Consider the following 72,089-nt stretch of genomic DNA (forward strand, 5'->3'; position numbering starts at 1 on the left):
CGGGATGAATTTAATTCTTGAGATCAGATTAAAGCAGGTTTTGAGTCCTTATTTGCTATTGTCACTGTTAATAATAATGTAGATTGGATGAATTATATCTATTACAATCGGCAGAGATTTGTAAACTACACCAGAGATTCTCTCCTAAGATGAACTGTCAGTGGACTTCCCATTTGCCTAGGGATAGTGCAGAAGACCTTAGCTTCCGGCAAGGGGACACCCTGTGGGGTGTTAACTTGTACAGATAGAGGGTATGGATGCCCGGAAATAAGCCCAGGGAATCCATGGCCTCCTTCTGAGGTGAGGTAGGGATCCCCCCTCCTAGGAGTAGGGACTTACGGGCAGTGGAGAAACCCTGACACAAGGGAGAGGCGACCGAGGAAGAGTGCAAGGTCTGGTGCTTGATCTCCGTATTAAGTTTTTAGGGGGGTTTGAGAAGGAAATATATATATCCTTGTAGGTAGAAAAGAAAACACTGGAATATATACATTTATATAGATATAGTTATGTGCCTTTCTTTTTATATGTATACTAACTTTATTCTCATATGTACTAACTCTATGAAAAACAATACTTCGCCTTACATCAGATATGACAAGATGCTTTGCAAGGCAAACAGAGAAAGAATGTCCAAAGAAACTGGATGAAGGTTAAAGTGAAGGAGAGAAGAGATATGGAGAATGCATGCTTAGCTGCTTTCTTAGAATTGAGTGGGTGATTCTTTGCACTGGAGTTAATTGAATACGTGATTTTCTGTACATAAGCCAGAGGCGCCATATCAAGATAACGACTGTTCAACTATGCATCTGAACTTTCACTATCTCAGGCCGGAAATCCGGACTTTCCATATATGGTTATACGGTGGAGTTGAGCCAATGAGCTCATCACCCATTTCTAGTTATGAGACCAAAGGGTATAAGATCCCATGTAATCTGTAATAAAGCGCGCGGCGCAGTCATGTCCCCGTGTGAGGAACTATACCAGACTTCCGTGTGTGGTGTTTTCTTCTTTACCGCCGGCAGCGGGGCAAGTGGGGTGGGCCTGATTGGTGCTGTACTTAGAATTTCTCTGACATCCATAGCCACCTGTATCATATCTTGCATCCAAGCTAGAGGTAGTACAACAGCGTACTTGAACCTTCATGCATCTCTTATCACATCTTGCATTCAAGCTAGAGGCGGCCCAACAGGGTATTAGACCTCTATGCCCACCCTTATGACATCTTGTATGCAAGCAAAAGGCGGTACAACAGGGTACTAGAGCCTCCATGCTCCCCCTTATCAAATCTTGTATGCAAGATAGAGACGATACAGCAGGGTACTAGAGCCTCCTTTCAAGGGGTCAGTTTTTCACAATAAATTATCCTTTTGCACTGATATTGTAATCACTTACTTGTATCAAATATCAGAGAGAAAGTTTCATTCCATTCCAACAACTTCTCTTATGGGAGAGATTGCTTTTTGACAATGAGTGTACATGGCGGATTCTAAATCTGTATGTGGGTTTTGAGAGCAGAATTCAACCTTTAAGACCTAAGGCAAACTGCACCAAAATCCATGGCAAAATTCTTACCATTTTGTTTTTTCATTAAACTAAGCTTTTTATGAAGGGGTAGAAGAAGAACATCTTTTGGGTCCACAAGAGGCTCAGCAACGACATTTTTCTCGGCAGAGTCAAGATTTATTGCAGGCCAGTCCGCTTGAATGTAATTTGATTTCCTATCCCTACTCCAAGTGCTGCAGACCTCTTTTCAAATATTTTCCTATCCCTACTGTCCCACATACATAAAAAGCAACAATATTTAGTGTACCCCAGTTGCATTCCTAAGAGTACAACCATGACTTTTAGATTTTCCTCTTGTGTTCAGCATATTTGATTGAGTCGAGGAGGGCTGTCATGTTTGCATAAAAGTCTCCTTCACGTGAACTGCATGACCAACAGGAAAAGAAGGAAGACGGTTGCTGTTGTGAAGTAATACAGCTTTCAAACTAAGCTTGGAGGAGTCTATGAATAGCCTCCATTTAGTTGGATCATGGTTCAGATTCAAACATTTTATCCAGCCATTAACGTCGCAGCAAGCAACCAGATTGGTTTTATTCCGAAAAAAAGAAGCAGATCCCCCTGACGTTGGAGAAGACTCCATTGCTGTAGTCTTGACCCTAGAAGTTACGCCTTCTCCTTTGACAAGTCAAGCTTTCGAATGAGATCACTCAATTCCGCGTGACTCAGTCTGTGCCATGTATCATCTTTTACCTCAAAGTCAGGGTCATGGGATGTGGAAGGCTTGTTGAGTTCTTCTTTTTCCACACTTTCTTCAGTTTCTACTTTAAACTCATAATGTTGGGGTGGAATAGGAACTGGTCAACTATCTGAATGTGGAATAGCAGATGGAAGATTTGGGTATTGAACTGTTCCTGTTTTCTTCATTGACAATCCTTCCTTTATAGGCTGAGTCAAGCAGAAATAGCAGTCATCTGTATGGTTTGTAGGCTACTGCCAAACCATAGGCACGGCAAAAGCCATAGATAATTTTTTATTTTTCAGCCAATCTCGTAGTTTAACTGAGCAAGAGTTGAAACATATATGTGGAGCCCATGACTTATCCTGGTCCCCTACATTCATACCAAAATAATGCTGATAGGCAGTCTTTATAAGATTGCGTTTCTGAGACGAAAATGTTATTTCACCACAAATGTAACAAAAATTCTTCACTAAATTTACACATTTTTGTGGCATTTTGATATAGAAAATGTTACACTTCAAAGGCACTCCAAAACCAGAAATTCTGAGAAAAGGTAAAGCAAAAACAATATGAAACTCAGTCATAGCAACACTTATTATGTTTATAACCTACAAACATATGGAGAACGTTGTGTTATGTCAGATGAGAGGTGTGAGAACTACCCCCACCCCAAAAAAACTCCAACAAAATAAGAATGTAAACTCTAAGAAATGATATGTCACTGTATCTCCAAAGCAAGAGCTAATCGGTCATTTTTATGTTGATTTTTGAATTCAGCAGATGAAAATACATAAGAATACGCTAATTTTGAGCCCGAAACAAAATCATCATTGGGCAGTGTAATCAATGTTAAATTTGTACGGCTTCTAAATGGTTAAAAAAACGAAAGCTTTTCAAATCTGCATCCAAAATAAGGTAAACGGATGGAAATATATATCCTAGCAAAAATGTGTACAGTATGTTTGTACATATTTATTATATTACAATTGAAAATGTGAAAAAATGAGAATTTAAAAAAAAATTGCCCAATTTTGGCGCTTTTAATAAATATACACAAATATTATTGGACTTCTGACCTAGTTGGGATAATTTGCACTCACAATGCCTAGGCCTGTGTTCCTTCCAGATTCCGTGGGGTCTGCTCTGACTCGTACTTTCGCTGCTGCAGGGAGGAAAAAGTCTCTCTGACGGCTGGGTCCACCATCTTTGTATCACTATCTCCCTGGCTTGTGATTGGCTCAGACTGGCTGGTCTGAGACTCAGCTTTCCCTCTTGTGTCCGATCTCTCCTACCACATCTTCTCTTCTCTGTCTCTCTCCCTACATTAAACTCTGCCCCCCAATCAATCCTAACCCAGACAGAAACCGCTCACAACACACAGAGCAGGTTAGGGTGACAGGGGTGCAAGAACATACAAGTTGGTTGGGACAACAATGACACAGACATACACACATACACATTCCACATGAGATAGCCAAACAAGAGCTGTGGGGGCCCCAACCTCAGGCAACTACAGTTGTTTGTCTATAATTGTCCTGTATATAACAACCAGTCCACATTTTTTACTAATTAATGTAGAAAAAGAGTTAATTACAAAGGGTTCACTTACTTTTTCTTGTAGCTATATGATATTAAAATCCCTTTTAATTCAGAATTGATCAGGAACTGTCAATCAACACCAGTGCACTGAAACTGCAAATATTAACCCCTTCAGCATTTGTATTTGTTGATGCCTCATGCAGCTACAATGTATATATACATCCTCTACTTTAGCGGCACATCTTATCGTGTAGCTTTCTGCCAGTAGGTTAGCTCTTGCTAATAAACAGTGAGGAATGTAGTGGTCAAAATGAGTCAAATTACCAGCTAGCGACAGGCGAAACCAGAAAATTGAAATGGGGATCTTTGTTCTCAGGTCTTCTATTGATGATAGGCATGGGTGGACTGGCCAGTGAACTCACCAGGAAAATTCCCAGTGGGTCGATTGGGTCCTGGGGCCGGTGCTGGGGGTGACAATTTTTTTTAAATTTGACTGCAGAAGTGACATAAAATAAAAAAAACACATTTACTCACCTGGGTCTGTCTTCTCGGCTCATGGGCTCTGAAGTTCACTCAGCATTGGTTTTGCACTGATTTTCACATTACACGGTCACGTGGTTGCTACAATCAGTCTCCAGCCTCACCAATGCTAGGGACTGGCACTAGACGTAGCGATTACGTGACCATGAAACCCAGGTGAGTGTATGTGGTTTTTAATTTTAATGCATACAATAGGGGGCAAAGGGGATATTATTATTATGATCAGGAGGAGTATTCTTATTACCAAAAGAAGGACAAGTGAGGCATTATTTTTATTACCAGAAGGTGGCCATGAGGGGCATTATTATTACTGAACGGGGACAGTAGGGGCATTGTTACTTAAAGGAGCCCGTATAGGATTTTATTACTTAGTGAGAGTATAAAAGAAGGCACTTTTACTTTGTATGGGGCACTAAAAGTGGTACTTACTCTGTGGTGCCTACAGAGAGCACAAAAAGGGAATACTCTTATGCTTTATTACTATCTGGGCCACTCTGGATAGGAAGATTATGTAGAAGTATGCAAAACAAAGGCAGGTGGCTAGAAAATTGAGGAGTCACAGATGTCTATGTGTCAAATTCTGCAGACACAGGTTGTGACTGGGAGAAGTCATGATCGCAGTCTGGGCCATATGGATAAAAGGGAAGGGGTATTGGTATTCTTTAAAACCCTTTACTTTCCTAGCACATAGCCAGGTCGTTTCTGAACTGCTCATACTTGTCGAACGATCATATGATGTTGTCTACTGGTGGTCTGTCGAGGGGGTCCTGAGCCCAGTCCCCTTGTGTGCCCTTACACATCCACTGGTCCCAACACCTCCTAACAGTCTGGTCAGAACGGTCCAGGTGTCGGCAATTCCTTAATATGACCATCCAGCTTCTTACATCCCAAGAAAAACCTTCTGTGTGTCTTAGAGGCGTCTAGTGGTCAACAAGCTCTACACAAGCAGAAGAAGAGGTCACTGCACACAAGTAATCACTGCTAAAAGGGATGAAGCTGATTTTTAATCTGCATGAATTATTTTAGCTCCTGTTGTTCTAGCGTATGAAGCGGGGTTTTAAAAAAAAACAAGAAAAACCCCAACATATTCTGACTCTTCGAACTTCGCGCCAGTGTGTGTGAGCGTGAAAAGACGGGTCCTGCCGTAACTCTTCTTGCACACAACATGCGAGCGTCCCGGTAGTGGAAACTAAACCAGTGATCAGTGGTTTCGTATCGTCCCATCATGCGGCCACATAACGGCCCGTGTGTTGAGGCCCTTACCAAGGATATTCATCGGGGATCTTACAAGATGCTATATAATACAAACCTGCAGCAAGACAGTGTTACATGAGACTGGATTTATCACCAAATCACAGCAAAATCATGGAGATTCTGATCCTGCCCTTATACTTTGTATTACTGGTCAGCATTATTATAGTATTACTACTGCTGATTCCGGAAGGTCTCAGATGCTCCTCGAATCGCTTCTCTAAGATGTGACAAATGTCTTCTCTAGCAGTATAAGGCTGCTGTCACGCCTGCGTTGGGGTCGCTTCAGGGTTTCCGTCTCTCTGCTCCATTTTTGGAGAAGAGAAACTGAAATAAAACAGAAAACAACGAATCCATTTTTTCCCCATTGATTCCAATGGGGTTTCAATAAAGCAGAAAGGCTTCCGTATGCTTCCATTTCATTAGATTTTCGTTTCTTTGGATGATAAAATAGCGCAGTCTGCAGCGTGATTTTTCTGTTTAAAAAACGTAGGCCTGACAGAATGAAGGCAAACAGAAGCCTTTCTGTTATTTTTCAAACCCCATTGAAATCACTTGGGTAATAAATCATTTTTTCTCTCCTCTAAAAATGGAAACCGTGAACTGACCGTCACGCAGGTGTGAGCGCGGCCTTATTCTGTAATCCCTGTGCCTCGTGTTTTGTATGTGGGATATATGTGTTTGTCAGAACTTCCAAGTCATTTCATGTTTTAGAATCTCAAACATTTTGATCTTAATTAGAGATGAGTGAACCTACTCGTATTGAGTAATTACTCGATCGAGCACCGCGATTTTCAAGTACTTCCGTACTTGGGTGAAAAGATTCGGGTGGCGGGGGGAGGCGTGGCGGAGCGGGGGATAGCAGCAGGGAACAGGGGGAGCCCTCTCTCTCTCCCTCTCCCCCCCACTCCCCGCTGCAACCCCCCACTCACACACGGCGCCTGCCGAATCTTTTCGCCCGAGTATGGAAGTACTCGAAAATCGCGGCGCTCGGGCGAAAAAAGGGCCTGGCCGAGTATGCTCGCTCATCTCTAATCTTAATGTAACACATACAACAACAGTAGTTTCAGGCTTCCCTCACACAGGCGTTGTGGTAAGCGCTACGATTTATATTGCGGGGCTTTGCAGCATTTTACTTTAGTTTTGATGAGGAACGCGAAACGCTCAAAAATAGAACAAACCCTGCTGGAAAATCACAGCGCTAAAAGTCACTGCAATCGAGCGGCTGTCTGAGCGGTCTAATCGAAAACAATGGGAGCGCTATACCGCGATGCTGAAAACGCCGCTCTAGTCGTGGTAAAAAATGTCTCTATGAGGGAGACCGTAGGCAGGTGTGAAAAATGCTGCAAAGTGAGAATGCTTTCAGAAAGAGAAGAAGTGTTCTCAGTTTCATCAAAAACCAAAATGCAAAGTGAGTGAAGAGAGGAATCTAAATCAGTATTTGGTGTGACCGCCCTTTACCTTCACAACAGCATCAGCTCTTCTAGGAACGCTTGCACACAGTTTGTGAAAGAGCTCGGCAGGGAGGTTGTTCCAGACATCTTGGAGAGCTAAGTACAGATCTTCTGTGGATGTCGGCTTGTGAAACCATTGGTCACGTTTTGCGGGCGTGATTTTAATCGCTTAGTAAGGTTGGACTTGATGGATATTTGTCTGTTTTCAACCTGCATAAACCAAGTAGCTGAAGAGTTTGTGCCTGCTGCTGACGTCTCCTGATGCCCCCCACTGATGACGGTTGTCCCACCAGACCCCTTGTTCCCCGTCTTCCAGTAGTCAGGCCATATTCAGCGTCAGAAACATCCAACACGGACTTCAATGGAAATCCATGGCATAAATCTGCATGTTAACGGTAGATCTCTGACATGGATCTGGATTAGAGCTGCCGTACGTACGCACACCAACTACTTGCATTCAGTCTGTATGTGGATACACCGCTGCGGAATCCACATCAACAAGGGACATGTCACTTCTCTTCTTTCCATGAAGCCTTTGGGCCATGTGCTGTCTGTGGTAAATCCCGGGCAGCACATGACCCCATTATAGCCTATGGGTCTATGCAGATTAACGAGGACCGCTAACTCATCGCATGCTCTATTCCTGTCCGTATCACGCTGATGCATGGCTATGTGCTATATCCAAGTGAGTCCGACAGCACATGGACAAGTCTCCGCGTGTTGTCCGATGCAAGGTAAACCCCAATCACTCGGGCGCAACTTGCACACACGGTAGGTGTGCACACAGACTAATGCAGATTCCACCATGTGAACACGGCCTAATGGATACAAGTAGTAATCTTGTATATACTCTATGCAGCACTAGTTACAGGAGGTCCAACCATGTGAACACGGACTAATGGGTACAAGTAGTAATCTTGTATATACTCTATGCAGCACTAGTTACAGGAGGTCCAACCATGTGAACACGGCCTAATGGGTACAAGTAGTAATCTTGTATATACTCTATGCAGCACTAGTTACAGGAGGTCCAACCATGTGAACACGGCCTAATGGGTACAAGTAGTAATCTTGTATATACTCTATGCAGCACTAGTTACAGGAGGTCCAACCATGTGAACACGGCCTAATGGGTACAAGTAGTAATCTTGTATATACTCTATGCAGCACTAGTTACAGGAGGTCCAACCATGTGAACACGGCCTAATGGGTACAAGTAGTAATCTTGTATATACTCTATGCAGCACTAGTTACAGGAGGTCCAACCATGTGAACACGGCCTAATGGGTACAAGTAGTAATGCTGTATATACTCCATGCAGCACTAGTTACAGGAGGTCCAACCATGTGAACACGGCCTAATGGGTACAAGTAGTAATCTTGTATATACTCTATGCAGCACTAGTTACAGGAGGTCCAACCATGTGAACACAGCCTAATGGGTACAAGTAGTAATCTTGTATATACTGTATGCAGCACTAGTTACAGGAGGTCCAACCATGTGAACACAGCCTAATGGGTACAAGTAGTAATGCTGTATATACTCCATGCAGCACTAGTTACAGGAGGTCCAACCATGTGAACACAGCCTAATGGGTACAAGTAGTAATCTTGTATATACTCTATGCAGCACTAGTTACAGGAGGTCCAACCATGTGAACACAGCCTAATGGGTACAAGTAGTAATCTTGTATATACTGTATGCAGCACTAGTTACAGGAGGTCCAACCATGTGAACACAGCCTAATGGGTACAAGTAGTAATGCTGTATATACTCCATGCAGCACTAGTTACAGGAGGTCCAACCATGTGAACACAGCCTAATGGGTACAAGTAGTAATCTTGTATATACTCTATGCAGCACTAGTTACAGGAGGTCCAACCATGTGAACACGGCCTAATGGGTACAAGTAGTAATGCTGTATATACTCCATGCAGCACTAGTTACAGGAGGTCCAACCATGTGAACACAGCCTAATGGGTACAAGTAGTAATCTTGTATATACTCTATGCAGCACTAGTTACAGGAGGTCCAACCATGTGAACACGGCCTAATGGGTACAAGTAGTAATCTTGTATATACTCTATGCAGCACTAGTTACAGGAGGTCCAACCATGTGAACACGGCCTAATGGGTAGAAGTAGTAATGCTGTATATACTCCATGCAGCACTAGTTACAGGAGGTCCAACCATGTGAACACGGCCTAATGGGTACAAGTAGTAATCTTGTATATACTGTATGCAGCACTAGTTACAGGAGGTCCAACCATGTGAACACGGCCTAATGGGTACAAGTAGTAATCTTGTATATACTCTATGCAGCACTAGTTACAGGAGGTCCAACCATGTGAACACGGCCTAATGGGTACAAGTAGTAATGCTGTATATACTCTATGCAGCACTAGTTACAGGAGGTCCAACCATGTGAACACGGCCTAATGGGTACAAGTAGTAATCTTGTATATATAAAGCTGAAAGCCCTCACTGACTCACTGACTGACTGACTCACTGACTGATTGACTGACTCGCCAAACGTTCTCCAACTTCCCGATATCGTAGAAACATGAATTTTGGCACGAGCATAGATTATCTCCAAAATAGGAAAAGTAATTGGGTCCCAACTCGATTATTCAATTCTAGCGCAAAAGAATTGGCGTCGAAATTTTACGTACATAATCTAAATCTGTCACTTCCCAATGTCATAGAAACTTAAAATTTGGCACTGGCATTGATTATGACATAAATAGGAAAAGCTAATGGGTCCCAACTCGATTATTCAATTCTAGCGCAAAAGAATTGGCTTCAAAATTTTTCGTGCGGAATGTAATTTTTTCACTTTCCGGTGTCATAGAAATGGGAAATTTGGCACGAGCATTGATTATGTCATAAACAGGAAAAGCTAATGGGTCCCAACACCATTATTCAATTCTATGTGCAAAAGAATTAGCGTCCAAATGTTACGTAGATAATGAAAATCTCTCACTTCCCAATGTCATAAAAACATGAAATTTGACACAAGCATTGATTGTGTCATAAATATGAAAAGTTAATGGGTCCCAACTCGATTAGTCAATTCTAAGCGCAAAAGAATTAGTGTCCAAATTTTATGTACGTAATCTAATTCTCTCACTTCCTGATGACATTTTATATAAAGGAAACGTTGCATGGTTTCCTCCACGTGGTGTTTCCTGGGTAACGCAGAGAACTATGCAAAATGGTGAACATATGTTTTTCTTCAGTATCTCTAAAGTAACCACGACTTCGTAAGATTTTCCGTGTGAACACCAGATAAACACCAGTACCAAATTAACTCGGGCAAAGCCAGGTATATCAGCTAGTCTTGTATATACTCTATGCAGCACTAGTTACAGGAGGTCCAACCATGTGAACACGGCCTAATGGGTACAAGTAGTAATCTTGTATATACTCTATGCAGCACTAGTTACAGGAGGTCCAACCATGTGAACACGGCCTAATGGGTACAAGTAGTAATCTTGTATATACTCTAAGCAGCACTAGTTACAGAAGGTCATGTGAAAGACCTGTGGATGTGAGGCATTTTCATGTGGCAGCAGCGCCAGCCCCATTGAAAGCAGTGGGAGAACTCTGGGAGATTCTCTGTGACAGCAGCAGCAGGGGATTTCTTCATCCCCGCAGGGAATCGCTTCACCCCAGTCAGGGCTGAAGGGATTTCCCCACCACATCTTAAGGGATTCCCCGAGAGGATGAAGGAATCTCCTGCCGCTGCTGTAATGGAGGATGACCGAGTTCTCCCATTGCTTTCAATAAGCAATGGGCGATATCGCAGACAGATAGAACATGCTGCGATCTGTTTCTCACATAGCACCGTGCTGCCATGTGGGATAATATCTCTCATGTGTATGAACCTATTAAAATGAATGGGATTCATGTTTGTGCGTCTCGCAACGCAGAAATCTCACCCGATCTTATCAGCCGTGTGAAACTGGCCTTATTCTTTAGTTGCGGGTTTGTAACTAATTGCAACCTCCGTCCCCCGGAGACTGAACCTAGCTATCGGGTTGTTCAATATAAAGTTGTCTTCAGGTCCTTTTAGACGAGCCGATTCTATTATTGTTCGACCGGGCGAATGGCGTCACCGCGGCCTCGTTCACTTGTGCTCTCTGTTTAGACAGGCAGATCCATTGTTGAATCATTCAGTCTGTATAAACGGAACAATTTATATGGCGTATATGCCTGCAGAAAATGAATGAAACGCGAATGAATATCGTTTGTCGTCCAGTCGTTGGCTCGCTTTTAGACTGAACGATTTTTATTCACTTTCGCTTGTTTGAACGATAATCGCTCCGCCTGTAGGCACCTTTAGGCCTCATGTCCACGGGGAAAATCAGGCCCGCTACGGATTCTCCATGGAGAATCTGCAGCGGGTCCCTCCTGCCCCGCGGACATGAGCGCTGAAAATCAGAATAAATCAGAATTAACTCACCTCCCGCACGCTCCGGATACTTCCTTCGCCGCGGCGTCATCTTCTCTGCGTCGCGGCCGGATCTTCTTTCTTCGGCCCGGCGGATGCGCAGGATGACGTCGGTGACGTGCCCCGCGCATGCGCCGTCCCGAAGCAAAATGATCCGGCCGCGACTGAGAGAAGATGACGCGGCGGCGAAGAGAAGAAACGGAGCGGGTGAGTAAAATCTGATTTTTGTTTCCCGCGGATCCGGACGGCTTCCATAGGCTTCAATAGAAGCCCGTGGGAGCCGTCCCCGCGGGAGACCCGCATGAAAATGGAGCATGGTCCAGATTTTTTCATGCTCCATTTTTTTTTTTAAATCACTTTTATTGACCATCCGCGGGTATTTATCTACCCCGCGGGTGGTCAATGCATCCCTATGGGGTGCGGATCCGCGTGCAGGAGAAGAGTTAAAATCTGCTGCGGATTTTAATTCTTTTGCCCGTGGACATGAGCCCTTAGGCCTCATGTCCACGGGGAAAATTAGGCCCGCTACGGATTCTCCATGGAGAATCTGCAGCGGGTCCCTCCTGCCCCGCGGACATGAGCGCTGAAAATAGGAATTTAAAAGAATTTACCCATCCGGAGCGGTTCGGGAAAGTCTTCTCTTCCTCACGGCCGGATCTTCTTTTTCGGCCGGCGGATGAACTCGGCACGTCGCCGGCGTGCCGCGCGCATGCGCCGGGCACATCCGCCGAGCCGAAGCAAGAAAGATCCGGCCGTGAGGAATAGAAGACCTTCCCGGTCCGCTCCAGATGGGTAAATTCTTTTAAATTCCTATTTTAGGTCTCCCGCGGATCCGGACGGCTTCCATAGGCTTCAATAGAAGCCCGCGGGAGCCGTCCCCGCGGGAGACCCGCACGAAAATGGAGCATGGTCCAGATTTTTTCATGCTTCATTTTTTTTAAAATCCCTTTTATTGACGATCCGCGGGTATTTATCTACCCGCGGGTGGTCAATGCATCCCTATGGGACGCGGATCCGCGGGCAGGAGAAGAGTTAAAATCCGCTGCGGATTTTAATTCTTCTTTTGCCCGTGGACATGAGCCCTTAGGGAACTGGGCTGTCATTATTCCGACTACCTGGAGAGGGATGCCCTGCCTGGGGGGCTCATACATTTGGCCCCAGCATGGCCGGTAGGCTGCAGCCGCCTGAGGGAAGAGAGGAAGACCTTCAGCTGACGCCAGGCCCGGGAGCGATGGCCAACATAATGACCATATTTGCGCATGCTTTTACGTACCTAAAGCAAAGGTGTAATAGAACGTCAATGTATTTACTCCGATGAGTGCGTTTTGCACGAGGATTTTGCGTACTTGGACAAAAGTAGGAACTGTCGTATTTTCCTGTGGTTTGTGCAGCAAAGTCCCCCAGAGAAGTCTATGGGAGGAGCGCAAATACGCAAGAGGGAGCGTGAAACACTGCGCAAAACACGGGGAATACAACACATCTGGAGCTTTTAAAGCTAAATGGTTTTTTAATCCACGGAGGGGTGTGTCGTGTGACCTGGCCCTGCGTTCGCACAAAGTACAGAACTACACGCAAACACGAGCGCAAATATACTTAATTCACTATAATGCGCTGCGGCGAGTGTTTTTCTGCATATGGTCGTGTGAAGAAGCTCTAAGGCCGGGCTCACACGGCCAAAAGTGTAAAGCGCAGCGTGGAGCCGGCTGTGACCATGCATATGGCGGCAAAATCCTACTGCACATGACTGTGTACTCACGCACCCCGCCATGCGCAGCACACCTGTGTCTTTTTATACTCCCCTTAGTGATGATGCGTATACCCCCGCCCGTATGCATGTAATTGTATATACATACGCGTATATATGCTTGGCAATAGAGAATAATGGGCTCTAACTCACGTATTAATGGTGCTTGTGTATTACGCAGTTCCTTCTGATAAGCGTACAGCAATGTAAGTGATGTTGAGTTACCGCGTATCGCACAGCGTACAGATCCCATGTAATACGCTGTAAACATACGGACGTGTGACTAGCCCTGAGACAGGCTGTGAGGTAACAGCCATCGCAGGACCTTCGGCCACCAGCCATGGCTTCTTCATCTGCCCCAATAGGGCCACCAGCTGCTTCCCTACAGAATGGGGGCCGCTGCCGCAGTGTGTGAACGGCCGTGGGAAGGGGACTGCAGCCGTCTGTCGGGACATGTATTCTGTAGACGGCCCCTGTCGTGACATCCTCCAGGCTGGTGACAGAGCAGAGCCCTCCTCCTCGGCTGCCTCACTCTCCGCCTCAGTGCTACAGTCTCGGACGGAGGACATTACTCCGGTGATGGGAGCCGGGCTGCTGACAGGAGGATGCGGCAGTCATCACTGGCGGGAAACACGGTGAGCCGGGGGAGACGGGAGGATGAGCTGTGATATATCGTGCAGGGGCGTAGCTAGAGGCTCATGGGCCCGGGTGCAAAAGTTTAGCTTGGGGCCCCCTTCCAGACCCGTCCACCCACCACTCCTTTTCACAGCTACTCCTTGTATATCACTTTTAGCTACATTACTGTTTTTTTTAATGACCCATCAATGGATCATTAGTAATCAGGGGTTTTAGATTTTTAAAACATCCAGAACACAAGCCTCAAGGCACGCTTTGCTTCCTCAGGAAAGAAAAAAATAATTCTATATACACATACATAATACAGGCACACATACATTGGAGACAGCATGAGCTAACTTTTATCACATGTTAGGGCTCATGTCCACGACCAGGTTTTCACCACGTATTATGCACACGTGGTAATCCCAGCATGCTCTCTTTCTCTGCGTACCACGTAACGTGAGCCCTGTACACTTGTATGATACACTGCCCATACACATTACATTGTTTTCATACGCATTGTCACTCTAAACAGAGTGGGGAATTAAAAAAAGAATCCCCCTGTGCATGTGCAGTGCTACACAAGGCCATATGTGGTCCCTGCCGGCAGCGTGCATGGTTGGGAAATGTGTGAGATGCCGGTGGTCTCCCACAGTGTTGTAGGCTTACAGCTGTGGCATTGAGCCCTCAGTCACCAATACAGCGGCTCGGTTCTAGCATACCTCTAATAGTGAAGTCAGGTGCCGGCTCGCAGAACCCCCCTCACTCACCCCCACTCCCCATCACACAGAACCCCCCTCACTCACCCCCACTCCCCATCACACAGAACCCCCCTCACTCACCCCCACTCCCCATCACACAGAACCCCCCTCACTCACCCCCACTCCCCATCACACAGAACCCCCCTCACTCACCCCCACTCCCCATCACACAGAACCCCCCTCACTCACCCCCACTCCCCATCACACAGAACCCCCCTCACTCACCCCCACTCCCCATCACACAGAACCCCCCTCACTCACCCCCACTCCCCATCACACAGAACCCCCCTCACTCACCCCCACTCCCCATCACACAGAACAACCCTCACTCACCCCCACTCCCCATCACACAGAACAACCCTCACTCACCCCCACTCCCCATCACACAGAACAACCCTCACTCACCCCCACTCCCCATCACACAGAACAACCCTCACTCACCCCCACTCCCCATCACACAGAACACCCCTCGTTTCCCCCACTCACCAGCACACACAGAACCCCCCTCACTCACCCCCACTCCCCATCACACAGAACAACCCTCACTCACCCCCACTCCCCATCACACAGAACCCCCCTCACTCACCCCCACTCCCCATCACACAGAACAACCCTCACTCACCCCCACTCCCCATCACACAGAACCCCCCTCACTCACCCCCACTCCCCATCACACAGAACCCCCCTCACTCACCCCCACTCCCCATCACACAGAACCCCCCTCACTCACCCCCACTCCCCATCACACAGAACCCCCCTCACTCACCCCCACTCCCCATCACACAGAACCCCCCTCACTCACCCCCACTCCCCATCACACAGAACCCCCCTCGCCCCCCCACTCCCCATCACACAGAACCCCCCTCGTTTCCCCCACTCACCATCACACACAGAACCCCCCTCACTCACCCCCATTCCCCATCACACAGAACCCCGCTCACTCACCCCCACTCCCCATCACACAGAACACCCCTCACTCACCCCCACTCCCCATCACACAGAACCCCCCTCACTCACCCCCCCCCCTCCCCATCACACAGAACCCCCCTCACTCACCCCCACTCCCCATCACACAGAACCCCCCTCACTCACCCCCTCCCCATCACACAGAACCCCCCTCACTCACCCCCACTCCCCATCACACAGAACACCCCTCGTTTCCCCCACTCACCATCACACACAGAACCCCCCTCACTCACCCCCACTCCCCATCACACAGAACCCCCCTCACTCACCCCCCACTCCCCATCACACAGAACCCCCCTCACTCACCCCCACTCCCCATCACACAGAACCCCCCTCACTCACCCCCACTCCCCATCACACAGAACACCCCTCGTTTCCCCCACTCACCATCACACACAGAACACCCCTCACTCACCCCCCTCCCACCTCTTAATCAAACCGAGGACGTTCCCTCTCACTGACTGCACTTACTTTCACTATGGTCTCTGCGCAGGCAGCCCCTCTTGCACATCGGCGTTTCCTCCCAGGAACTCCGCTCAGACTCCTCCCCTCTGATGATCTCTGTGCTGGAGAACCAGATGGGGGAGGGGTCTGAGCGGAGGTCCTGGGAGGAGCGCCGATGTGCCCGGAGAGGCTTCCTGCCTGCGCAGAGACCATAGTGAAAGTAAGTGCAGTCAGTCAGTGTCGCCTGACTGACTGCAAAGTAAGCCCCGTGGGCCCCCTGGGGCTCAGGGGCCGGGTCGCAACCGCACCCCCAGCACCCCCTATATGTACGCCAGTGATATCGTGTATATCCCGACAGACAGACAGACTGCTGTGTGTATATACTGTATGTGTGCATGGGGGTCGGGAGGACATGTCAGCTGTACGGCACGGGGGTAACAAGTTGGTCTAGTCAGCATGCAGCCCGGACTAGTTGTTGTACTTGGTTACCAAGGAGCAGGACTGTCAGCCACAACACAAGGCTGCCTGAGGAGAGGAGGCTGCGGAGGGAAGCCCTGCACGAGGGGGTGTGAGGGCTGTCAGAGAGGGGAGGGGAATATGAGGGCTGGCATTGAGGTGAGGGGAGTATGAGGGCTGGAATGGAGGTGAGAGGGGTATGAGGGCTGGCATGGAGGTGAGGGGGGTGTGAGGGATGGCATGGAGGTGAGGGTGTATGAGGGCTGGCATGGAGGTGAGGGGGGTATGAGGGCTCGCATGGAGGTGAGAGGAGTATGAGGGCTGGCATGGAGGTGAGGGGGTAGGAGGGCTGGCGTGGAGTTCAGGTGTGTGTGAGGACTGGCATGGAGATGAGAGGGGTATGAAGGTTGGCATGGAGGTGAGGGGGCTATGAGGGCTGGCATGGACGTGAGGGGGATATGAGGGCTGGCATGGAGGTGAGGGGGGTATGAGGGCTGCCGTGGAGGTGAGGGGGATATGAGGGCTGGCATGGAGGTGAGGGGGGTGTGAGGGATGGCATGGAGGTGAGGGGGTAGGAGGGCTGGCATGGAAGTGAGGGGGGTATGAGGGCTCGCATGGAGGTGAGAGGAGTATGAGGGCTGGCATGGAGGTGAGGGGGTAGGAGGGCTGGCATAGAGGTGAGGGGGTAGGAGGGCTGGCATGGAGTTCAGGTGTCTGTGAGGACTGGCATGGAGATGAGAGGGGGTATGAAGGCTGGCATGGAGGTGAGGGGGCTATGAGGGCTGGCATGGACGTGAGGGCGATATGAGGGCTGGCATGGAGGTGAGGGGGTGTGAGGGCTGGCATGGAGCTGAGCGGGTATGATGACTAGCATGGAATTAGATCAACAGTTTAGGGACATGAAGTAATCCTGCCGTATTCCGCCCCTCAGGGTCCTGTAATGTAAGGCTGGGTTCTCACATGCCGGATTCCCGGCGAAAAACTCGCGGTTTGGCTGCAGCGAAAAAACGTGAGATTTCCTCCGGGAAAAGCGCTGCTTCAAAACCCGCGGCACTGTGCCGCAGGTTTTGAAGCGGCCTGGCCAGCGAATCCGCGCCGCAGCACCGGCTTTTGCCGGCTTTGCCGCGACGGATTCACTGTCCCGTGTGGACAACATTTCTGAGAAATCCGCCCTGTGCGAACCCAGCCTAAGAAAGCCGTTGCGCTGTCCGTGTTTTAATGTCATACGACCCCTTTATGTATGCTGAGTATATGGCCGGGCTCACACAGTGACATTCATACTCGCTGCGCCCGCCAATCCCCACGCACACGTAATACACGTCCAGATAGAACATGCTGTGGATTTATTCTCTGCACCAGTAATACACGTGTGAAAACCCGCAGATGTGAGCGATCCAATACAAGTCAATGGGCTAACGACATCACGAGCTGCATATAGGAGAAGTGCGCATGCACAATAATAATACACCCGTGTGACACCTGTATGACTTGAAACGCGATAGCGAAGCCCAAGCACTTTTACAACACTGTGGCTATGAATGTTTTGGGGTGAAAGTGAAGAATTCCTATCCTATCCTCTGCCAGGAAGTTAAGTTGACTAAAATACTTCTTTGGTAATTTTTAGAGACATGTTTTCACAATTAATGCTAATCTGACCACTCCATAGTGTTTTTACGTCCTGCCTAAGTGAGCTGTAATTCCCGGGGACGTAAAAACATGCTTCCTCTGGGGATTAAAGCCCTGCAGGCTCTGGACATCGCAGTTCCTGGCTGCCAGCTCCCGGAGGTAACCGACAACCTGGAGCTGTCATGGGGGGGCCGCAAGAAGCCCCCTTCCCACAGTTACACGATCGCCAGTATCGCCCGAATAACCCATGATCATAGTATGAGTAGTCAAAAGCACAGAGCTGTCACCGGAAGCTGCTGTATGTGGTTCCCGGTCACTTCATTGCTGTTATCCAATGGATAACAGCGACCATGTAAAAGTTTAAAAAAGGTGTAAAAGAAAACCTCTCCCGTCATGGATTATGTCTGTGAGGGGAGATGAGATTACGATCGGCCCTCGGATTTATATGTGGACCTTACCCTGGCTGTTGCGGACGTGCCTGTCGCCAAAATAGCGGGCGCATGCACAAAAGCCGGGATAATATAAAATCCCCCCGCTCTTGGCTACGAAACGTTGCCGAGAGTCTGGAGATGCCACAGGGGGCCGTGGTCCTTGGTCACATGGTCGCTGCTATCCAATGGATAACGGCGATCACGTAAAAGATTTTTAAAAAGTTTCACCTCCCGTCACGGATCTATACTTGTGACTCGGCTTTTTAAGAGATAAAAAGGTTATGGCGGTGAGAAGACGGCAACAGAAAATACTATATTATTAAAGAAGACATTTTATTATTAAAATTAGTAAAGAAAAAAAAACGTATATATATCTGCGGGCTGTACCGAAAGTGCAGAAGTGGTCATAAATTCTTTATTAATTGATGTAGATTGTTCAACTTGCACATGTAGTTGGAGGGACTCTTCCTCTATACGGGGGCTTCAGAATCTTGATCTTCCTTGCAGGTCAGTAATGGATTCCAAACAGAAACAACGTGCTGTCATAGAGTTCTTGATGAAGGAGGGATGAAGGCTGTCCGACATCCACAAAAGGCTGCAGAATGACACCATTGACAAGAGGAATGTTCACAGGTGGATGAAGAGGTTTACAGAAGGTGAAACCAGCACTGAAGACAAACCACACAGTGGAAGACCATCAGCTGCGACCACTGACACAAATCGTCAGCGAGTGGATGAGTTGATTCACGGCTGGACTAATGGGTTGAGGCCAAACAGTGACCTCCAGGACTGCCAAGTCTGGTAATATTCCCAACTAGTAATAACACGATTATGTGTTACAAGTACAAGTAAATCAATAATTCATCTGTGCACCAAAATGGATCTATTAGCCCCTTCTCCTATAAACAGTATATAAACAGATTAAAATGGAATGTGTAGGCCCTGTAAGAATGGTAGAGGGTGATGGGGAGAAAGCAAATCTGTTAAAAGGTTTATTCCCCAGTGCATTCACACAAGTTAATAAAATGTTAGATGAAATGCAGAGTGATTTTTCTTGGACATAGAGTGACCAAAAAGGCGCAATTGTGGCATTGTGTAATTTCTTTTTTCTGACCGCGTCCACCCTGCAGGATAGATAATGCATTATTTTTTAGATCAGACTTTTACATTAGCGGCGGTACCAAATATATTTGGGGGGTTTTTTTGCTTGTATTTTTTAATTATAAATACAAGAAAAGTTGTTTTTTTTTTAACTTTTAGTATGTTTTTTACAATACATTTTTTTTTGTCCCCTTAGGGTACTTGAACTTGAGGTTGTTTAATCGACTTTAACATTTGATGGAATACTTATTGCTGTATATGGTATTTTTATCAGCATTCTATTATGACAGGCCACAGGGAGCCCTGAGGGCTTCAAAAGGCCTTGGGCTGCCATGACAAGCGAACAGCACCTCGCAATCTCATCACGAGGGCGCCGTTCGGGACTCTCAATCTCCGATTGGATATTTATAGGGTTAACCATCGGTGTTAGCGCTCACGCTGATCATGGCAGTTGTGGTGAATTATCAGCTGTCAAAAATAGTCGGTATTCACCATCTCTGGAGTAAAATTGGCTCCCAGTCCCGCTCCACACAAACCTTCCCCAGGAGGGCGTATATATACGCCCTTTATGGTGAAGGTGTTCAATTTTAAAACATCTGTCTTCGTCAGACCATCCCTTTTTTTTTAATAGAAATCAATAGTGATCAGCCCTGATCCGGCTGCTCTGATGCCCGGTAATGTCATGTATTTATGGGTTGTGCTGCCAATGCAGAAATTGGTCTTATAGAGCGACACACATACAGAAGGATCCGGAGCCGGGAGCCACCTTCTATGGCATCCACAGGGATTATAGTCAGGGGTTTATGTTTGGTCAATTTCACTTTTGCAGTCTCTTAAAGGGATTGTCCAAGAGTTTAAGAAATAAAGCTAACAGTAAAATGTTATAAAAATAGCAATCATTACACTTCCGTTAAATCACCCAGCACTCTGGTGCCGATGCTCCTGGGGTCCCAGCCATTCTTTATTCTCCTGGTGCAGTGATGCACTATACTTCTGGTTAACAACCTCAGCCAATCCGAGGCCTCAGTAGACATGTGCCATACATGCTAGCATGACTGCCGAGGCCAGTGATTGGTTGTAGTGGTCACATGGCTGTGGTAGTCACATCGACAAGCCAATTGCTCTACTATCTTTGGCTGTCATGAATGGAGAGGTAGTGCACACGCATGACCACCAGTCCGAACATTCATGGACATGTGAAAGTTCCTAATTTCTTGATCGTTGGGATCCATGCAGTCAGACCCTTGCCAATCAGATGCTTATTCTTTATCCCTAGGACATTCCCTTTAATCATATCTTAGAAGTTACCCATATGTTCCTGCACAGAGGTCTTTAATGTCTTTTACACCCCTTACATGCCCTAACACAGCAGAAGACCGGGATATTGGCGTGTAGAATGACTTTTCCCGGCGCGGATCATACAGCAGCTATATGGACAGTCCCTCTACGGGGATCACTGCTCTCACACCCTCGGTGTATATATATTTGCAGTATTTAATCATCTTAGAGGGCATTAGGCTTGAAATGATTAAACCCATTATACAGCACTTACCTGTTTAGAACGTTTATAGTGTTCTTGCTGATGGTTTTGTTGCCTTTCGTACAAGTCCGGGATTAGAGTATATTAGAAGCATCTTGGATAGTACTAGGTAGCAGTTACGTCTTCGATATATAAAGTACTGGCGCATCGCTCACACGGATGACTATATTTACGGATATTTCACTCTATACAGCGCGGTTGCAGGAAATGCGCTTTCAACAGTAACTGTCTGCTTGGCACAAATAATACTGCATATCCTGGCCTGCCAATCTTTGTCAGAATTGCTAATGAGATTACAGGTTTTAGCATTGCAAGAAAGCATGCAAGTCTCTTCTAAATCCTACCTCTGTGTCTTTTCAGGCAGCTTAAGGACAGGACCCATGAGAAGAGATTGAAAGCGGCAGCGCAGTCGTGAGTGGTCTGCTGTTGTTTTGGTGCCAGTGACTCAAGCATCAGCCGCCTAGTGGGAATAGGAGGTAGAGCATGCTTCAGGAGAGCCGTGCAAGATATTGTGTGACATCTTAAGAGCTAAACTTGGAGTCAACATTCCTATAGCTAAGGATACCCTGAAGAGTCAACATGGCCACCTCACGGCTCGCGAACAGAAGCACCAGGGACATCGCAAATGTGATGCAAAGGTTGCAAGGTAAGTGACCGTCAAATAAACTGACCTTTAGCGCATTATCACTTTAGAATACGCCTCTGCTCTGACAATCGTAGCTGGAGCCGTCCAGGTGTCATGGAAGCCAGAGGCCTTTTTTTCATGCACCCACAGAAAATAGTGGGCATTCTTGAACAAAATCACTCAAAATAGAACCTGCTGCAATATTTTTAATCTTTACCATTGGTACGAGCAAAAAAAATTCACAGGAGCGTATATCGGCCGCCGTTTTCACGGCCGGCGATATACACTACCATTTGAGCTTTCTTCTTCTTTTCCTCCCTCTCAACAGCTCTCTACATCTCTACTCCCTTCTGACTGTTTGCAATGGGAGGGGTGAGACGGAGGTGGAGCTAAGCTGCTGCCCCCTCCCCACCTGTTCTCCACAGCCATTGCAAACAGCCGGAGGAGAGGAGAGGCAGTGAGTCGGGGAGGGGGAGGGAAAGTGGAAGACAGCTCAGATGGTAGCATATATCCGCCGGTCGTGAAAACGACGTCATGGCTATCATAGATAGTAAACAAAAATTATTTTAAAAATTGGTAAAAAAAGACAAAACAATACAATAAAATTATACACGTAAAAAAGAAAATGACCCAAAGCCAACACCAACCCAAACCGTCATCGTATGCATCCTGTAATCCGAAGCTATACAAAAAATATATATCTAAACATCCAAAGCAAAATGAGGAACCCATTCCTGTACTTTATTTTAGCGTAAATAAACTAAGAAAAAAACAGGTATAAATTTCAAAAAATCTTTTGAAAAAAAATAGAAAAAAAAAGTCATTGAAAAAAGATATAAAAATAGCCCCATATGTCAGGGGAAAAATTATGTTGGTAGCTGAAGGAAAAACAATAGGGCAGTAAAACCAGCACATGGGTAAATTCTTTAAAAAGTGTCCAGTCCCTAAGGTGCATAACAGCCTGTTCCTTAAAGGGTTTTACTAATTAAAACCCGATAATAGCACATTTTATTTTTGTAATCTGTTTTTATTTTCCGATTTGTAGATTTTTCTTCAATTCTATTATCAGTACATGACTATGGGGCCGCCCATTCTGCATTCAACCGCATTTAGAGATACGCTTTACAGCAGCCTCATGGATCATTTACACAACGGACAGGAAGGGACTCATTGCTTCTATGGGAGACTGTTCTAGACATGTGCTTTGACATGTTCAATGGTAATTTCGCAGGGAGGGGGAAGAGGTGAGCTGTGACCATTACCTATTTTAAATGGTACACCCTGTTTTATCTACATGTATTGTAGGTGTTACCTTTCATTGCAATCCTGCCTGTGATAATAGTGACTGCTGAAAAGTTTTCCGTACAGAACAGGAAAAGTTGGGTTGATGATCAGTATGAAAATATAGGATTTTAGGGATTTTTTTTTTTAAATACAATTAGTGACCAATTCTTTTCTTTTTTAAAGGTCACCAAAAAATCTTATGATTCTTACAATTCTAAACATTCTCATTAATCATTGTGTCCCCTGTATCAGCCTCAGCAGTAATAGTATTACTATTGAGGCCTTTGTGCGGGTCACTGTTATTACTGAGGCCACTGTGGGGAGTCACTATTATCACTGAGACCAATACAGGGGACAGTATTACTACTGAGGGTCACTGTTATTACTAAGCGCGACAGTAGAGGGGACAGTATTACTACTCAGGCCTCTGTGGGGGTCACTATTACTACTGATGTCAATATAGAGGACAGTATTACTGCTGCGGCCAATATATATATATATATATATATATATATATAACATTATTGCTACTGAAGCCACTGTGGGTGTCACTATTATTACTGGGGCTGATATAAGGGACACTATTACTACTGAGGCTGATGTAGTGGACACTTTTACTACTGACGCCACTATGAGGGTCACTATTACCACTGAGGCCAACACAGGGGACAGTATTACTACTCAGGCCTCTGTGGGGGTCACTATTACTACTGATGTCAATACAGAGGACAGTATTACTAATGAGGCCACTGTGGAGGCTACTGTTACTGCTGGGGCCAATAAAGGTGACATTATTGCTACTGAAGCCACTGTGGAGGTCACTATTACTCCTGGGGCTGATATAGGGGACACTATTACTACTGGAACTGATATAGGGGACACTATTACTACTGAGGCCACTGTGGGGGACACTATTACTACTGAGGCCACTGTGGGGGACAAGATTACTACTGAGGCCATTATGGGGGACAATATTACTACTGAGGCCATTGTGGGGGACACTATCACTACTGGGGCTGATATAGGGCAAGCACTATTACTATTGATGCCACTCTGCAGGATACCTTAAGCTGACTTAGGTTATGTTTATACTTGGCGGAAATGCTGTGGAATGTGGCAAATTATGCAGCATTTCTGCTTCCAGGTGCGGTCGTTTAAAGCTCTTTTTTTTCTTCAGCGCCGTAGAAATATGGCGCTGCATTAGAAGTCTGTCGCAGGTCTCTTCTGCCAGAGGGAGCAGGTGCTCAGCTGTCAGATAATGGCTGAGCACTTGTTCTAACAGTGGGGACTGAAGATACCTTTTGTTACACGCTATTTAACTCTTTGCACGTTGCAGTGTAACGGCGGAATATAAGAGGCAGATAAAGGAAGGGGGCTCCCTCTGTCACCTATTGGACCCTCGTAATGTGATTACGAGGTCTCAATGGGTTGCTATGGAACCCTGAAGCTTGGATGTAGCCTCCGGGTCTGTGGCCGAGGAGGCTCAGCCTCTACTAACCTCATAGGCTTTCTAATGCACTACTATACAGAAGTGCAGGAATTACATACATTGACACCGATATGTGTCTGTCATGTTGTGCTACTGGGACCTGTAGTGCTACGGGTTTCCAGCAGCACATTTCCACAGGTGTGGGATGATTGAGCTGGCTGGTTGTGTATTGCTCCAGCTAGCCAACCTCCACCGGTCTGTTGCACATATATACCAGCCCCTCTTACTAGAGGGTTCTAGTCATTTGTCATTTATATCATTCCCTCTCAGAACTGTGGAGCTTGGCATCATGCATGTTCTGCTTTGGTGTTATTGCACACATGAGGTTCTGGGTAGGATTCCCTTGTCTCTTCGTTGGTGTGAACAGTGACATGTTCAAGGTCTGTATGTAGGTGTTTACACATTAGGTGTGAATTGTCCAGTTCAGTGTGTGTTACTGCCTGTCGCCATCTAGAGGACGTGGGCTTGTGGGCTTACATATTCTGGCCAAAATACAATCCCTTGTGTGTACTAACTTGTTAGATATTTCCATCTGTCTGGGTGTTGTAGTAGATTGGTGAGTATTTTGGCACTTATCGTTCAGTGTACGTGCATGCACCGACATTTATGAATTACTGCATATTTACTGTGAATAGAGGCAGATGGGCCGGAAAGATCCCCAGCCGCCTCCACCTCCATTCACTGAGCGATGATCAGGCCTCATGCAGACCGCTGGGTCGGATTCCGCTGCGAGAATTCTCACAGTGGGATGCGAGCCGTGCTCCTGCAGTGACCCCCGCGTCTTACCTCCTCCAGCGTCTACTCCGCTCTGCTGTGTGCCGTCTTCCGCCCAGCCGGCACATGTGCAGAGCAGAGGCGGCGCGCCAGAGGTGACACGATTTGTTTACCGCGCGGGTTTTCACTCGGTCAAATCGCGGCAGTCTGCATAGAATTGCATTATCTAATGCAATCCTATGGCAGCGTGCACGAGCGGAAATTCTGTGGGAAATCCCGCTGAAGAATTTCCGCCTGTGTGCATTTACCCTAAAAGCGCAGAAATGATCATCACTGTGTAAAAGGACCCTAACTCCAATCACCAAGGCCTTTTCAACAGTTCTTCCTAAAAACTCCAAAGCAGAGAAAAAGCCCTTTAAACTCCCTGGTTCTCTTGGGGCTCATTCACATGACAAGATTACAGCTTCTTGGAGAATGTTTCCATGTATACCGTTCCCGACAGACGTGCACAATAGTGTACAGGGGCTATAAACCTTTGTACTAAGGAATTTATAGCCATATTGCCAAATAGGTCCATAACCGGGCTCTGCTGTGCACATAATGGGGTTTGAATTACGGAATCTGCAGTCGCCTCCTGCACGGACAATCCACAGCATTCTGCACCAATTCAAGCCAATAGAACATTCGCATGTCCGCTCACATTGTCCGCTCCCGTGTCCTTGCTAGGCGGTGATGCGGGGAAAGCAGAGGTATAAAAAACTGTAGTGCACGTGTCTGATGTCGACACGCACGAACTATCCGCAGTACAAAATAGAAGATGAAGAGACAGGTACACGGTGTCACCGGCCGGGCACAGGGCAGGTCATGGTGCAGGATCCACATCTGCAATCAGACCCGGTCGTGTGCAGCCGGCCTAAAATAGATGGAACCAGAAATCTTGGTGACGCATAGGACTCCTGACTAGAGATGAGCGAACACGTTCGGCCCCGCCCCTTTTTCGCCCGAACACCGAACTTTGCGAACACTTCAGTGTTCGGGCGAAAAAAGTTCGGGGGCCGCCGTGGCAGCGCGGGGGGGTGCGGCGGGGAGTGGGGGGGAGAGGGAGAGAGAGAGGGCTCCCCCCTGTTCCCCGCTACTGCCGCCCGCGCCGCCGCGCATCTCCCCGCCCCCCGGCGGCACACGGACCTTTACGCGCGAACACTGCAGTGTTCGGCAAAGCCGGTGTCCGGGTGCGGATGTGTCCGTAACGGACATGTTCGCTCATCTCTACTCCTGACCACCGATATAATGACCCGAACTAAAAGTCCTTGGCAGTAAAGCACAATACCTTAATAGCGATGCTCTTTTTAATCATATTGTGTTGTCTTCTTCTCACACCATAATGCTGGGTTTCCTCAGGACGGCTTCACGGTTTTGCCGCAGCAAAAAACTGCCAGATTTTTGCGGGATAAGTGCAGCTTCAAAACCTACAGGACTTAGCCTCGGGTTTTGGAGCGGCTTAGCCACATGCTTTTCCATTGCGTCCAGCTCTCCCATAGAGAGGATCAAGGCCGCAGCGAAAAAAAGAATTGATATGCTGCATCCAAGGAAACGGCGCCGTAGCGCCAGCTAATGCTGGTTTTGCCGCAACAGATTGTCCGCCCCGTGTGGATGAGATTTTTGACAAGTCTCGTCCACATGCCTGGCTAATTTTGGTATTAGCGGCCACAGCGAAATTCTGCAGGGAAATTTCGCTGTAAATCCGCCCTGTGTGAACCCAGCCTAAGTGGTGTCCCTGTGGTACATGCACTCTTGATGATCCATCAATTCTCCTTAGAACTCAAAAAGACAGATGTGATCTGAGGGCTCAGGCAGACGGGTGTTTTTTGCTGAGAATGTTTTTGGCGTTTGCGATCCGCATCTATATAGAACCAATGCTTTTCAATGGTAGCGGTCACATGTCCGATATTTACATGTGCATAAAATTGACACGTACAAAAGAACATATGGGTGTCAATGGATGTGGTCACATGTTTTTTTTTTATGCGCGAATATACGCATGTAAAAAATGTCTGTCTGTCTGAGCCCTGAAGGTTGAAGGGGCATAACTACAGGCCCTTTTATGTGCAAAGGTAATCTTTCAAAGGACTGAAACATTGAAAGATTTAGCAATCTATTTGTATAAAGTGTTAATGGACATTAACACTTTATCAGCTTCATTTGCATGTAAAAGAACCTCTAGAAGTTGTTTGCAGAGACCAGTGTGTGTTTAAATACACTCCAAGCTGTGCAAACAGCTGCCTGCACATTCCATTATTCTCCTCCTGGCTAGTGTAAACATACCACAGGGAGAACATCCTGCAGTCTATTGAAGGATGAGTAAAATACGTTCAAACTGAGTATTTTTGCTCAGTCTTTCAGCGGCTGCATGATGAATTTTAAGTTTAGCTAAAATCCATCGATCAAATTAAAAGTACACAATGTCTGCGTTTACATGTAGCGATTATCGCTCATTTTTGTCTGAGAGAACATTAAATAAGGGCTAATGCCCATTGCCGAATTTCTGCCACGTTTTACGCGGCGGAAATCCGCGGCGTTACCCCGGAGCTATTCGGTTCTATTGAACCTAACAGCTAAATGTTCACGCTGCAGAATTCCGCAGCGTGCAACAAACGGTGGCATGCTCTATTTGCCATGGGAATATGCGTGGCCGGCTTCCATTGACATAGCCGTCATGCTATCCTTCGGAAGTATCGCGTAAAAACGCGTGCCTACCTGCATCATCTGGCACTGCCGGCGCATCATGCACTGTACTGCGTATGCGCACCGGCTCGAAGGACGGTAACAGCATGGCGGAACCGGAAGCTGAGTGTTAGGGTTTTCCGGGGCGCCGTGGTGGACTCCGTTGCAATATTCCACTAGCGGAGTCCGCCACGGCTGTGGGCATGAGGCCTAAGACATCCAATAGAAATAAAGACACTGACACAAAGGTTTATGGAGGGAGAAAGAACATTTTATTTCTAGCTGTAGGAAATGGTAGATTTTATTATGAGGTATTTTGAGGCTATTGATCGAGAGGAAGGCGAAAACCCTTTGATAGGAAGAAGCCAATTATCCTTGTATAAAGGGGAAAAATTCCTTCCTGACCCCAAATATGGCGATCAGAACAAGTCCCAGGATCAAAGCCGACATCTGACCTGACTTATTAGAATGTATTCTTGTTGTCAGAAATCTAAATAAATCTCTTACCATTTATTGTTTGTGGGGAATCTAAAGTGTATTGAACTAAACCTGTTTATAGACTGTGTTGGTCCAGAGGAAGGCGAAAACCCCCTTGAGGAAAGAGCCAATTATCCTGTTTTAAGGGGGAAAAATTCCTTCCTGACCCCAAATATGGCGACCAGAATAAATCTCAGGATCAAACGCCAGCCGCTCACCTCCTTGGTGTATGTGATGTCAGCTAAAGATTGTGTTTCTTTATGTTTATATTATGTTATTTATGTGGCTGATTCCTTATAAATAAGACCTAACCCTATTTAAGGCTGTGAGTTGATCCAGAGGAAGGCAAAAACCTCATTGAGGTATGAGCCAATTGTCCTCAAGTTGGAAAAATTCCTTCCTGACCCCAAATATGGCGATCAGAGCAAGTCCCAAGATCAAAGCCGACATCTACACCTATCTGTGTGTATATTTGTGTCTATGTATGTGTTAGTGTCTACACTAGTGTCTAACCTTCATGTATGTGGTGCGTGCTGCTTACCTGGCCTGTGCCGAGGTCTTACTAGTAACCAGGAGTTCAGGGATAATAGTCACTCGGGCTATTGTTCCTGAACTCGCCAGTTACCAATCAAGCACAGGCCGCTCCTGGGGGCGTAGAGGGTCTTCAGGAGAGGATGATGTTCGATGCCAGCCGAAGGATGCCAAGGTCGGGGTAGCATGATGGTAATACGCAGGATGCAGTTGGTGGAGAGAGGATGTTGTTGGTAAGCCGGGGTCTTCTACAGCAGCAGAGTCGTGTGTTCAGCAGACAGTTGTCGTGGGCCGAGCCTACAAGACATAAGAAGGAATTGTCAGTGTTACCAGTTGTGGATATAAACCAGTGAACTACTGTAACATGATGACTTGTATCAGGATCTGATTGGGATCTGATATAAAAAAGTTATTTTCTGCAACTGTGTCTTTACTATGAGGTATTGGGAGTTTTGTGATTGTGGAAGCCATAATAGAGGCCATATTGCTGGTCTTAATATATTTTCCCCAAAGTCCTTTGCTATGTTAGAGGAAATGGTTTATGTATTAAGCTTTCTACGGTATGTGAAGTTTTGCTACAGTGTATGGATATGATTGTAGGTGTCCTGTGTGTATAGGTGTACAGATATGTATGTGTGAGTGTGTATAGAGGATACTTACCAGATGGTCGTGGCTTCCTTCACAATCGGATTCTTCTCGTCATCCTAAGAAGAAGTAGAGACATGGTATTTACAGGAGCAATAATAATGTTATTATATGACCTCCTGAGCTGTCTGACACCAGAGGAACAATGATAATCAACACAGAGGTCTGCCTGAAGAACATCAACCCTAGAGGAGGAAGATCTTACCGGGTCCAGCTTGGTGAAGTGTACGAGAATCCGTCCACAGGGTGAAGGGGTGTACCACCCTCCGGCCACGGCAGGTCTCGATTCCTGGGAACTCTGCTGAAGGGTTTGAATGGCGGCTCTGCTCTTTTCATCTCCAGCTCCTCCCAATTCACGGTGTTGAAGAATCGGTGACCTCTGATATTCTTGTGGACACCCAGCCTCTTCTTTGGCTTCTTCCGCAGCAGTCTCTTCAGAAGATGCTTTACGTCAGCATCTAGCCAAGATGGGAATTTTGGCTTCTTTCTGGTGATGGACTTGATGATCTTTCTCCTGGAGGAGCCGTGGTAGAAGGGGGACTGTCCTGTCGCCATCCAGGATACGACAATCCCCAGGCCCCACCAGTCGACTGCTGCGTCGTAGTCCTTCTCACGAAGCACCTCTGGGGCCATGAATCTATAAGTGCCTGTCACTCCGCTGATCTTCTTAGACGGGACGACGCCGTCTTGGGCCAGCCCCAGGTCAATCAGGCGGATGTGTCCATCTCCGTCCAGCATGATGTTCGCCGGCTTTATGTCACTACAATGAAGAAAAGTAAAAAGGTTAATCTGTTGAGTGATGCAGTAATAATGTAGTAGAGAAATAATGTACCACAGCTTAACCAGTCCTAATTCAGGACTCTGGGAAAGCTGGGTACATTATCTTCACCAGGGAAACAGGGAGATGTGGGAAAGTTGTGCTTACCGATGGATGATGTAGCGTCGGTGCAGGAACTGGAGGCCGCATGCAATCTCCGCTGTGTAGAATCTGAGAAAAGAGTGTAGTATCAATGACATGAAATAAGTCCCCGACGTCATGTCACCATCATAGTGTCACCTGTACGCCCTCCACTCTTCTATATCTGTCATGTCGCCCTCAGTATCCCCCCGTCTCCTGATTAGTCATTTACTCACCTGACATGGTTGATGTCCAAACTGCCGCACATCCTGATCATCGCCGCCAGGCTTCCTCCGGACAGATACTCCGTGATGAAGTAGGCCCGGTCTGCAGACTGCTGTGCGGCATACAGATGGTAGATGAAGGGGCAGTCTTGGGCCTTCAGGAGTATCCGCCGCTCTCTCCTTATGACGTCTGCCTTGCTCTTTCCTCTGTCAACAACCTTGATGGCCATGAAGGTGTTCCTTCCAGGAAAAGATGCCAGGACCACCTTAAGAAAGCAGATAAGAAATTATCACTGACAGCGGCCAGAAGGGAAAATCATATATATTTATCACATGGTGGATTTATCACTAGGCGCTTTCACATGGCCAAGAAGATTGTGCAAATTAGAACCCCGTTCTTTTGAATGGAGTCATATACATGAGCGTTTTTCTCTTTTTGTCCCGCACCGCATCTTGGTGCAAGGAAAAAAAATTGCAGCATGTTTTCTTTGCATGTTCCTCAAAATCCATTGTCTATTGTTTTCAATGGGACAGGAAAACAGATTGTATGGCGTGTGATGCGAGGTTTCCCATTGACTGTTTCTGATAGCCGGCCTCCTGCTGTGACAGCCGGGGTGCAGAAGGACAGTGACCCCTGCTGTTAACTCCTTACATACCACGATCTATGTAGATCACGGCAAATTAAAGGATTCACAGAGGAAGGGCGCTTTCCTTGTGATGTCATTGGACCCTTGCGATGTAATCGCGGAGGGCCGATGGGTTGCGATGGGTGGCAGGATGCTAGATAGAGGCGTCTTGCTTTACTGTTGCCTATGATTGTTTTTACAATCGATAAGGTTGTAATAGTAATCATAGCTGCTATGGATCAGGTCCCCTTCAGGGACATAAACAGTGTCAAAAAGCAAAATTAAATAAGTACATTTTAAAAAGCCTTTTTTTGCTCATTTTCCCCTATTTGTATGAAAAAAAAAATTAAGAAACCCCCCACATGTGGTATCATTGTGTCTGTAATGAGCTGTGCTATAATTTGAGCAAACTATTAATTTTGCGCAGCAAAAACCGTAAAAAGAAGGGAGCAAAATACTGATATGTGGAGGAGCCGTCACTGCGCCATTCCCAGAAAATAACAGTCATATAACTTACCTCGCTGAAGCTTCCTCTGCCCAAGATCTGAAGGGCGGTGAAGCGCTTGATGTCAAATCCGCGGTCTGATGGTAGAAGGTCCTGGCTGGTGCCTGGTCTTGGCTCCTCATCCTCTCCACTCCTCCTCCTCTTTATAGCTGTGAGTCCGCTCACGCTCTCGTCTTCTCTTTTGCGCTTTTCGACGTCTCCTTTTTGTCCATTGGACTCCATTTTTCTCAGTCCTGTAATCTTCGATCCAACCGCTGCCGTCGTCAGTTGAAAGGAAATGGCAGTTGGCCGATTGGAGGTCAAAGGTCAGTGAAGCCGCCAGTACCAGGCTTGCCAGTACTTTGCCTGCCAGTACCCTGCTCTGCCATATACACTGTGATGTGGCCACCATGAGTGATGGTCTAGTGCCCAGGGAAATGGAGAAAATCATAGCTGGTTCTTCCAGTGCCACATTATTAGTAGATGGGCAGGGATGGCACTTGATGTCTGGGTTGGCAGTGGTGCCCATAGTTCATCAGAAACTTTTGGAGTTTTATAAAACTTACGGTTGATTGGAAATTGAAATGAACCCGGCGGAGGAAAAAACATAAATTGTACTAATGAGAGGAATAATAAAGTCTTGTGAGAGGTCATTTAATAAGTGTCCATCATCCAGATACATGATGTGTATCTCCATATGTTACAGCGGGCAGCGCCCTCGCCAGTGCAGATCTGGGTGTAGCGGGCGGAGATGCTTCTATGGAGGTCATAGATGGATTTATCCACAATGGGGATTAATGCTGAGGTGTCAAATGATAGAAAGGGGTCATACAGAAATGTTAGGAGGATGTTATAAATCTACGGTTGCTGTGTGAGTTATTGTTGGGGGTTGCAAATTGGCGCAGTAATACGGTATTATAGGACTTTTTATTTACACTGAGACAATAAAGACTATTTTATTAGACAAGCTTGTGAGTGCAATCTAAAGTCTGGGAGAATAAGAGGTTGTGTGCAAGATATAGTCAGGTTTAGGGCAACGACAGACGAGCGTGTAACGTAACACGCTCACTCCTGCACATTTTTTGCGCAGTGAACGAGTGTATTTAACATTCACGCCTGTGCAAATATGGAGTGTATGTCCGCAGGCTCCATTCGTTCACACAAGCAGTGGAATCACCGCACCCTGATTTAAAAAGCTAATTTGCCTAACGTGGATGATTGCAGATCTGCACTGCACTTAGTGCATACCCGCGTAGGCAGATGTGCGCGCTTGCCCACCTCACGTGGGACTCTATGGTGCACAAACACGCACAAGATAGGGCAAATACAGCCGCAATGAGCCCGTTTGCAATCAATGGGTTCTATTCTCTACATATCGCACTCATCTGTTTAAGCCCTTATATAAGCTGACCAGACGTCCCAATTTAGGCAGGACAGTCCCACTTTGGGACCCTGTGTCCTGCCTTTCCTAGGGTCCAAGCTCCCTGGCTTGTAATCAGTCAGTGGCGCTGCGGACGGCAGTGTGTGCATCCAGGATCCTTCTCCCCTGACCGATCCTCATTTGTTCCACAGGAGGAGAGGAGAAGGGAGGAGGTGTTGCTTTGGGTGCACACACTTCTGCCTGCAGCAGCGCTGAGAAGAGAGAGCTCTGTAGACCAGGAGAAGGGTAAGTATATGGGGGGACACTATTACTACCAAGGCCTCTGTGGGGGTGGGGTCCCCATTACTAGTGAAGCCACTCTGGGGGATACTATTACTACTGACGCCACTCTGTATGTGGCAGCATACCTCAAGCTGACTTACTGTATGCTTACAGGTGGCAGAAGTGCTGCAGACTGTCCACGGTAGAAATTTCTGCTGCTAATTATGCAGCATTTTTGCAACCAAAAACAGTCAAAATCCGCACCCCTGGTGTCATTCTTCAGCCTAGCATACTGTATTACTAGGGGTTTGAACACATGCACATGATTTTGTTCCTTTAAGCGGCCGTGATAATCACGAGACAATTGATTTCAGCTCTTTTCTCGGGAGTGAATACTACGTCGCACCTATCTTCCCCCAATTATTTTCAGCCTTCTGCACAATGGCATGGAGTTTGAACGGGCCGAGAAGGGGGAAAAACCCTCCATTAATGCGCAACTATGCTCCGTACCGGCGATCGTAGTTGTGCATAAGCCCGTGTGATGTTGCCCTTGTATATTTATATAAAATGTGTGTGTTTAGAATATATATAATATATGTGTATTCATATAGAGTCTCATACTTACCCATCCAGCGTGGGGCCGCACAGAATTAGGACATGCTGCGATTTATCATAAGCCAGCATTAGGGCGCCTACCCACTGGCGATTTTTTTTTTTTTTTTTTTTTCCTGCGATGCTAAATTGCGTTTTGCGTTTTTTCTGAAGAGCAATTAGCATAGAATGTGTTCTTGTCCATTTGTTGTTTTTTTTTCGTTGCGTTGCAATTTTTCACATAGGAACTGTCAGTTGCATATGTCTCCTTATTTTTCTCTTAAAGGGGTTGTCTCGTGAAATCAAGTGGGGTTCAGCACTTCTGTATGGCCATATTAATGCACTTTGTAATATACATCGTGCATTAATTATGAGCCATACAGAAGTTATTCACTTACCTGCTCCGTTGCTAGCGTCCCCGTTGCCATGGATCCGTCTAAATTCACTGTCTTCTGGCGTTTTTAGACGCGCTTGCGCAGTCCGGTCTTCTCCCTGGTGAATGGGGCCGCTCGTGCCGGAGAGCTGGTCCTCGTAGCTCCGCCCCGTCATGTGTGCCGATTCCAGCCAATCAGAAGGCTGGAATCAGCAATGGACCGCACAGAGCCCACGATGCACCATGGGAGAAGACCCGCGGTGCATCGTGGGTGAAGATCCCGGCGGCCATCTTGGTAAAGGAAGAAAGAAGTCGCCGCGAGCGCGGGGATTCGGGTAAGTAATAAACTTTTTTTTTTTTTAAACCCATCCCTTGGGTTTGTCTCGCGCCGAACGGGGGGCCTATTGAATTAAAAAAAAACCCGTTTCGGCGTGAGACAACCCCCTTAATGCACCCATGATTGTCAATGGAAATTAACGAAAAACGCCGCGAAAAACGCTGCGTTTTTCACGCACGAAAATCAGCAACGCCAGTGGGTAGGCGCCCTTAGAGTGCATAAACTAACGCAATCCTATGATAGCGTGCCAATCCCGCTGCAGAATTTCCGTCCGTGGGCATTGTGCCTAAGCCGTAGCATTGGCCCCATAATGCCACAATGCCCAATATCCTATCGTAATTCTAATCTTTCTTTTTCAGATGAGCAAGAAGCCGTTCAAGAGAACATTTACCAAGTGGATGAATTCCCATTTGGCCAAGGTAGCTGGTCATGTAGTTACATTGTGTAAGAGGACATTCCACATGCTTTAGGGCTCAGTCACACCAGCAAAGTTTTCCTGCATGTATAGGCGCGTTTCCGAAACGAATCTATTAGAACCAATGCTTTCTAATGAAAGCGGTCACATGTCCGTTTTTTAGAATTCTTTAAAATGCGCACCTACAAAAGATAGGACGCGAGTGAAAATACACCCGGTCACGTGATTATTTTCTACATGCCATGTGCTTTTATTTTTTTTACATGCGTGAAAAATTTGCTTGTCTGACTGCGCCCTTATAGTTGTTACAGTAATTAGAACTTCTCTCGTTAGTCTGGCCTCCTTCTACACTACTTTATCAGGATGTTGTAGGGGAAATGTATTAACTGATGTTTGCCGGGTTTCTGGTGTAAAAAGGTGACACATTTTGGCGCATGCCACATATTCAACCTTTTTCTGTTTTGTGGCTCGATCGCCATTTTGCAAAGGTGGTCAGATATTGAGTGTAAATTCTGCCATCTTTTGGTGCATCTTGTTTCTGCGGCGTACACAGTGCAGCAAAAATGACGTGAGAACTATATTCTATGGGTCAGTACGATTACTAACATAAAAAATTATTTTTATTTTTTGCTTTACCACTTTTTTTTCCAAAGATATTTTATTTTTTAAAATTATTTTCTTCCGCAATCTTCTGACAGCCATACCTTTTTTTTATTTTTCCATCGACATAGTTCTGTGGGGCCTCATTTATTTTTTAGCAATACCAAATAGATTTTTGTCTTTTTATGTAGATTTTTTTTATTATACATCTGGTAAAAGGTTTTTTTTTTTTAAACTTTTATTACCTTTTTATTATTTTAATATTTAATAAAATGTAAGTGATTTACACTTGTTTTTTACATGTGTAATACACAGTACTAAAAGCCCATTTACACTGCGCCATTCAGGCACACATGATAAAAGACGCAGCATGTCCTCTATTGATGCATGAGATACGCAGCGAGGACATCTTCGGATGGACGTGTTTTTTCAGGTTTTGTTTTTACTAGCGGGATTCTCGTGCGTTAATACTACCTATAGTCCGCCTGCTTTTTTTGACAGGAGCCGTGTGATCATCATCAGTCACTGTAATAGGAGGAACAAAAAAAGGTTTGGTACGGTGTTAGCCAGCAGAGCAAAATGTGATTGTTCCCAGCAAGAAAACCATGTAATCTTGGAGATATGATACCTTTTAATGGCTAACAAAAAGACATGATGTTCTAGCGAGCTTTCAAACCTACTCTGGCTTAATGAAATAGATGTGAAGAGGAATACATATATACACTCATACATATGAGAAGGTACAGATCTGGTGTGATTAATGTGCACTTTAAACAATATATACTGGGGGTGGGGTGGCGGGGGGCTAGTTACATAATGAATGAGAAATGAATTCACTGGAGTGGGCCTTTAATACTCTCTTTACGTTAAACATTCTTGCACGCACTAGCAGGGGGGCCCCTACCGTGAGGCAGCAGTTTGTAGGACCCCAGAAGGAGGAGGTTGCTGCCCTCTGGTGAAAAAAAAAACAATTGCCACCTGTTGGGTGGGCAGCAACCTGAGAAGCATTTTACTCACTTAGGCTAACTTCACAAAAAGGGCGAGCGCAATATGGGGCCATGAATCCCACCCCTATATCACACTCTCCGCTATGTCAAATCCCTGAGGATGTGAGGCGTTGTCACGTGAGAACAGCCTCGTATCACTTCAGGGATGCCGGAAACCTCCGCCGTGACGGACAGGAGTTTCTGACATTGATTTTAATGGGAGACCTCGCATCGCGTGCCCCTAGCATGTGGTGCAATGCTGCCGCCGGGACCATAAAATGACATAGGGTTTAGAATCAATTTCTGCGTATACAAATACGAATCTGCCCTCAGGGTCCCTTCTGACATTTATGGGGTTCCATCTTAATGATTTGTGAATAAGGAGTGAGACTCATCTGGAGAAAGAAGTATGAAAGGAGTGACATGTCCACTGTACCCACGTTTTTTTAAGGGTATCTGCTTTATCTATAGTGAGGTGAGTCTCTTGCAAACCCACAATCTGGGGATTAAATTGCTTAGTATAAGACAAAACTGCTTTACGCTTATTAGCGGTGCCCAGGCCTCACATGTTCCAACTAAGACATGACAGCGACATTGGGAGACATAATGACATATAGCACAGTCGGGTTTTCCAAGTAGGGGAGCATATTACCCATATTAGAAAGAAGGATATAAGCACAGACCTACTTGTAACTTAAAATAAACTGTAACAGCTTAAACAACTAAGAATTGACATCCCGCTTAACAATAATGTGTCGCAGGTGTCTAAAAAAAAAGAGTAAGCTACAATCTATTTTGAAAGTAGCAGTTGTTGTGAGTGGGGGACATTCCAATGGCCTATCGGGGATTGGTTTATGTGATAAAAAATTTTTTTCCCTTTAAGCATGGCTTCAGGCTATTGCCGCAGCGGTGGCTACCCGGGGACGAGCCCACAATCCGGGACAGCGTAAAGGCTAGGTGACATATCTCTTCATCCCAGCCATATACAGTATCAACCATAGGCCAATGGATCATGGGCCCAAATGTTCTTTGCAGAATTTACATTGCATAGATCAGAACTCGGGACTATGCAACGTCGGATGACGCAAGGTGCATACGGAGCCACTCCATGGCTTCAGTAGGGGAATGTAGAAAGATCACTTTATCATTTGCTGCAATCCGTAAACGGGACGGGTATGCCATAGAGTATGGAATGCCTCTATCCTTGAATCTCTTTTTTATTTCCACGAAGGTGGCTCTTTGTTTCTGCAGATCCGCCGAAAAATCAGGGAAAATAGATCTCACTGAGTTGTTATATTTAACCCCTTAGTGACGAAGCCTGTTTGCGCCTTAGTGGTGGAGCCAAATTTTGGAAATCTGACATGCGTCGTTCAACGTGGCATAACTCCGTAAAGGCTTTACATATCCCAGTGATTCTGACATTGTTTTTTCGCCACATGTTGTACTTCATTTAGATTGTAAAAATAGACCGATATAATTTGTGTATATTTATTAAAAGTACCAATATTGGAAAAATTTTGAAAAAATTGTCATTTTTTCACATTTACAACCGTAATATCTCAAATATGTCCAAACATACTGTACAAATTTTTGATAAGATATGTATTTCCATCTGTTTACTTTATTCTGAATGCACACTTGAAAAACTTTTGTGTTTTTTTTTACCATTTAGAGGACGTACACATTTAACATTACTTTTCAGCATTTTGAGGAGCACTTTGTTTTCCTGCACCAAGGCAAGTTTGCAAAGGCTCATAAGTGTCAGAATAATAGATACACCCACAAATGACCCCATTTTAAAAACTACACTCCTTAGTGTATTCACTGAGGGGGGTCATGAGTATTTTGACCCCACCAGTTTTTTTCAGGAATTAGTTCAATTTAGGGGAGAAAAAATAAAATTTCATATTTTTGCAAATATGTCATTTTAAAGACATATTTTTTTCCTATAGAGCCCATGAAAATGAGGATTTACACACCAAAATGGATACCCCCGTTTCTCCCGTGTTCAGAGACATACCCATTGTGGCCCTAATCTCATGTCTGGATGCATAACGGGAGCCAAAATGAAAGGAGTAGTCGGTGTCTTTCAGAACATAAATTTTGCTTGAAGGCGTTTTAGGCCCCATAGCACTTTTGTAGAGCTCTTGAGTGGCCAAAACCAAAGAGAACCCCCACAAGTGACCCCATTTTGAAAACTAGACCCCTTAACGAATTTATCTAGGGGTGTACTGACCATTTTGACCCCACAGTTTTTGAATGAATTCAAGCCAAGCAAAAGGAAAAAATTGTGATTTTCGTTTTTTTGTCAATTCTGTCATTTTAAAAACAGCTTTTTTTGTACAGCACACGCATGAATGAAGCCTTTCACCCCAAAATGGATACCCCTGTTTCTCCCGTGTTCAGAGACATACCCATTGTGGCCCTAATCTCTTGTCTGGATGCACAATGGGGCCCAAAACGAAAGGAGTAGTCGGTGGCTTTCAGAACATAGATTTTCCTTGAAGGCGTTTTAGGCCCCATAGCACATTTGTAGAGCTCTTGAGCGGCCAAAATCAAAGAGAACGCCCACAAGTGACCCTATTTTGAAAACTAGACCCCTTAACGAATTTATCTAGGGGTGTACTGACCATTTTGTTCCCACAGTTTTTGAATGAATTGAAGCAAAGCAAAAGGAAAAAATTGTGATTTTCGTTTTTTTGGCAATTCTGTCGTTTTAAAAACTGCTTTTTTGGTACAGCACACACATGAATGAAGCCTTTCACCCCAAAATGGATACCCCTGTTTCTCCCGTGTTCAGAGACATACCCATTGTGGCTCTAATCTTATGTCTGGATGCACAACGGGGCCCAAAATGAAAGTCGGTGGCTTTCAGAATAGAAATTTAGCATGAAGGTGATTTAGGCCCCATTGCCCACTTGTAGAGCCCTTGAGCTGCCAAAACGACAGAGAACCCCCACAAATGATCCCATTTTGAAAACTAGACCCCCTAACGAATTTATCTAGGGGTGTACTGTGTATTTTTACCCTACAATTTTTGAATAAATCTAAGCAAAGCAGTAGGAAAAAAATTACAATTTTCATTTTTTTGGCAGTTGTATCAATTTAAAAACTGTTTTTTTGTACAGCACACATAGGAATGAAGACTTTCACCCCAAAATTGATACCCCTGTTTGTCCCGTGTTCAGAACCATACCCCTTGTGGCCCTAATCTACTTAAAGGACGCATGGCTAGGCCTATAATGGAAGGAGCACCCGTTGGATTTTAGGGTACAACGGAATAAATTCCAGGCCCCATTGCCCACTTATAGAGCCATTGAGCGTCCAAAACGATAAAGAACCCCCACAAATGACCCCATTTTAAAAACTAGACCCCTTAACGAATTCATCTAGGAGTGTATTGCGTATTTTGACCCCACAGTATTTGAATAAATTTCAGCAAAGCAGAAGGAAAAAATTACGATTTTCATTTTTTTGGCAATTTTGTCAATTTAAAAACAGGTTTTTTTTGTACAGTGTACATAGGAATGAAGACCTTCACCCCAAAATGGATACCCCCGTTTGTCCCGTGTTCAAAAACATACCCATTGTGGCCCTAATCTACTTACAGGAAACATGGCAAGGCCTGTAATGGAGGGAACACCCGTTGGATTGCAGGGCACAACTGAATACATTCCAGGCCCCATTGCTCATTTGTACGGAATAAAAATTGACTCCCTAAAAATCCCCCCCCCCCCCCTCCACGCCCTTTTCGGCGTTCCCCAAATCTTAGATAAAAGTAATAATGTGAACTGTGTGGTATTTCCAAAGACGGGTAATTATGGAGGCTGGTTGGGATGGGCACATAGGGCAATAAAATCTGGTATCCCCCCTCCTCTCATGCTTTTTGGGGGTCATTTTTTGACCTCAGTGGCGGGGATGGGGTGTAAAAAGTGGCGTTCCGTGAGTCTCCGTAAGCTTGACGAGGTGCGGCGGTCTCACACAGAAGGCGCTCAACAAGGTGCTCCTGGAACTGCAGGAAGGCGAGTGTTCCCGGGGCTTCTTGTAAATTGCGTATTACAGGTAGCGGTCTGAATAACGCCGGGCTTACGCAGCCGTAGGTGGATCCCGGCTGTGAGCCCGGCTGTGACCCTGCGTACGGCCGCGTAATGTACTGCGCATAACTGCGTACTTACACGGGCGGTCATGCGCAGTACTTTTTTTTTGTTGTTGTTGTTTGTATTTCCCGCACCGTCGCTTAGCGATGACGCGGGTACCCGCAGCCCGTATACAACGTAGTTGCGTATGGGCTGCGGGTATATCCGCGACCATGGAGCACAATGGGCTCTATGTTGCTGATATCCGCGGTAAAATAGAACCTGCTGCGTTCTCTTTTCTGCGAGTGGATTACACAATTCCAACCCGCTAATGTGAGCGTAATTGTGTAATCCAATGCGATTGATCTGCGTATTACCGCTAATCAAACGCATGCGGAATCCGTAATTCCTATCCGGTCATGTGAGACCGGCCAAAGGTGGATTGCTACCTTTTTATCACGTGACCGGGGACCGCTCAACGAGGCCACCCGTCACTGCTCCAGGCTCTCGGCGACCGTTGGTCGCCGAGAGCAAGGAGCTATTAAGTTTCCTGGGCTCCCCGACTCCTGCGCATGTGTGCGGTGTTTTGCCGGCGGTCGCATGCGCAGAATACGGGAAAGTTCACGTAAGAAGATTGCGTCGGGGTGCAAATATGGAGGCCTCCGGTAAAAAGTTTTATCTCCTCTCACCGATCGCATCGGTGAGGGGAGATGAACCTCCCCTTTTTTTAACTTTTACGTGATCGCCATTATTCTTCGGATAACGACGAACACGTGATCAGGAACCGCTCACCGCGGCTCTCCGTGAAATCTCCAGGCTCTCGGCTAAGTTTTGTAGCCAGGAGCAGGGAGATTTTAAAAAAGCACGGCTTTTGCGCATGCGCCTGCCACATTGGCGAAGGGTGCGTGCGCAGAAGCTGGGGTGAGGTCCGCGGATAAATCCGCAGGCCTTAGGTACGTCATTTCATCCTCCCTCACGGATATGATCCGTGGGGGGAGATGAAACGCAAGGTTTTTTTTAAGTTTTTAAAACTTTTTTTAACTTTTTGCACTTTTTTTTTTACCTTTTACCCCTTTTTTTTTTATTTTTTTAACTTTTTGCACTTTTTTTTACTTTACATGATCACTGTCATCCATTGGATGACAGTGATCATGTCCCTGGTGACATCCCTCTGCTCTTGGCTACACATGGCAGCCAGGAGCAGAGCAATTTTGAATTTCCCGGGGCTCGAGCCCCTCTGTGCACGCGCCCGATGTCAATCATCGGGCGCGCATGCACAGACGGGGATTTCGGGTCCCGGGACATCGGGACATCGCAGAGGACCGGGGGTGAGTATCTTCACATCCCCTCATGGATCCGATCCATGAGGGGAGGTGAAACTTTACTTTTGTTTTACTTTTTCAACTTTTTCGCGATCACCGCTATCGCAATGGATAGCGGTGATCGCGGGCCCGGGGACCGCTCACAGTGGTCCCCGGTAACACCTCCTGGTTCCCGGCTACCTTCAGGAGCCGGGAGCCAGGAGATTTTAAATTTGCTGGGGACACCCGGGCTTCTGCGCGTGCACGTGACGTCATCGTCTGGCGCGCATGCGCAGAAGGCCGCCGGCGGGTCCGGGAGGACCAGATCTCCGGGGAACACCGCCGACAAGCCGTGTGAGTATTTTCAGCTGCCGTGATGGATCCGATCCATCATAGCAGCTGAATTACTACTTTTTTACACTGTTTTATTTACTTTTTTGCGATCGACGTTATTCATTTTATAGCGCCGATTGCAATACCGGGGGGGACTGCCCGCATCCTGGGATGACAGCTCCATGCTGTCGGCTACCTGCGGGCACCAACAGCATGGAGTTGTCACGTCCTCAGGCCAGTGGGCATCAATCCAAAGAGGATGCATAAAACTACGTCCTCTAGGATTAAGGCCCACTTTCTGAGGACGTAGTTTCCCGATGGGGCGGTCGTTAAGAGGTTAAGAGGGCCTTCCAGTCTGGCCTGGTGCAAAGCGGCATCTCGATCTCTGCAGTTCAGAATTCGTGCCAAAAATGGATGCGGTGGGGCGCCCGGCAGTCCACGATGAGTGCGGCGTATGATCGGACATCTCCACACTAGAGAATTCCTTTATTTTCTCCGCAGCGGTACAACCTTTAGCTCGAGTGCTCATGATAAGCGCTCGCAAGGTAGAGACTGATAACAGAATGTGCACTAGCGTTTCTGTGTTACCGCGTAAAACTTTCTTTGGGATTTAAGGTAGGTTAAGTACCAAGAGTCAGTCCGTCTTTTTCACAAGTTATGGTTACCAGCCTAGGGTACAGGATGAGGTCTCAAATCATCATCAGAGCAGATTCTGCGTCGGTCCTGTCCAACTGCATGGGAGTAAGGGGTGACTCAACAATCCACTGTGTCCACAGATTAGGGTCCGCAGAGGGCAAAATCCACTGTGGAAGAACAATTTTGCGGGGCCCAGCAGAGACTTTCAGTACAGAGGGGATCCTCAAGTTATAGCATCCAGCTGGTTAGAATACTGCTGGGTATATTGCCACCATTTAGAGAGACAGCAGTAATTATCACAGTCACAAAATGGCACCTGGTGGCCGGAGGGGGGTTTGCCAGGTATGTATAGAGGGCCTACTGCTGCGGGGCCTACATTACAGCATTCACAGTTTCAATGCAAATGCCCCTGTAGGCTCCAAAGTGTCCTTCCACGTCCTCCGCCAGGGACTTACTCTTTGCCGCCTCTCGCCGGGACCAGGATCCGGATCAGATTCACACCGCTCGGCTGGCGTCTCCGCGGAAGCGCACTGCTGGGTTCCATTGACAGCAAGGCCTGCCCACCAGGGGATTCAGCACAGCCGGGTAGTCAGTGCGGTGAACTCCACCAGCCCCGCCCAGACGGCACCTGAGACCGGGTGAGAAGAGGATCACTCACCGGACAGTGATAGAGGTAGGGAGCGGTGTGCAGCAATGCTCCAGCGGGAGTGCTCGGGCAGGACATGTCAATCGCCAAGTGCAGGCTCAGGGCTGTATACGCCGGTTCAGGGGCAAGAAGGACTTTTGGTTCGAGCCAGCCACTGCAGCAGGGTATGTTGATTAATTTCAATCCGTCAGGGAGGTAGTCCGGATCGAAAGGCCAGGGTAAAGTGCAGGATATTAAGGTCCCCTGGGGGGAGCCGGTGTTGAGGGGGCATAAGAATCACCCCTCTGTATGCTTCTGACTCATTACTCTGACATAAGGAAAAAATGAGACTCCATGACGCTAATGTGTCCATAAGACATCTGTAAGGTCTCTTTCACGCTACAAAAGCATCGCTACAAAATGGCTTTGTTACCAAATTTGCAACATCCCTCATGTGAAAAAACCAATTGGAATCCAAGGGCTTCACACACATGTGTTTTGTAGCCTGTGTGAAAGAGGCCTAAATTCAGCTCCTCACCACGTTCAAGCTCGGTATGCATCTATATTGCCGCTATAAAACAGCTGAAAATCACAACTGCGTGAAGCATTGGATTCCATTTTTGGCCGCGATGAACATATTCTAGTGTGAATGAGTCTAAAACTGGAAAAGTCCTACTGAAAATGTAACTTCTTTATTGTAGATTTTGAATTTATGTCTCATGTAAATATATTTGGCGCATAACTCGGCCGAATTACCTACATTTTTAATGACTTCACTAATTTTAGGCATAAGAACCAGTAAATCGTTTCCCCTTTTCTGTTCCAGCGGTCATAATTGTTTTTACTTTTCATCAATGTGGCCGTATGACGGCTTGTATATTGTGGAACTAGTTTTTATAGGAACTAAAGGCCCTTTTAGACACGATGATTTTTACTCAAAAATTGCTCAAACCTGTCTTTTGAGCGATAATCGTTGTGTCTAACTGCACTGACATTGTGCAGTTTTCGTTAAGCCATCGCTGATCTTTCAGCGTGCTGAAAGACAATGATGAGCCTTATCAGGAATTCACAGCGGGATACAGCTGATACTATTGTTTCAGCTGTATCCTGCTCCCTGAAGACCGGTGGGGTATGAAAAACACAACTGTCCAGCTGTGTTCTGCATCCTTTGCTCGGAGCGCTCGGCTATAAAACAGCTGGGCGCTCCATGCGGGGAACAGCTGGATTCAGAAGACAAGTGGCCCCGCTTGTCTTCTGCATCTTCCGCTCGGAGCGCAAAGTGATCGCTCAATGTTTAAACAATCACCTTACGCTGTAAAAAAAGCACACGATTATCGCTCAAAAATCACTGAGAAGATTTTTTGAGCGATAATCGTGTCTAAACCCGGCTTAATACCGGATAAATATAATGTTTGGAATAACTTTTTTAGTAATTTTTAATGGGGAAGAAAAAGCAAGTTCCCCAATGTTTTTCCATCATTCACCTTGTGGTACAAATAGTCGGATCACTTTATTCTACGGGTCGCTACGATTATAACACAAATCTCTACAGGTTTTATTGTGTTTTAGTACCTTTTACAGTAGAGAACAACTTTTTTGACAAAAACCTCTACAAATAGCATTTTTATGTTTCCATTGACAGAGCTGCATGAGGCCTTGTATTTTGTGGGACAACGGTTATTGGTTATTGGTACCATTTTCAGGTAGAATATATCTGACTTTTTGATCTTTCTGTAAAACCACTTGGGGTCCGTTTACACTTAAAGATTATCGTTCCAACAAGCGAACAATGTCAGCGCTCGCTCGTCTGTTTATACAGCAGATCCGTCGTTGACTCATTCAAACCAGAAACCATTCAGTCTTCCTCATTCGCTGTGTAAGTGACAGAGGGACTGATTATTAGATTGGTATGTCTTCCCATCTATCTCTCAAGTACCTAGTCAGTCTGAACCGAGGCACGGCTTCAGAGGACAAGAAACTGCAAATCAGCTGAATATGGAAGCAACGCGATGAATCTAATGCCCACCCCATCACGCTGGAATGTATCCAGCGCTGTATACTACCCACTAGTCAGACCGCCTCCTGCTAAATGGAAGGCCGGGTAAAGGAGGATCAACACCGCTATCACATAAGCAGTGGCACTGTCCATGGTCCTGATCTGGAATAACCAGCTCAACTGTAGTATTGTCCACATCACTTAGGCCCCCCTCACACAGGGCGTTTGCAGAAACGCAGCGTTGAAAAACGCTGCGTTACTGCAGATTCTGCCCCGTTTCAGCAGCGCTGGCATACTTTATGCCAGCGTTTTGGCTGCGTTTTCAGCTCGTCTGAAAACGCAGCCAAGAATGCTGAAAAGAAAAAAAAAAAGCAATACTCACCTAGCCGCTGCAGTCTGGGTCGCGGCCGCTGGTCTCTGTCGCTGATCCGGGCTTCCTCGGCACTCCCAAGTCTATTGCCGGAGGCCAGGTTTGAGAACCCTGCCTCCGGCAATAGAGTGCTGTGATTGGTTGTCGGTGCTTGCTTGATGCCCAATCACAGCCCTTCATTGACTGTCTCAGCCAATCAGAGCTTGCCGGCGCTTTTTTATTCATCAGCTTGTGATTGAAGGATATTGACGCTGGCAGGCGTATGACTCTGATGGTCGGGGCGCACATTATGTGAATATTCGCACTGTGGAATATGCCAGCTCTTTACATAACGAGGCTTCAGCAGTGGCTGCAGTTACACGGGGATCAAAAGTTTTTGTAAATGTCATATAGCAATCATAAATGCAAATGCATCACGTCTTTGGCTTAGGGTGCCTGCACACTGGCGATCGCAATATTGCTGTGTTTTTTTTAACGCAAATGTAAATAGGATTTTAATGTTAAAAACGCATCACAGAAAAATCGCAAGTTTGTGCTTTGCGATTTTTGTGCGATGCATTTTTAACATTAAAATGTTCTATTGACATTCACGTTAGAGAAAAACACAGCGATATCGCAATCGCAAGTGTAAAGGCACCCTTCAAGTTGGCCAACAATATGCAACATGAGCATTGCCTTGTTCTTTAACAGAGATGTTAGCCGCAGAGAGCCCTTCACAGGGTGATACTTGAGAAGATGATCACGGCAAACTGGGAGTGTCCTTCCCAAGGGGGGGGTGTCTTATATAAAGGAACGGGGCTAAAAATATTTGGATCCTCTCTATTAATATCAAACCCCAGATCAGACCACTGATTTCATTTCAGACTCCAGATCCCCTAAATATATTCAGACTCCCTACATATATATTTATATTAATATCAGACTCCAGAAAAGACCCCTTAAATATATTCCAACCTCTCCTATATTTATAACACATCGCAGACACCTAACTTAACTTAGACCCCGGACCAGACCCCTTAAATACTTTCAGAAAAGTTTATTTACACCCTTGGGTGGGGAGGGGTTAAAGACAACCTCCCTCGTCAGTAGGGCTGACTGCATACCTTTGCAATTGTGGCCCTGCTGACTCTGATGACGTCTCACTATTCGCTCTTCTCTCTCCTGTTCCCCCATACGGACTTCTTAGTTTCAGCGTGAATTTGTCAAGTGGGCGGTCCCTGCTGTTCAACGTCAATCAACTCCGACATAACCCACTGACAGCAGGCAGTGCAGACCGCCCACTTGACACATTCACAACTCTGGGAAATGAAGCTAAGAAGAGCCTTTATAGGGAAAATGAGGGACAATAGACAACAATGGAGTCAGCAGGGCTGTGGCTGCGAACTCCCCATTTTATAGGGCTTACCACTAATCTCCAGAATAGGTATTTTCCTTTTTTGCTGTGAAGATGTGAATGCATATGTGCGGTCAGCTCTCCAGAGAAATCAGCGGGATTTATGAAATCCTATCACTTGTTTCCTTATAGCCCATAGATTTCCATGGAGGAAAAGCATACATGTCTGACCAGCTCTACATGGGAAATGGGAAGCTGGGCTAGTTCATAGACAAGAGTCATGAAATGTGCTATTCTCACACTCAGACCTTCACCTTGTAAGGGACTCGCATCGCCGCCGAAGACGATTTTTTTCGCGTGAAAGTGAATAGGAGTTCCTAATGTTAAAAACGCATTGCATCGTACGAGAGTTGAAAGTTTGTGCAAAAAGGAGACTCCGTAAGAAAACATGGGAAATAAAAAATTTGCAAAATGCAGACAGATCGGACATGCTGCGTTTTTTTCCACTCCACATGGGAATGAAACTATTGAAAATCATAGGTTTCATAATTCTGCGTTTTCACTCACTCTCACGCCCTAAGAAGCTGCTTACTCAAATACTTCCTGCTCTTTCACATGATTTGCAATGACCTTTATGTTTTGTAGGTGATAAAAGTCTGATTGGTGGAAGTCTCACGGCTAAGACCCCCAGCCATCCCCCCAAATGCTGCAGCCACTAGCAGTCACATCAGATTGAATAAAGCGGGTGCCGAGCATGGGTGGCCACCGCTCTGTTCATCTCATTGGGTCTGAAGTAGCAAAGTACAAGTGCTTGTACTCTGCCGTGTCTGGCAGTCACATTGCATATGAATGAAGTACCACTGCGCACGCACAAACACCACTCACTTTAGTCTCTTCCTGACTGCGGGGTGCAGCTGGGGGACATGGGACCCCGACCGGGATTAGTGATGGTCTTAGCAGTGAGACCTCCTCCGATCAGATTTATTTCTGTGTATAGGTGATATAAGTTAATCTTGGTACAACCCCTTATAGAGAATCATTATTTATTCACCCTTTTATGTACTCTAATACAGGGGTCCCCAACCACTGGTCCGTGGACTAGGACCGGGCTGTTGGGTTTTTTTTGCTGGTCCGAGGCGGCGCCACAGATCAGCACTAAACACTGACCATGTGCTCTGCCCTGCGGGGGCTCAGAGCACACTGTGTGGGCTGGCATCAGTAGACGCGGATCCTAGCAGAGAACATTATGCGGGGAGGCGGGGAGACCTCTGTGACACGGCTCCCGACACAGCACATTATGTGGGGCACGGTGGGGAGGCAATCTGGCCACAGTGTCGTGGCTCCAGGCATAGCTCTTGGCGGGGACCTGGGCTACAGTGCTGTACACCGAAGTCCTGCCAGCACCTCCGGTCTACAGCGCTGTTTGGTGTATAGCGCTGCTAAGTAGCACTGCATGACCCCACCCCCATATAACCAAAGCCCCGCCCCTGCCCACCCTGCCATGCGGGGTTATGGAAAAATGGTCTTGCTTTAAACTGGCATGGAGGTGAGGGGGTAGCAGGGCTGGCATGGAAGTGAGGGGGGTATGAGGGCTGGCATGGAGTTCAGGTGTGTGTGAGGACTGGCATGGAGATGAGAGGGGTATGAGGGCTGGCATGGAGGTGAGGGGGCTATGAGGGCTGGCATGGACGTGAGGGGGATATGAGGGCTGGCATGGAGGTGAGGAGGGTGTGAGGGCTCGCATGGAGCTGAGCGGGTATGATGACTAGCATAGAATTAGATTAACAGTTTAGGGACATGAAGTAATCCTGCTGTATTCCGCCCCTCAGGGTCCTGTAATGTAAGGCTGGGTTCTCACATCTCGCGGTTTGGCTGCAGCGAAAAAACGTGAGATTTCCTCCGGGAAAAGCGCTGCTTCAAAACCCGCGGCACTTTGCCGCAGGTTTTGAAGCGGCCTGGCTGGCGAATCCGCGCCGCAGCACCGGCTTAGCTGGCTTTGCCGCGACGGATTCGCTGTCCCGTGTGGACAAGGACAAGGACATGGACAACGCTGTCCGTGTTTTAATGTCATACGACCCCTTTATGTATGCTGAGTATATGGCCGGGCTCACACAGTGACATTCATACTCGCTGCGCCTGCCAATCCACACGCACACGTAATACACGTCCAGAAAGAACATGCTGTGGATTTATTCTCTGCACCAGTAATACACGTGTGAAAACCCGCAGATGTGAGCGATCCAATACAAGTCAATGGGCTAACGACATCACGAGCTGCATATAGGAGAAGTGCGCATGCACAATAATAATACACCCGTGTGACACCTGTATGACTTGAAACGCGATAGCGAAGCCCAAGCACTTTTACAACACTGTGGCTATGAATGTTTTGGGGTGAAAGTGAAGAATTCCTATCCTATCCTCTGCCAGGAAGTTAAGTTGACTAAAATACTTCTTTGGTAATTTTTAGAGACATGTTTTCACAATTAATGCTAATCTGTTAACCCCTTAGTGACCACTCCATAGTGTTTTTACGTCCTGCCTAAGTGATGTAATTCCCGGGGACGTAAAAACATGCTTCCTCTGGGGATTAAAGCCCTGCAGGCTCTGGACAACGCAGTTCCTGGCTGCCAGCTCCCGGAGGTAACCGACAACCTGGAGCTGTCATGGGGGGCCGCAGGAAGCCCCCTTCCCACAGTCACACGATCGCCAGTATCGCCCGGATAACCCATGATCACATTAAGGTCAATGAAAAGTTTTAAAAAGTTAGTTTCAGCTCCCCTTACGGATCGAATCCGTAAGGAATGCTGAGAATACTCACCCCCTGTTTTCCGCATTTTCCTGCATCGTTCTCGTCTTCTAGGACCCAACGATGGTGTCTGCGCATGCGGGCCGCATGGCATTAGAAACTCCCTGCTCCCGGATAGTATGAGTAGCCGAGAGCACAGAGCTGTCACCGGAAGCTGCTGTATGTGGTACCCGGTCACTTCATTGCTGTTATCCAATGGATAACAGCGACCATGTAAAAGTTTTAAAAAGGTGTAAAAGAAAAGCTCTCCCCTCATGGATTATGTCCGTAAGGGGAGATGAGATTACGTTCGGCCCTCGGATTTATATGCGGATATTACCCTGGCTGTTGCGGACGCGCCCCTCGCCAAAATAGCGGACGCATGCACAAAAGCCGGGATAATATAAAATCCCCCCGCTCTTGGCTACCAAACGTTGCCGAGAGTCTGGAGATGCCACAGGGGGCCGTGGTCCTTGGTCACATGATCGCTGCTATCCAATGGATAACGGCGATCAAGATTTTTAAAAAGTTTCACCTCCCATCATGGATCTATACTTGTGACTCGGCTTTTTAAGAGATAAAAAGTTATGGCGGTCAGAAGACGGCAACAGAAAATACTATATTATTAAAGAAGATATTTTATTATTAAAATTAGTAAAGAAAAAAAAACGTATATATTTCTGCGGGCTGTACCGAAAGTGCAGAAGTGGTCATAAATTCTTTATTAATTGATGTAGATTGTTCAACTTGCACATGTAGTTGGAGGGACTCTTCCTCTATACGGGGCCTTCAGAATCTTGTTCTTCCTTGCAGGTCAGTAATGGATTCCAAACAGAAACAACGTGCTGTCATAGAGTTCTTGATGAAGGAAGGATGAAGGCTGTCCGACATCCACAAAAGGCTGCAGAATGACACCATTGACAAGAGGAATGTTCACAGGTGGATGAAGAGGTTTACAGAAGGTGAAACCAGCACTGAAGACAAACCACACAGTGGGAGACCATCAGCTGCGACCACTGACACAAATCGTCAGCGAGTGGATGAGTTGATTCACGGCTGGACTAATGGGTTGAGGCCAAACAGTGACCTCCAGGACTGCCAAGTCTGGTAATATTCCCAACTAGTAATAACACGATTATGTGTTACAAGTACAAGTAAATCAATAATTCATCTGTGCACCAAAATGGATCTATTAGCCCCTTCTCCTATAAACAGTATATAAACAGATTAAAATGGAATGTGTAGGCCCTGTAAGAATGGTAGAGGGTGATGGGGAGAAAGCAAATCTGTTAAAAGGTTTATTCCCCAGTGCATTCACACAAGAAAATAAAATGTTAGATGAAATGCAGAGTGATTTTTTCTTGGACATAGAGTGACCAAAAAGGCGCAATTGTGGCATTGTGTAATTTCTTTTTTCTGACCGCGTCCACCCTGCAGGATAGATAATGCATTATTTTTTAGATCAGACTTTTACATCAGTGGCGGTACCAAATATATTTGGGTTTTTTTTTTTGCTTGTATTTTTTAATTATAAATACAAGAAAAGTTGTTTTTTTTTTAACTTTTAGTATGTTTTTTACAATAAATTTTTTTTTGTCCCCTTAGGGTACTTGAACTTGAGGTTGTTTAATCGACTTTAACATTTGATGGAATACTTATTGCTGTATATGATATTTTTATCAGCATTCTATTATGACGGGCCACAGGGAGCCCTGAGGGCTTCAAAAGGCCTTGGGCTGCCATGACAAGCGAACAGCACCTCGCAATCTCATCACGAGGGCGCCGTTCGGGACTCTCAATCTCCGATTGGATATTTATAGGGTTAACCGTCGGTGTTAGCGCTCACGCTGATCATGGCAGTTGTGGTGAATTATCAGCTGTCAAAAAAAGTCGGTATTCACCATCTCTGGAGTAAAATTGGCTCCCAGTCCCGCTCCACACAAACCTTCCCCAGGAGGGCGTATATATACGCCCTTTATGGTGAAGGTGTTCAATTTTAAAACATCTGTCTTCGGTAGACTATCCCTTTTTTTTTTTTTTTATAGAAATCAATTGTGATCAGCCCTGATCCGGCTGCTCTGATGCCCGGTAATGTCATGTATTTATGGGTTGTGCTGCCAATGCAGAAATTGATCTTATACAGCGACACACATACAGAAGGATCCGGAGCCGGGAGCCACCTTCTATGACATCCATAGAGATTATAGTCAGGGGTTTATGTTTGGTCAATTTCACTTTTGCAGTCTCTTAAAGGGATTGTCCAAGAATTTAAGAAATAAAGCTAACAGTAAAATGTTATAAAAATAGCAATCATTACACTTCCGTTAAATCACCCAGCGCTCTGGTGCCGATGCTCCTGGGGTCCCAGCCATTCTTTATTCTCCTGGTGCAGTGATGCACTATACTTCTGGTTAACAACCTCAGCCAATCCGAGGCCTCAGTAGACATGTGCCATACATGCTAGCGAGGCCAGTGATTGGTTGTAGTGGTCACATGGCTGTGGTAGTCACATCGACAAGCCAATCGCTCTAGTATCTTTGGCTGTCATGAATGGAGAGGTAGTGCACACGCATGACCACCGGTCCGAACATTCATGGACATGTGAAAGTTCCTGATTTCTTTATCATTGGGATCCACGCAGTCAGACCCTTGCCAATCAGATGCTTATTCTTTATCCCTAGGACATTCCCTTTAATCATATCTTAGAAGTTACCCATATCTTCCTGCACAGAGGTCTTTAATATCTTTTACACCCCTTACATGCCCTAACACAGCAGAAGACCGGGATATTGGCGTGTAGAATGACTTTTCCCGGCGCGGATCATACAGCAGCTATATGGACAGTCCCTCTACGGGGATCACTGCTCTCACACCCTCGGTGTATATATATTTGCAGTATTTAATCATCTTAGAGGGCATTAGGCTTGAAATGATTAAACCCATTATACAGCATTTACCTGTTTAGAACGTTTATAGTGTTCTTGCTGATGGTTTTGTTGCCTTTCGTACAAGTCCGGGGTTAGAGTATATTAGAAGCATCTTGGATAGTACTAGGTAGCAGTTACGTCTTCGATATATAAAGTACTGGCGCATCGCTCACACGGATGACTATATTTACGGATATTTCACTCTATACACCGCGGCTGCAGGAAATGCGCTTTCAACAGTAATTGTCTGCTTGGCATAAATAATACTGCATATCCTGGCCTGCCAATCTTTGTCAGAATTGCTAATGAGATTTACAGGTTTTAGCATTGCAAGAAAGCATGCAAGTCTCTTCTAAATCCTACCTCTGTGTCTTTTCAGGCAGCTTAAGGACAGGACCCATGAGAAGAGATTGAAAGCGGCAGTGCAGTCGTGAGTGGTCTGCTGTTGTTTTGGTGCCAGTGACTCAAGCATCAGCCGCCTAGTGGGAATAGGAGGTAGAGCATGCTTCAGGAGAGCCGTGCAAGATATTGTGTGACATCTTAAGAGCTAAACTTGGAGTCAACATTCCTATAGCTAAGGATACCCTGAAGAGTCAACATGGCCACCTCACGGCTCGCGAACAGAAGCACCAGGGACATCGCAAATGTGATGCAAAGGTTGCAAGGTATGTGACCGTCAAATAAACTGACCTTTAGCGCATTATCACTTTAGAATACGCCTCTGCTCTGACAATCTTAGCTGGAGCCGTCCAGGTGTCATGGAAGCCAGAGGCCTTTTTTTCATGCACCCACAGAAAATAGTGGGCATTCTTAAACAAAATCACTCAAAATAGAACCTGCTGCAATATTTTTAATCTTCACCATTGGTACGAGCAAAAAAAATTCACAGGAGCGTATATCGGCCGCCGTTTTCACGGCCGGCGATATACACTACCATCTGAGCTTTCTTCCCCTTTTCCTCCCTCTCACCGGCTCTCTACATCTCTACTCCCTTCTGACTGTTTGCAATGGGAGGGGTGAGACGGAGGTGGAGCTAAGCTGCTGCCCCCTCCCCACCTGTTCTCCACAGCCATTGCAAACAGCCGGAGGAGAGGAGAGGGCGTGAGTCGGGAAGGGGGAGGGAAAGTGGAAGACAGCTCAGATGGTAGCATATATCCGCCGGTCGTGAACACGACGCATGGCTATCATAGATAGTAAACAAAAATTATTTTAAAAATTGGTAAAAGAACAAAACAATACAATAAAATTATACACGTAAAAAAGAAAATGACCCAAAGCCGACACCAACCCAAACCGTCATCGTATGCATCCTGTAATCCGAAGCTATACAAAAAATATATATCTAAACATCCAAAACAAAATGAGGAACCCATTCCTGTACTTTATTTAAGCGTAAATATACTAAGAAAAAAACAGGTATAAATTTCAAGAAATCATTTTTTTAGATTTTTACCGCCAATAAAACAAAAAAAAAAATAGAAAAAAAAAGTCATTGAAAAAAGATATAAAAATAGCCCTATATGTCAGGGGAAAAATTATGTTGGTAGCTGAAGGAAAAACAATAGGGCAGTAAAACCAGCACATGGGTAAATTCCTTAAAAAGTGTCTGGTCCCTAAGGTGCATAACAGCCTGTTCCTTAAAGGGTTTTACTAATTAAAACCCAATAATAGCACATTTTATTTTTGTAATCTGTTTTTATTTTCCGATTTGTAGATTTTTCTTCAATTCTATTATCAGTGCATGACTATGGGGGTGCCCATTCTGCATTCAACAGCATTTAGAGATACTCTTTACAGCAGCCTCATGGATCATTTACACAACGGACAGAAGGGGACTCATTGCTTCTATGGGAGACTGTTCTAGACATGTGCTTTGATATGTTCAAAGGTAATTTCGCAGGGAGGGGGAAGAGGTGAGCTGTGACCATTACCTATTTTAAATGGTACACCCTGTTTTATCTACATGTATTGTAGGTGTTACCTTTCATTGCAATCCTGCCTGTGATAATAGTGACTGCTGAAAAGTTTTCCGTACAGAACAGGAAAAATTGGGCTGATGATCAGTATGAAAATATAGGATTTTAGGGATTTTTTTTTTAAATACAATTAGTGACCAATTCTTTTCTTTTTTAAAGGTCACCAAAAAATCTTATGATTCTTAAAATTCTAAACATTCTCATTAGTCATTGTGTCCCCTGTATCAGCCCCAGCAGTAATAGTATTACTATTGAGGCCTCTGTGCGGGTCACTGTTATTACTGAGGCCACTGTGGGGAGTCACTATTATTACTGAGACCAATACAGGGGACAGTATTACTACTGAGGCCACTGAGGGTCACTATTATTACTGAGGCCAATAGAGGGGACAGTATTACTTCTGAGGCCACTGAGGGTCACTGTTATTACTAAGCGCGACAGTAGAGGGGACAGTATTACTACTCAGGCCTCTGTGGAGGTCACTATTACTACTGATGTCAATATAGAGGACAGTATTACTACTGAGGCCACTGTGCGGGTTACCGTTACTGCTGAGGCCAATATATATATATATACCGTGTTTCCCCGATAGTAAGACACCCCCGATTGTAAGACGTATCGGGGGTGTCAGGGGGGTCGGCCAATGTAAGCCGTACCCCGAAAGTAAGACATACCGTAGAAAAAAAAAATCATTACTCACCTCCCCCGGCGCTCCGTCGCGCTCCGGCAGGATGTCGCTCGCTCCTCGTCCCCGGCGCAGCATTGCTTTCTGAATGCGGGGGCTTGAAATCCCCGCCTCCAGAAAGCTAATACACACGCCGTCAGCCAGTTACAGAATGGCTGTGATTGGCTGAAGGCGCACGTGGCTTCAGCCAATCACACCCATTCAATGATGTCATTGAATAGTGTGATTGGCTGAAGCCACGTGTGCCTTCAGCCAATCACAGCCATTCAATGCTGTCATTGAATGGCTGTAACTGGCTGACGGCGTGTGTATTAGCTTTCTGGAGGCAGGGATTTCAAGCCCCGCATTCAGAAAGCAATGCTGCGCCGGGGACGAGGAGCGAGCGACATCCTGCCGGAGCGCGACAGAACGCCGGGGGAGGTGAGTAATGATTTTTTTTTATTATAAGACATACCCCGAAAGTAAGACATAGTCTGGCTTTTGGGGATAAAAAGAAAGTAAGACACTGTCTTACTTTCGGGGAAACACGGTATATATATATATATATATATATATATATATATATATATATATATATATAACATTATTACTACTGAAGCCACTGCGGGGGTCACTATTATTACTGGGGCTGATATAAGGGACACTATTACTACTGAGGCTGATGTAGCGGACACTTTTACTACTGACGCCACTATGAGGGTCACTATTACCACTGAGGCCAACACAGGGGACAGTATTACTACTCAGGCCTCTGTGGGGGTCACTATTACTACTGATGTCGATACAGAGGACAGTATTACTAATGAGGCCACTGTGGAGGCTACTGTTACTGCTGGGGCCAATAAAGGTGACATTATTGCTACTGAAGCCACTGTGGAGGTCACTATTACTCCTGGGGCTGATATAGGGGACAATATTACTACTGAGGCCATTGTGGGGGACAATATTACTACTGAGGCCATTGTGGGGGACAATATTACTACTGGGGCTGATATAGGGCAAGCACTATTACTATTGATGCCACTTTGCAGAATACCTTAAGCTGACTTAGGTTATGTTTATACTTGGCGGAAATGCTGTGGAATGTGGCAAATTATGCAGCATTCCCGCTTCCAGATACAGCCATTTAAAGCTGTTTTATTTCTCTTCAGCGCCGTAGAAATATGGCGCTGCATTAGAAGTCCGTCGCAGGTCTCTTCTGCCAGAGGGAGCGGGTGCTCAGCTGTCAGATAATGGCTGAGCATTTGTTCTAACAGTGGGGACTGAAGATACCTTTTGTTACACGCTATTTAACTCTTTGCACGTTGCAGTGTAACCGCGGAATATAAGAAGCAGAAAAAGGAAGGGGGCTCCCTCTGTCACCCATTGGACCCCCGTAATGTGATTACGAGGTCTCAGTGGGTTGCTATGGAACCCAGAAGCTTGGATGTAGCCTCCAGGTCTGTGGCCGAGGAGGCTCAGCCTCTACTAACCTCATAGGCTTTCTAATGCACTACTATACTGGAGTGCAGGAATTACCTATATTGACACCGGCATGCGTCTGTCATGTTGTGCTACTGGGACCTGTAGTGCTACGGGTTTCCAGCAGCACGTTTCCAGAAGTGTGGGATGATTGAGCTGGCTGGGTGTATATTGCTCCAGCTAGCCAACCTCCATCGGTCTGTTGCACATATATACCAGCCCCTCTTACTAGAGGGTTCTAGTAATTTGTCATTTATATCATTCCCTCTCAGAACTGTGGAGCTTGGCATCATGCACGTTCTGCTTTGGTGTTATTGCACACATGAGGTTCTGGGTAGGATTCCCTTGTCTCTTTGTTTGTGTGAACAGTGACATGTTCAAAGTCTGTATGTAGGTGTTTACACATTAGGTGTGAATTGTCCAGTTCAGTGTGTGTTCCTGCCTGTCACCATATAGACAACGTGGTTTTTTGGGCTTACGTATTCTGGCCAAAATACAATCCCTTGTGTGTACTAACTTGTTAGATATTTCCATCTGTCTGGGTGTTGTAGTACATTGGTGAGTATTTTGGCGCTTATCGTTCAGTGTACGTGCATGCACCGACATTTATGAATTACTGCATATTTACTGTGAATGGAGGCGCGTGGGCCGGAAAGATCCCCAGCTGCCTACACCTCCATTCACTGAGCGATGATCAGGCCTCATGCAGAGTGCTGGGTCGGATTCCGCTGCGAGAATTCTCACAGTGGGATGCGAGCCGTGCTCCTGCAGTGACCCTCACGTCTTACTTCCTCCAGTGTCTACTCCGCTCTGCTGTGTGCCATCTGCCGACAGCATGGGTGGGTGCCAGGAAGCCAACGGCGGTACATAAATATATCCCATTGCATTGCCCATCACAGCTGAGGTAATGTCATGTTTAAAGGGGTTGTCCCACGCCGAAACGGGTTTTTTTTTTTACAACCCCCCCCCCCCCCCCGTTCGGCGCGAGACAACCCCGATGCAGGGGTTAAAAAAGAACACCGGACAGCGCTTACCTGAATCCCCGCGCTCCAGTGACTTCTTACTTACCTGCTGAATATGGCCGCCGGGATCTTCTCCCTCGGTGGACCGCAGGGCTTCTGTGCGGTCCATTGCCGATTCCAGCCTCCTGATTGGCTGGAATCGGCACGTGACGGGGCGGAGCTACATGGAGCCCCATTGATAAAAGAAGAAGACCCGGACTGCGCAAGCGCGTCTAATTTGGCCATTAGACGCCGAAAATTAGGCGGCTCCATGGAAACGAGGACGCTAGCAACGGAGCAGGTAAGTGAAAAATTTCTTATAACGTCTGTATAATTAATGCACAATGTACATTACAAAGTGCATTAATATGGCCATACAGAAGTGTATAGACCCACTTGCTTTCGCGGGACAACCCCTTTAATGCAGGTGGGTTTCGGCCCACACTGCATGCCCCAGTCAGACTAGGGTTCTTTAGAAGTGGACACATGCAGTTACAACTCCGTGTGCAATATCCCATTGCAGTGCCCAGCAGAGCTGATGTAACGGCAGCTTTAATGCAGGTGGGCAAAAAATTAATTGGATTATACTGTAGGCGAGGGACCCAAAAAATTGGTGTACCAACAGTACTAATGTACGTCAGAAAAATTGCCCATGCCCAACCAAGAGGGAAGGTGAAACCCATTAATAGCTTTGGTTAATGTGGCTTAATTTGTAACTAGGCCTGGAGGCAGCCCAGTTAAAATAAAAATTGGTTCAGGTGCAAGTTTTAACGCTTTAATGAGCATTGAAACGTATAAAAATTGCTTACAAAAATTATATGACTGAGCCTTGTGGGCCTAAGAAAAATTGCCCGTTCGGCGTGATTACGTCAGGTTTCAGGAGGAGGAGGATGAATATTATACACAGATTGATGAAGCAGAAATGTCCCCGTTTTGGATGATGAGAGAGAACGATGCTTCCATCCGCGGATGCAGCCAACGTATTGCTTAGGAATCGCTGCTGCCCGCTGGTGGAGAAGAGAAGTCTGGGGAAATCCAGGCTTTGTTCATCTTGATGAGTGTAAGCCTGTCGGCACTGTCGGTTGACAGGTGGGTACGCTTATCCGTGATGATTCCCCCAGCCACACTAAACACACTCTCTGACAAGACGCTAGCCGCAGGACAAGCAAGCACCTCCAGGGCATACAGCGCGAGTTCAGGCCACGTGTCCAGCTTCGACACCCAGTAGTTGTAGGGGGCAGAGGCGTCACCGAGGACGGTGCTGCAATCGGCTACGTACTCCCTCACCATCCTTTTACAGTGCTCCTGCCAACTCAGCCTTGACTGGGGACCGGTGACACAGTCTTGCTGGGGAGCTATAAAGCTGGCAAAGGCCTTGGAGAATGTTCCCCTGCCTGCGCTGTACATGCTGCCTGATCTCTGCGCCTCCCCTGCTACCTGGCCCTCGGAACTGCGCCTTCTGCCACTAGCGCTGTTGGATGGGAAGTTTACCATCAGTTTGTCCACCAGCGCCCTGTGGTATAGCATCATTCTCGAACCCCTTTCCTCTTCGGGAATGAGAGTGCAAAGGCTCTCCTTATACCGTGGATCGAGCAGTGTGTACACCCAGTAATCCGTAGTGGCCAGAATGCGTGTAACGCGAGGGTCATGAGAAAGGCATCCTAACATGAAGTCAGCCATGTGTGCCAGGGTACCTGTACGCAACACATGGCTGTCTTCACTAGGAAGATCACTTTCAGGATCCTCCTCCTCCTCCTCCTCCTCCTCCTCCTCAGGCCATACACGCTGAAAGGATGACAGGCAAGCAGCATGGGTACCGTCAGCAGTGGGCCAAGCTGTCTCTTCCCCCAAATTAAACACATGGGCCAGGCATGGCACGTGCGTGAGGCTGCCGAGCTGCAGAGCCGCCACCAGCTTACGGCCGTTGTCACACACGACCATGCCCGGTTGGAGGCTCAGCGGCGCAAGCCAGCGGTCGGTCTGCTCTGTCAGACCCTGCAGCAGTTCGTGGGCCGTGTGCCTCTTCTCTCCTAAGCTGAGTAGTTTCAGCACGGCCTGCTGACGCTTGCCCACCGCTGTGCTGCCACGCCGCGTGACACCGACTGCTGGCGACGTGCTGCTGCTGACACATCTTGATTGCGAGACAGAGGTTGCGTAGGAGGAGGAGGAGGGTGGTTTAGTGGAGGAAGCATACACCCCCGCAGATACCACCACCGAGCTGGGGCACGCAAATTCAGGGGGTGGGTAGGACGTGAGCGGTCCCAGGCTCTGACTCTGTCCCAGCCTCCACTAAATTCACCCAATGTGCCGTCAGGGAGATATAGTGGCCCTGCCCGCCTGTGCTTGTCCACGTGTCTGTTGATAAGTGGACCTTGGCAGTAACCGCGTTGGTGAGGGCGCGTACAATGTTGCGGGAGACGTGGTCGTGCAGGCCTGGGACGGCACATCGGGAAAAGTAGTGGCGACTGGGAACCGAGTAGCGCGGGGCCGCCGCCGCCATCATGCTTTTGAAAGCCTCCGTTTCCACAAGCCTATACGGCAGCATCTCTAGGCTGATCAATTTTGCAATGTGCACGTTTAACGCTTGAGCGTGTGTGTGCGTGGCGTCGTACTTGCGCTTGCTCTCAAACTGTGGCGCTAGCGATGTCTGGACGCTACGCTGAGAGACATTGCTGGATGGGGCCGAGGACAGCGGAGGTGAGGGTGTGGGTGCAGGCCAGGAGACGGTAGTGCCTGTGTCCTGAGAGGGGGGTTGGATCTCAGTGGCAGGTTGGGGCACAGGGGGAGAGGTTGGATCCTGGAGCCGTGCGGACATCAGTCATGACTGCAAATTCTGTCAAGGCAAAAGAAGGCATTACTGGTACCATGTACAACACATACTGAGGGGGTAATGCCAACCTGGCACCAGTGCAGGGCAGTCACCATTTTCTGAACTGAACAATTACTTATGAGAATGCAGTCAGATTTTCTTTTGATGATCACAAGATTCATTGCGAGTTGCCGTAATCTTACCATGACTGGAGAAAACACAGCTACACCCTACTGGCTCTGCTACATCCTTAGGTCTCTAGGAGTTTATAAACTTTTGGGCATAACACTTACCAGAGGATTGCACATGTGAAGGGATCTCTGCCTAAGGGCTTATTTAGACAACCGTATATATAATGTATACGGTGTCCTTGTCTGCAGGGGGGGTGAGGATGGAAGAGCCAGGAGCAGGAACTGAGCTCCTGCCCCCTCTCCGCCCCTTGCCACTATTTGCAATAGGAGAGGGCGAGACAGGGGCGCAGCTAAGTCCCGGTGCTTAGCTCCGCCCCCGCCCCTCCCATTGCAAATAGTGGTGAGGGGCGGGGAAGCGGTGGGAGCTCAGTTTCTGCTCCTGGCTCTTCCATCCTCGCCACCCTGCAGACAAGGACACCGTAGATCGGCTCGGCGTGAAAACCGAGCCGATATAAGGTCGTCTGAAATAGTCCTAAGGGACTCAGTCCCAGGAAATTACAGGCATCTGCGTACTTTTTCACTGTGGGAAATGTGCTCTTTTGTAAATGTGCTCTGATGTGTTTTTCATCTGCTGCACTATGTTTTTTGTATAGTCGAGTCGCTCGGTCTTGTTTCTACTTGGAAGGTTTGGCTTTTTGGCCACAATTCATCCATGAAGATCACTTCTGACCAGACTTCTCTGAACAGTAGATGGGTGTACCTGGGTCCCACTGGTCTCTACTAGTTCTGAGCCGATGGCACTATTGGGTATTTTCCGATTTGGAAGGGAAGTAAGCATGTGTCTTTCATCTACTGCATCAACCTCCCTTAGCCGACCACTGCATCTACAGTCCTCAATGTTGGCCCTTTTTTTTGCCCTTTCAAAAAAAACCTTGAACAGCACATGTTAAAACTCCATTTTATTTTGAAATCTTTATTTTGAAAACTGGGAAAATAAGGATTCCGAATCTGGCACTCAATGTCCTCCGCTTGTTCCAGCTGCAATCTGACAGGGAAGATGAATCTGTATGGCATCTGGACAGCTCTCTTCCCTCGTAGAACTTCAGGCTGGGGTTGGGGTCCTTCCTCTTCCTCATGACTCTTCCAGGCTGCAAGAAAATGAAACCCAAATGATTTGAATGACCTCATTAAGATTCTCAAGTGCATAACTGCCAGCACCCAGTCTTTGGTGGCCCTGGCGACCCCGCAATATCCAGAGGCCCTGGCGACCCGGTGACATTTAAAGGCCCTGGTGATATAGTTCCCATTCCTTTGTGGTATATTGATAGCTAGAGCTCCCAGTCTTCTGTAGCACATCGGTAACTGGAGCTCCCTGGTGGTTCAGCCATGCGCACAGCACCAGCTCCTACCATAGTTTATTACATACCAATAAGTGGATAATTTCACATACCTGCTTGTTTCTCCATCTGCACCAAAGTATCTTCTGTGGGGGCTCGTCCAGTAGCTTCTCTGCCAGATGACAACCACGAGCCTTCAGTAATCTGCCAAAAACTTTTTCAGGTTATATCACAATACCAAATAAGACGATGCAACCAGAAAATCAGCATTAACATCCTACGTTCTCGATCCATCAGCCCCATACCTTACATGTGGTTGGGAGATCAATTCATTTCCACAATTATTAGTCCACCATAGTAGATACAATACATAGGTGGATACAGTAGTTCCTTTCCTATTCCTATGTATTGTGGACTTGACAGCTGATGACCCCGGTGAAGAGAGCTAAAAGGTGGATCCTATATTTGTCAATGAAATGATTAGCCAATAGCCATGCATTGGCTGTTGGTTGTCCCTCTGTGTCACAGGGAATATATGAACCAGGTGAACACTACAAATTTGCTGGGGAAAAAAAGGTGTCTACCTGAAAAGGAAATCCCCCTTAAAATTTGAAAAAAATTGCGCCCCCTAGTCAGAATTAGCCGCCTCCCGGCTTGTCCCAGTTTTTCCTGGCAAGAGACCATCTCTTAGGTATTCCAATCCCCTTGCTGACGTGATTCATTAGTGACCCGGTTATACATTTCATTTAAAGGCTTTTTCTGAGTCAGGCAAGTGTTTATTTTTTGCGCGGGCAAAAAAAGCGCTTCTAAAATAACCAATGGGTTCCTATAGAAGGGCTCACATCAAAGAATGTAGTTGCGTAAAACGGTTCGCACACCTAACAAAGATAGGACATGCTGCAGGTCACATGCAGCTCTGCGGTGTGCACCAAACATAGGACCTGTCCTATTTTTGGTGTGCTCTGTGCAGGAGTTTCCATTGACCCCTGTGGGAGCAGGAGCTTATGCAGGACATTTAAAACCTGCTGTCCAGACGCACATTTTAAATGACTGCTGTAAACTCCTATTAGTCCTCGCGGAGATGAGGAGACTCCCTGAGGGTTCCCTTAATCCCTGCGGGGACTAACAGGAATTTACAACAGGACATTTACAATGTGCTTCTCGGCAGCATGTTTTAAAATGTCCTGCTGTAACCAGCGGGGTATTCCTCCAGCTCTGCTGGTGGGCAATTCCCCAGCAGTTCAGAGCAGTGGGGACTCTCTCCCCCAGGGATTTCCATATAGCAGGAATACAGAGGGGGTGGAGTTACGGGGCTTTCCGGAGGGCTTTCCAGAAAGCGTGGGTGGAGGGGGTGGGGCTAGAGGATCCACGCTCTAGCCCCACCCTCTATATATTTGCTATGGGAAATCTGAGAGAAGCCCTATAGCTCCACCCACTCTCTAGCCCCACCAACTCTCTCTGCGCTATGGGGATATTTAAAGCCCTTCCCTGAAAATCACTGCAGGGGTTGCTGGCAGCCCATTGCTTGCAATGGGGCCATCGGCAGCAGTTGCAGCCCCATTGAAGGCAATGGGCACAGACCTGCATTCATGCATGTTTGTGCACATACATGGGTACACACTTTTGTGCGCACCTATGCACGGCACACGCACACGCTCGTGTGAAGCCACCCTTAGAGTGTGTTCACACAGGACAGAAATGCTGCAGAACATCTGCAGCATCTTACAGGACGAGCGTTATGGATAGGATTTCAAAAAATTCCATCCACAGGCTGCAAAAAAAGTGCAGCATAAATTGACCCGTGCCACGGATTTTACATCTACAGCAGGTCAATTCATACTGGGCATGTTCACACTTTCATATGAAGGGCTGAAATCCGTGGCAAATCTACATCAAAACCTGCGCCATTTAGCACGGATTTGGTGCGAATCTTGTAGCTGCAGAAAATCCAGTGAATTTGCAATGTGTGAAGAAACCAGAAAGCTGGAAAAGTCTCAAAACACATCCAAGAAACATTCGCTGTTTTTCAACTTTAGGCCACTCCCACACAAACGTTTATAAACACGCTGCGTTTTTCAGCGTTGAGAGCAGCGTCTTTACAGCATATTTTCTGTAGTAACACCGATGACATCACCTTTTTCTCTCTCCCAGCGGCATTACAAGAGTAAAAAACACACTCCAGAAACACGCTGCAAGCATGAAAGTAGAACATGCAGCGTTACTTTTAGCGACCGTTATAAAAGCCAAATGATCTTTTTGCCACACACAGTGAATCGCAGTGCGGGCATCTTTTTTTGTTTTTCGACACACATGGCCAATTGCACCACAAGCACATTTCTTTTTATTGCCACACACAGCCAATCGCACTGCGAGCATCTTTTTTTTTTGTCACACAGCTAATCGCAGTGCGGGCATGTTTTTTTTCCTTCTTGCCACACACAGCCAATCGCACTGCGGGCATCTTTTTTTTTTCTTTGTGCCACACACAGCCAATCGCACTGTGGGCATGTTTTTTTTTCTTCTTGCCACACACAGCCAATCGCACTGCAGGCATCTTTTTTTTTCTTTTTGCCACACACAGCCAATCGCACTGCGGGCATCTTTTTTTTTGCTTTTTGCCACACACAGTCAATCTCATCACAGACACCCTTTCTTTTCCACACACTGCCAATCGCACTGCGGGCATCTTTTTTTTTTCTTTTTGCCACACACAGCCAATCGCACTGCGGGCATGTTTTTTTTTTTTGCCACACACAGCCAATCGCACTGCGGGCATCTTTTTATTTTTTTATTTTTGCCACACACAGCCAATCGCACTGCGGGCATCTTTTTTTTTTTCTTTTTGCCACACACAGCCAATCGCACTGCGGGCATCTTTATTTTCTTTTTGCCACACACAGCCAATCTCACCATAGACAGACTTTTTTTGCCACACACAGCCAATCGCACTGCGGGCATGTTTTTTTTTTCTTTTTGCCACACACAGCCAATCGCACTGCGGGATTCTTTTTATTTTTTTCTTTTTGCCACACACAGCCAATCGCACCATAGACACACCTTTTTTTCCACACACAGCCAATTGCAGTGCGGCCATCTTTTTTTTTTCTTTTTGCCACACACAGCCAATCGCACAGCGGGCATATTTATTTTTTGCTTTTTGCCACACACAGCCAATCGCATCACAGACACCCTTTCTTTTCCACACACTGCCAATCGCACTGCGGGCATCTTTTTTAAATTTTTTTTGCCACACACAGCCAATCGCACTGCGGGCATCTTTTTTTTCTCTTTGCCACACACAGCCAATCGCACCACAGACATTCTTTGTTTCCACACACAGCTAATCGCACTGTGGGCATCATTTTTTTCCCCCACTCACAGCCAATCGCACTGCGGGTATCTTTTTTTTCTTTTTTCCACACACAGCCAATCGCATCACAGACACCCTTTCTTTTCCACACACTGCCAATCGCACTGCGGGCATCTTTTTTTTTTTTTTTTCCTTTTTGCCACACACAGCCAATCGCACTGCGGGCAGGTTTTTTGTTTTTTTTGCCACACACAGCCAATCGCACCACAGTCATCCTTTTTTTTTCCACAAATAGCCAATCGCACTGCGGGCATCTTTTTTTTCTTTTTGCCACACACAGCCAATCGCACTGCGGGTATCTTTTTTTTTTTGCTTTTTGCCACACACAGTCAAACGCATCACAGACACCCTTTCTTTTCCACACACTGCCAATCGCACTGCGGGCATCTTTTTTTTCTCTTTGCCACACACAACCAATCGCACCACAGACACTCTTTGTTTCCACACACACAGCTAATCGCACTGCGGGCATCATTTTTTTCCCCCACACACAGCCAATCGCACTGCCGGTATCTTTTTTTTCTTTTTGCCACACACAGCCAATCGCACCATAGACACCCTTTTTTTTCCACACACAGCCAATTGCAATGCGGGCATGTTTTGTTTTTTTTTGCCACACATAGCCAATCGCACTGCGGGCATCTTTTTTTTTTTCTTTTTGCCACACACAGCCAATCGCACTGCGGGCATCTTTTTTTTTTCCTTTTTGCCACACACAGCCAATCGCACTGCGGGCATCTTTATTTTCTTTTTGCCACACACAGCCAATCTCACCATAGACAGATTTTTTTTGCCACACACAGCCAATCGCACTGCGGGCATGTTTTTTTTTTCTTTTTGCCACACACAGCCAATCGCACTGTGGGCATGTTTTTTTTTTCTTTTTGCCACACACAGCCAATCGCACTGCGGGCATCTTTTTTTTTTCTTTTTGCCACCCACAGCCAATTGCACTGTGGGCATGTTTTTTTTTTTTTTTTTGCCACACACAGCCAATCGCACTGTGGGCATCTTTTTATTTTTTGCTTTTTGCCACACACAGCCAATCGCATCACAGACACCCTTTCTTTTCCACACACTGCCAATCGCACTGCGTGCATCTTTTTTTTTTTCCTTTTTGCCACACACAGCCAATCGCACTGTGGGCATCTTTTTTTTTTTTTGCTTTTTGCCACACACAGCCAATCGCACCATAGACACCCTTTCATTTGCCACACACAACCAATCGCACTGCGGGCGTCTTTCTTTTTTCTTTTTGCCACACACAGCCAATCGCACTGTGGGCATGTATTTTTTTTCTTTTTGCCAGACACAGCCAATTGCACTGCGGGCATCCTTTTTTTCTTTGCTTTTTGCCACACACAGCCAATCGTACTGCGGGTATGTTTTTTTTCTTTTTGCCACACACAGCCAATCGCACCACAGACATCCTTTTTTTTCCACACACAGCCAATCGCACTGCAGGCATCTTTATTTTTATTTTTGCCACACACAGCCAATCGCACTGCGGGCATGTTTTTATTTTCTTTTTGCCACACACAGCCAATCGCACTGCGGGCATATTTATTTTTTGCCACACACAGCCAATCGCACTGCGGGCATCTTTTTTTTTTTTGCTTTTTGCCACACACAGTCAATCGCATCACAGTCATCCTTTTTTTTCCCACAAACAGCCAATCGCACTGCGGGCATCTTTTTTTTATTTTTGCCACACACAGCGAATCGCCCCATAGACACTTTTTTTTTCACACACAGCCAATTGCACTGCGGGCATTTTTTTTTCTTTTTGCCACATACAGCCAATCCCACTGCGGGTATCTTTTTTTTTTTGCTTTTTGCCACACACAGTCAAACGCATCACAGACACCGTTTCTTTTCCACACACTGCCAATCGCACTGCGGGCATCTTTTTTTCTTTTTTTTTCTCCTTTTTGCCACACACGGCCAATCGCACTGCAGGCATCTTTTTTTTTCTTTTCTTTTTGCCACACACAGCCAATTGCATAACAGACACCCTTTCTTTTCCACACTCTGCCAATCGCACTGCGGGCATCTTTTTTTTTTTCTTTTTTGCCACACACAGCCAATCGCACTGCGGGCAGGTTTTTTTCTTTTTGCCACACACAGCCAAAAGCACTGCGAGCATCTTTTTTTTCTTTTCGCCACACACAGCCAATCGCACCACAAACATCCTTTCTTTCCACACACAGCCAATCGCACTGCAGGCATATATTTCCTTTCGACCACACACAGCCAATCGCACTGTGGGCATCTTTTTTTTTTCCTTTTTGCCACACACAGCCAATCGCACTGCGGGCATCTTTTTTTTTTCTTTTTCCCACACACAGCCAATCGCACTGCGGGCATATTTATTTTTTGCCACACACAGCCAATCGCACTGCGGGCATCTTTTTTTTTTTCTGTTTGCCACACACAGCCAATCGCAGTGCGGCCATTTTTTTTTTTGCTTTTTGCCACACACAGCCAATCGCATCACAGACACCCTTTCTTTTCCACACACTGCCAATCGCACTGCGGGCATCTTTTTTTTTTTTTTTTTTCCACACACAGCCAATCGCACTGCGGGCATCTTTTTTTTCTCTTTGCCACACACAGCCAATCGCACCACAGACATTCTTTGTTTCCACACACAGCCAATCGCACTGCGGGCATCATTTTTTTTCCCCCACTCACAGCCAATCGAACTGCGGGTATCTTTTTTTTCTTTTTGCCACACACAGCCAATCGCACCATAGACACACCTTTTTTTCCACACACAGCCAATTGCAGTGCGGGCATCTTTTTTTTTTCCTTTTTGCCACACACAGCCAATCGCACTGCGGGCATGTTTTTTTTTTCTTTTTGCCACACACAGCCAATCGCACTGCGGGCATATTTATTTTTTGCTTTTTGCCACACACAGCCAATCGCATCACAGACACCCTTTCTTTTCCACACACTGCCAATCGCACTGCGGGCATCTTTTTTTTATTTTTTTTTGCCACACACAGCCAATCGCACTGCGGGCATCTTTTTTTTCTCTTTGCCACACACAGCCAATCGCACCACAGACATTCTTTGTTTCCACACACAGCTAATCGCACTGTGGGCATCATGTTTTTCCCCCACTCACAGCCAATCGCACTGTGGGTATCTTTTTTTTCTTTTTTCCACACACAGCCAATCGCATCACAGACACCCTTTCTTTTCCACACACTGCCAATCGCACTGCGGGCATGTTTTTTTTTTTTTTTTCCTTTTTGCCACACACAGCCAATCGCACCACAGTCATCCTTTTTTTTCCCACAAACAGCCAATCGCACTGTGGGCATCTTTTTTTTTTCCTTTTTGCCACACACAGCCAATCGCACTGCGGGCATCTATTTTTTTTCTTTTTCCCACACACAGCCAATCGCACTGCGGGCATATTTATTTTTTGCCACACACAGCCAATCGCACTGCGGGCATCTTTTTTTTTTTCTGTTTGCCACACACAGCCAATCGCAGTGCGGCCATTTTTTTTTTTGCTTTTTGCCACACACAGCCAATCGCATCACAGACACCCTTTCTTTTCCACACACTGCCAATCGCACTGCGGGCATCTTTTTTTTTTTTTTTTTCCACACACAGCCAATCGCACTGCGGGCATCTTTTTTTTCTCTTTGCCACACACAGCCAATCGCACCACAGACATTCTTTGTTTCCACACACAGCCAATCGCACTGCGGGCATCATTTTTTTTCCCCCACTCACAGCCAATCGAACTGCGGGTATCTTTTTTTTCTTTTTGCCACACACAGCCAATCGCACCATAGACACACCTTTTTTTCCACACACAGCCAATTGCAGTGCGGGCATCTTTTTTTTTTCCTTTTTGCCACACACAGCCAATCGCACTGCGGGCATGTTTTTTTTTTCTTTTTGCCACACACAGCCAATCGCACTGCGGGCATATTTATTTTTTGCTTTTTGCCACACACAGCCAATCGCATCACAGACACCCTTTCTTTTCCACACACTGCCAATCGCACTGCGGGCATCTTTTTTTTATTTTTTTTTGCCACACACAGCCAATCGCACTGCGGGCATCTTTTTTTTCTCTTTGCCACACACAGCCAATCGCACCACAGACATTCTTTGTTTCCACACACAGCTAATCGCACTGTGGGCATCATGTTTTTCCCCCACTCACAGCCAATCGCACTGTGGGTATCTTTTTTTTCTTTTTTCCACACACAGCCAATCGCATCACAGACACCCTTTCTTTTCCACACACTGCCAATCGCACTGCGGGCATGTTTTTTTTTTTTTTTTCCTTTTTGCCACACACAACCAATCGCACCACAGTCATCCTTTTTTTTCCCACAAACAGCCAATCGCACTGCGGGCATCTTTTTTTTCTTTTTGCCACACACAGCGAATCGCACCATAGACCCTTTTTTTTTCACACACAGCCAATCGCACTGCGGGCATTTTTTTTTTCTTTTTGCCACACACAGCCAATCGCACTGCGGGTATCTTTTTTTTTTTCCTTTTTGCCACACACAGTCAAACGCATCACAGACACCCTTTCTTTTCCACACACTGCCAATCGCACTGCGGGCATCTTTTTTTTCTCTTTGCCACACACAGCCAATCGCACCACAGACATTCTTTGTTTCCACACACAGCTAATCGCACTGCGGGCATCATTTTTTCCCCCCACACACAGCCAATCGCACTGCCGGTATCTTTTTTTTCTTTTTGCCACACACAGCCAATCGCACCATAGACACACTTTTTTTTCCACACACAGCCAATTGCAGTGCGGGCATGTTTTTTTTTTTTTTTGCCACACACAGCCAATCGCACTGCGGGCATCTTTTAATTTTTTTCTTTTTGCCACACACAGCCAATCGCACTGCGGGCAACTTTTTTTTTTTCTTTTTGCCACACACAGCCAATCGCACTGCGGGCATCTTTATTTTCTTTTTGCCACACACAGCCAATCTCACCATAGACAGACTTTTTTCGCCACACACAGCCAATCGCACTGCGGGCATGTATTTTTTTTCTTTTTGCCACACACAGCCAATCGCACTGCGGGCATCTTTTTATTTTTTTCTTTTTGCCACACACAGCCAATCGCACTGCGGGCATCTTTTTTTTTTTCCTTTTTGCCACACACAGCCAATCGCACTGCGGGCATCTTTATTTTCTTTTTGCCACACACAGCCAATCTCACCATAGACAGACTTTTTTTGCCACACACAGCCAATCGCACTGCGGGCATGTTTTTTTTTTTCTTTTTGCCACTCACAGTCAATCGCACTGCGGGCATGTTTTGTTTTTTTTCTTTTTGCCACACACAGCCAATCGCACTGTGGGCATCTTTTTTTTTTTTCTTTTTGCCACACACAGCCAATCGCATCACAGACACCCTTTCTTTTCCACACACTGCCAATCGCACTGTGGGCATCTTTTTTTTTTTCCTTTTTGCCACACAAAGCCAATCGCACTGCGGGCATCTTTTTTTTTTTTCTTTTTGCCACACACAGCCAATCGCACCATAGACACCCTTTCTTTTGCCACACACAACCAATCGCACTGCGGGCGTCTTTCTTTTTTCTTTTTGCCACACACAGCCAATCGCACTGTGGGCATGTATTTTTTTTCTTTTTGCCACACACAGCCAATCGCACTGCGGGCATCTTTTTTGTTTTTTCTTTTTGCCACACACAGCCAATCGCACTGCGGGCATGTTTTTTTTCTTTTTGCCACACACAGCCAATCGCACCACAGACATCCTTTTTTTTCCACACACAGCCAATCGCACTGCGGGCATATTTATTTTTTGCCACACACAGGCAATTGCACTGCAGGCATCTTTTTTTTTTTTGCTTTTTGCCACACACAGTCAATCGCATCACAGACACCATTTCTTTTCCACACACTGCCAATCGCAATGCGGGCATCTTTTTTTTTTCCTTTTTGCCACACACAGCCAATCGCACTGCGGGCATCTTTTTTGTTTTTTCTTTTTGCCACACACAGCCAATCGCACTGCGGGCATGTTTTTTTTCTTTTTGCCACACACAGCCAATCACACCACAGACATCCTTTTTTT

General features: G+C 46.4%; 1 long non-coding RNA gene across 1 annotated transcript; it reads left to right on the forward strand.

The window, feature by feature from the left end:
• The first annotated feature begins 16,132 nt into the window (after positions 1–16,132).
• LOC136601639 (uncharacterized) lies at positions 16,133–51,142 on the forward strand. Its single transcript, XR_010789393.1, has 5 exons — positions 16,133–16,232; positions 19,033–19,326; positions 21,527–21,812; positions 35,187–35,246; positions 51,100–51,142. It is a non-coding gene; the product is annotated as an uncharacterized lncRNA (long non-coding RNA).
• Positions 51,143–72,089: the final 20,947 nt, after the last annotated feature.

The sequence above is a fragment of the Eleutherodactylus coqui genome, unplaced genomic scaffold (genome assembly GCF_035609145.1).
Source record: "Eleutherodactylus coqui strain aEleCoq1 unplaced genomic scaffold, aEleCoq1.hap1 HAP1_SCAFFOLD_88, whole genome shotgun sequence".
Lineage (NCBI taxonomy): Eukaryota > Metazoa > Chordata > Amphibia > Anura > Eleutherodactylidae > Eleutherodactylus > Eleutherodactylus coqui.